Genomic DNA, 70,114 nt, shown 5'->3' with positions numbered 1-70,114 from the left:
ATTTTTACATATTTTTTTATGGAGATTTTATCACAGTTTTTATTGAAGCAAACATAATTGGATCGCATTGTTCGGCAGTTTTTTTCAGGACAAATCTGGAATTAGAGCAGAATTCCGTTAGATTTTGATAAAAAATGCTGTCAAGGTACGGGAAATTTATAGAGCGTTAATAATTTTTTCTAGATTTTTGTTAAAATTCGTTATTTTTAGCGCCAAGATGTCTTTGAAGCTTCTTTGGAATATCAGAAGGAATAAAAATTTCCAAAAATTATCACAATAGAACTCTTTGGAGATCATAATGATGCCTTGTCAAACCTCTTTCCTTCAAAAATTAAAGTTTTTAGTTAAAATTATTAAATTATAATACAACTTGGAGCTAAAATGAACGCGAAAATTGCCAATCGATGTGAAATTAATTACAAATTTTTGCCCAATAATGCAAAAAATATTTTTTTATAAACCACACCGCATCAAAAGGCAAAAAGAAATCCATTAACAAACACACTTCGAGTCAAACGAGTCAAAAATCCATTAATCACTCGTCAATATGAAGCTCATTACTAATGATGTTTCCGATGATAAAAAATTATGTGCAAATATTTTTCGTGTTACATTGTAAAAAGTGCCCTGCTGCGTAAAGTGCTTTGCTAATCAATAAGCAACAAGAAAAAGAAGAAGACGATGAGACAAGAAATTATCGGGTTCACTACCTTCTTCCGATAATTTGATTAAAAAAGTGTGTAAGTGAGAAAATTATAATGAAAGAGGATAATTTGTCACAATGTCAATCTGATGATTGGTTTTACGGGCAAAGTACATAATTTTTGATTAATTAAAAAGTGCGAGATTAATGATTGGATTTTGACTTTGGTCAACGCTTTCACTTGACACGAATTTCATTTTTTATTCAATTAATAAAAAAATATTTTAATAAAAAAAAATCAATAAATAAAATATAAAGGAAAAAAATATTTAATTTATTTTTTTAAAATTTGTTTAAATAAATTTAAAAAAATATTTAAAAAAATTATTTTATTTTAAAATTTAAAATATCAATTAAAATAAATAAATATTTTTTATTAAAATTAAAAATAAAAAAATTAATATAATTTATTAATTAAAAAATAAGTTAATAAATTCTATTTTTAATTAAATTTATTTTAAAAAATATATTTAATTTTTTAATTAAAAATTATATTTTTATATTTATTATATTTTTTTAATTAATAAAAATTAAATTAAATTGAAAGAATTATTAATATATTTTTCATAAAAAAAAATAATTTTATTCTAAATTAAATTAATTTTAAAAATATAACTTTTTTATATATATAAAATATGAATTAAAAAATTTTTAAAAAATTAATAAATTTATTCAATATTTCCTTAATAAATAAATTAATTATTTTTAATTAAATTAAAAATTAATTAATTTATTGAATTTTATTTTTTTTTTTAAATTTAGGTATTCAATAAAATTTAATTAAATAAAATATTGAAAATATTAATTAAAAAAAAATAAATATAAAAATTATTTTTTTTATTAAAATCAAATATAAAAAAAATAAAATTAAATTAAATATAATAAATTAATTAATTTTAAAAATTAATAAATAAATTTTTCATAAAAAAAAAATATTTAATTTTATTTTAATTTTATTATTAATCTAAAAATTTTTGAAAAAAAATTATTTTTTTTAATTTAGCAAAAAAAAATCTCATTTAGTGGAAAGTTTTTGCCACAGTTGTCACATTAAACACATTTATTGCCGGCAATCAAATTTAAATTAATGTATCGTGGCATTATCACGAGCAATTTGTCATGAAAGACACACATAAAACAATAACCTTAAAATATTTATGTTATTGTATTGTTATCTTGTTAACATTATCTTTCATTCATTTCACACAACAAAACAACATTCCAGTTGTTATTACTTCATAGTTTATGGTTCCATCAAAAAGCCGGAGAACAATGGCATGTTTATCATTCACATGTGTGGCAAAAGTTATTCATGTGCCTTCAAGACGTCGTCGTCGCATCGCCGAGAACGAGAGCACAAGATAACTTAATTAAATCATAATTTGAGCACAATTACGCTCAAATTAATCCTCAATTACGGTAATTTTGTGTCAACACTCTATAATTTTAGCATTTTTTTTTTGCACTAATCTCCAGATCCATGAACTTTTACGAGGCAGACCGTAATTAGTATGCAGTGGCTTCTTTTCTCCTATCGCTGTTGTTGCAATATATTTCGTGAATGCAAGACAATGCAACTATTATTTGTGACAAGCAACTGTCTCGCATTGTAAAAAAGGTGTCTGTTTTCACATCTCTCGCTGTCATTGTACGCTAAATTGCCGTCTCTTGTCTATGCCTAATAATACAGCAAAATTTCCACGCGTTCACATAATAAGCTCGAATTATGCTAATGTCTCGCTTTCAGAATTTCTCTCAGACGAATTTTGTTCCGAGAAGCATTTAAAAACCCGTTGTTATCATATTTTTTAATTTAAAAAAATTCTACAATGAAATTTTTTTTGCAGGAAATTAGCGAGCGAGATATTTGTCATAATCCTCATTGTTGCTGCAGATGTAATTGTTAGCGTTAATTTGTGAATGCAATGCACTCAACATTTCACCTCCGTTCTGGCTTATGGAATTCCTAAAGAGACTTTTGTCTATTCATCGCCTATTCAATTGAGCGAATGGAATGAAATGACAAAGACGCAAGTTTTCGTTAAAATAATAAGTTACATTTTAACATTTGGCATGTATTTAGCTTATTTTGTGTGTGACAACATTCCTTGCTTTTCTTGTTGAATTTTTGTAGAATAAATGGTTTTTGCATTTTTCAAAAATTAAAAAAAAATAATGATAATTAATTAATAAAATATTTATAAATTAATTTTATTTAATAAAAAATATTTTTTATAAATTATTTAAAAAATAAATTAAAAATTAGTATTTTTCAATTAAAAATAAATTTTTAAATTAAAAAATATTTTAAAGAATTTATAAAAAAGAAATATTTTCTAAAAATTATTTTTTTTTAATTTTGAAGTCATTTTTTGAAAGAAAATTTATCAAAAATTTTAAATTTTTATTTAAAAACGTCACATAAATTAATTTTGAAATTCATGAGCGAAATTTGACTAATTTTTGCGAAAATTTTAATTTTTGCTTATTGATTAAAAAAAATTTAAAAATAATTTTTTGTTTACGATCATATACAATAAAAGTCTAAATCACTTCAAAATTTACAAAAAAATAAAAAAAATTTTTAAGAAAAAAAATTCCATAAAATATTTGTTTATTTAAAAAAAAATCAGATCATTTCAAAAAATTTCATTTAAATTTTTTAACATAAAAAATAAAAATATTTTTTTATTAATTTGAGTAATAATTCAACCGCAACCTTCAAAAATGATAAAAATCGACAGAATATTTAAATTAAAAAAATTATTTAAAATTATTTTTTTAAAAATTTTAAATAAATTTTTAAAAAATTATAAAAAAAAATTAAAAAAAAATGTTAATTTTTATTTTTTTTTTTTTTTTTTACTTTTTTTTAAATTATTAAAAAATTGAAAAAATACATCAAAAACGGAAATTTTTTGAAATTTTAAACTTTTATTTTGTCCATTGGATTTCTAACTTTTAAAATGAGCAAAAAACAAAAAAAAAAAAAAAAAATTAAAGCGACCTAATACTTTAAAAAAAAATTCATTCAGCAAAATCTAATATTTTTTTTTCTATTTCAGCAAATCTTGAACTCACATTATCGTCAACTTAATGCAACAAAAAAAAATTATCACAAAAAACGGATTATCCAACTCAAATATTGACTCAGAATTTCAGGACAAAACCCGTTTGATGGTCAATTTCGTCAGATTTTCCGCACATACGCTGCTGCTGCTGCTGCCCATAAAAAGGATTGAAAGGGATCAACTTTGTAAATATTGGCAGAATCTGATCGAATCCTGACAAATAAAGAAAGCAGAAAAATCACGATACCATCAATCAAATCTCTTCACACTAAAAAAAAAGTAGAAAAAAGTGGATAACAACCCTTCTCTGCATAAATTCCGCTTGGAACGATGGTCGAGCACATAAAAAATCGCATGCAGTGTGATAAAACCCGCAATAAAGGCGTAAAATATTGCTACATATGTAATCACTTACGACGACCTATTTTTTTTTATTGCACTTTTCGCACAAACAACGTCGTGTCGCTCGAAAAATAAAATAAAATCCAACAACATAAAAATCCTTTACATAAGCTCCGTTTCGCAATAATGCTCCACGGTTGAGTTGTAGGGGTTGAAAAAGAACGTGGACATCAAAAACGTAAAATGTGAAATTTGCAAGTATGATTTTTTTTATCGCACACGTTTTTTTTAAGTTTTTTGCAATTTTCTCAAGCCCTGCGAATGTTTTGCAAATACAATTACAATCTTATTCAAGAACCTAATCAAGTATGCACAAACATCCAAAATCATAATAATAATGGAATTTTGTGAATTTTAATGTACAAGAAAAAAAAACTAGTTCTTGTCCCTCTTATTGTTCGTAAATTGGACAGATATTTTGCCCTATTTTTGTATTTTTTTTTACTTTTAAAAATTTGAAGGGTGGGAATTTAAAGTTTTATTTAAGATTTTTTTTTATTTATTTTTTAAACAAATTTTTCCATCTCCAACACGCGACAACGCGATATCCGTGAGATTAACAAAATATTTATTTATGGAAACCAAAACTCCAAACATATTTCCGGATTAATTTGTTTTGGGTTGTCATTAACGAAATCTTATTTAATTCCAAAGAAAATAAACTTTCACGTTTTTTTCTATAATTTTTTTAAGAAGCATGCCAAGTAAAGATTTATCCCATAAAAATTGTAGTTTCCGTAAAAAACAGAAAAATTATTATAAAAATTAATAAGCAGAACATTCAAAAATAGATTAAAAATCACCCCAAAAATAAAAAGTCCCTTGTTTCGTAATTTTCTTTAGTTTTTTTTTTGTAGACATAAAAGGAACATTTTTGTTAATTTTTATGGATGGATGGTCGCCCATATTGCGCTCCTTGTTAAAAAATGCATAGATTTTTATGAATATTTTTTTATTCGTTTCACCTTCTGACAAGGATTTTTTTTTGTCTTTTAAATTTTTTAACAGATTTAAAGGGAAAAGTAGATCAAGACGGAGCAAATGTGTGAGCATTTGTCGCATAAATTATTTTTTTCTTGTCTTTTTACTAATTTTTGAGTGTTATGGGAAGATTTTTTTTGCTTTTCTTAACAAGTCTATAAAAAAATTTTTTTTATAAAAAAAAAATTAGGGAATTATGTTAATTTTTTTTTATTATTTATGTAAAAAATTGGGAATAAATGTAGTGAAAAATTACAAATTAATTTACTTTTTTTGGGAAATATTTTTTTTTTTTTTTTTTAGAAAAATTAAAGAAACAAAGTAACGGCAAACAAGAAAAAAATTAGTTCGATGACCGAAAAAATGAACTCGCTTCATATCATTCTCGCATAAAATTAAGATTTTTCGTGCATCAGCAGCGAGATGCATCAATTCCGGAGCTCTGTGTTGGTAATAATAATAATTAGAGGTGAATGTTATTTTTTTGCATGTGCAAAAAACGAGCAGAAAATCATATCAAAACAACAAAAGATAACACGAAAAAGTACAAAGAGTAGCAAGTTCATGTCTCTATACTAATTAGTGCACTCCAAATCACTAATTAATTAATGTTTTTTTTTTGTTGTTCGCAAGACAAGGCGCCTTTGCAAATGTGCAAGAGAATTTTAATTTTTATTCATCACGCGTCCATATTCGACATTAATAGCAAAAATTGTTCGTTGTTGCTTCGTTGAGTATTGACACTTTCATGAAAATTTTTGCAAGATCTTGATACTTGGACTTCTTTTCGAAACAAGAAACGCTTAACTGCAACTTCTCACGCTTCTGCATATTAATGAAGAAACGTTGTTAGAAATTTGTAAGACAATTTGTTGTGCTGATCAGGGAGAAGACAGCAACGTGACCAAAAGCAAAAAAAATTCTTGACAGAGGAACGAAAAATTTCAATTAGCCGAGAAAAAATTACTTTTTTTTTATTTTTAAAAATTAAAAAAAAATTATTAAAACAAAACTTTTTTAACTCACTCATAATTAAGTTATGACTGTTCTGGCGACGGCACGAGCGACGAAGTTCATTAAAAACTTACTTGTTATTATTTGCGGACGACAGATAAGAAATAAAAAATTAGCAAATAAAAAAGGTACAGCGAAAAAAACACAAATAAAAACGTGGAAAAAGAGATAAATTAAATATTTTATGAAAAAAATTTTATTTTTCTTGCATAACCACAGACAAACATTAAAAGGCAAACAACTAAAAGCAAGCAAAAAAAAGGGAAGAGAAAGGATTCATCATCTACTTATGCATTAAGACAAGAAAAAAAGGAGCAAAAAAAAAATATAATTTCCTTAATGATATTTTTCTTTCGGAAAACAGACACAATTGCTCAACGTTTTCCTTCGTTACTCGTGATAATGAAATTATTTCAAACAAAAAAAAAAAGGAAAATTACGAGTCCATCTCTCTATAAATTAAGAAACTCATAAGTTCAAGACGCGCAATAAATTACGAAAGATTTTAAATCAAACTTATCTCCGAAAAACAGTTGAACACCTTCTTCTTCCTTGTTTCAATTCACGCTTGGTTGCATTGAAAGCTAATAATGACATAGATTTCAATATACGAACCGCTGAAGAAGAGATAAAAGTCAAAAGAAAGGGCGACAAATTAATAATATGTAAATTAAAATATAATTTATTATCTTCAGAGTCAAGTTTTTATTTTGTGCAAAGTCAGTTGTTTGCTATTCATAAATAATTTTCAATATTTTAAACAGTTTCGCACTTTGGATAAAAATAGATTGAAAAGTGTTCGCCCTCAATTTTCACGAATTTTTTTTTCGTGGTCGAGAAAAATTATTGGCATGACATACAAAAGTTAATCGCAAGTCGTCTCAAAATTTGCGTCATGTCACCTTTTGCGCACTTTCGATCATTACTTACTATGTTGGCGTTTGCACGAAAAATGAGACAACTGACCTTTATTTGATGGTTTTTAATACTCTTGAGATCCGTTGATTCTTTTTTTTTTGAGTTAGGGAAAAAAATTGTAATAATATGTCAAAATTGCTCCTATTTAAATTAATCAACGAACGACGCAAATGAATGATGATGGCACGAACGATGATGGACATACATGCAGGTCCCGATGAAAATTAATATTAATATTTTTAATATAAATATTGAGAATTATTAATTTGTAATAAATTTCTATATGAATCTTTTTCAATTAATATATTTTTTTATAGATGCTGGCGAAATAAAATTGATAGAGACACGCAATTATACTTCAATGAGAATTTTTAAGAGAAATATTAATTGTGAAAAAAAGAGTTTCGCATTTGATAGTTTTTTTCCGAGACACTTGCGAAATATGAGAAATAATTTTTCTTATCATATGAAATATTTTAGTTTTGAAAAATTTTCTAAGATTTATTTAATTGAGAGCGAAATATTTCTTTAAAAATAAATTTTAATTTTTCATTTAAAATAAATAAGATGAAACAGCTAAAACGCTCGTTGATTAACGAAATTGATCTTAAAAGGCTTGCTGAGCTTAAAGTACTTCTTATTAATTCGTAATTCTTTCTTTAACGCCTTTTGATGTTCAGCATGCATTACGTATCACGAAAATATCCTAAAATGTGAGATAGTGAAGTTATTCCTCATGCATTTCCTTAATGTATTGGATAAAGGCTGCCATTGACTTGTCATAGATTATAGAAACCCGAGGTCTGATTCTTATGAAACCTTAATGAGAGCATTTCTGTTCATGTATTTGAATTTTAGGAGAAATTCTTTTTTAAGTCTAAGCAAAAAGTTTTGCTTCCTTTTTGCGGATATAATTTCTTTACAAGTTTAAACATGTATTCGCTGACGATTTATAGCAGTATTGTATATTTCATCTTGTTGGATCGTAATTTGACATTTTTCACAAAAGTAATGAAAATTTTGGTATTTGAACTAAAAAATACTTCTAAAGCGCCTAAAAATATGAGATTTGAAAAAATTAGAAAAAAATTAATAATTTTACCATACTTACCCTCAAATAAAAGCTCGCAATTTTTCATCAAACCGCGAAACACAAAATCTTCACAATTTTCAAGCAATAAAAAAAACCGCTGACTCACATAAGAAGTAATCAACTTGTTATGACTTTGTTCCTTTTGATGACATTATTAATCCTCTTGTGTTAACACGATCACGAACTGATTGATCTTTCGGCAAAGGATAACTCGATGTGTCGTCATGCTCCATTAACAACGATCAATAAAGTCCTTAATCTCTATTTGTTTACATCCAACCCCTTTATTGTTCTCTCGTTGTATCTTTCATCTTTGACAATCCTTGCTAATCTGCAAACCTTGCTGCTGTAAAATAAAAATCCTTCCAGATAAAAAATCAAAGAGCTGGATCAAATTGAGCGTGCATTAACTTAAATGTCAGCAGGCACCCTTTTTTGCGGGACCTTCAAACGAAGGGATGCTTAGTTAAAAGTTTTTTATTTACCCTTCCTTGATTTTTTTTTTATTTTGGTAAAATGAGATTGTGGCTTGTAAGATAAAACAATTTCTGTTGTAAGATGAGGTGAGATGGAAATGAGAAAAGAATAAAAGTATTAAGGTTATCAGATTAAAAGAGTCATTTTTCGTCTATTGTTTCATCACAACATTTTGCGACTTATCGATTTTTTTGTCGCTCTGGCAGAAGAAAAAAGACAAAAGAAGCCATTAAACAATTTTTGTCGTTTATTGGGTGCGAAGGAGATCAGATAACGGTCGGATGCTGAGAAAAAGGGTTCAGGAATTGTCTTGTAAGAAAATCGATAGAACTTTAAATATTTGTTTAGAAATGAAAAACGAAATATTTTCCTTTCAAATTATGTCACAACAACTCGAGTGTGTGCGCAAATAAACCGACATTCGTGAAGCTAAAGAGTAATAACGAGACATCTCCTTCAAATAATTGGAAAATGTTAATGTGTGTGGTGTGTGTTTAACTTGTTTGCTTTGCGTATCATCATCATCATCAATATTTGATTACAATTAATGTTCCGCCTCGACGTAACGACGACGACATCATGACAGTGAGTGCCATAATAAAAATCTGTTGAAATATAAAATTTTTAATTACACGGCGCGTAACACGAATGATGATGTTATTTTATTCAAATTAAAGAGAGACACAGAGAGAAAACGAGAAAAAAAAGGAAACCAAAATACCTTTTGACGACTGCAAATTTTTCTTGGAATATAATTTTTAATGATTACGATACGATAATTAAAATGTAAATAGAAGGAATATAATGATGTCACCGTATGCGCGCCACAGAATTTTCTTTTGATGTAACTTTCGACGTTTATTTGCCCATTTTTTACGCTTCACTAAAGAGAGAAAGAGCGAGACACGTGTGTTTGGTTTATGTTTGGACCGTATTTGACAAAGTTTGATTTAATTATAGCAAAAGTTGCCGAAATACGGATCTAATTGAAGGGAAATTGATACCGAAAAAAGGGGTTGTTATGGGATGTTTAGAGAACATTAGATGGAAATTGTCATCAAAAGTACTCGAAAATTATCTTTTTACCTTTTGATGAAAAATTTTATAAAAAAAAAAATTAATTGAAAAAATAAATTCCTTTGACATAGTTTTGTTTTAAAAACTAAATCAAGAGCAAAACTAAAACAAAAACTGTGTCAAAGCAATTTTTGCCAAATTTTGCTCCAAATGGATAAAAATTTGTCAGAGGGCTCTAATTTATCATTTTTAATCATTTTATAACTCAAAACTGCCAAAAAATTGAAACTGAAAAAAAATTTTTTCTTTGACATAGTTTTGTTTTAAAAACTAAATCAAGAGCAAAAAACTGTGTCAAAAACTGTGTCAAAGCCAATTTTGTCAAATTTTGCTCCAAATGGATTGAAATTTGTCAGAGGACTCTAATTTATCATTTTTAATCATTTTATAACTCAAAACTGCCAAAAAATTGAAACTGAAAAAAAATTTTTTCTTTGACATAGTTTTGTTTTAAAAACTAAATCAAGAGCAAAAAAACTGTGTCAAAAATTTTTGTCAAATCTTGCTCCAAATGGATTGAAATTTGTCAGAGGGCTCTAATTTATCATTTTTAATCATTTTATAACTCAAAACTGCCAAAAAATTGAAACTGAAAAAAAATTTTTTCTTTGACATAGTTTTGTTTTAAAAACTAAATCAAGAGCAAAAAAAAAAAACTGTGTCAAAGCTATTTTTGTCAAATCTTGCTCCAAATGGATTGAAATTTGTCAGAGGGCTCTAATTTATCATTTTTAATCATTTTATAACTAAAAACTGCCAAAAAATTGAAACTGAAAAAAAATTTTTCTTTGACATAGTTTTGTTTTAAAAACTAAATCAAGAGCAAAAAAACTGTGTCAAAAACTGTGTCAAAGCTATTTTTGTCAAATCTTGCTCCAAATGGATAAAAATTTATCAGAGGGCTCTAATTTATCATTTTTAATCATTTTATAACTCAAAACTGCCAAAAAATTGAAACTGAAAAAAAATTTTTTCTTTGACATAGTTTTGTTTTAAAAACTAAATAAAAAAACTGTGTCAAAGCTATTTTTGTCAAATCTTGCTCCAAATGAATAGAAATTTGTCAGGGGCTCTAATTTATCATTTTTAATCATTTTATAACTCAAAACTGCCAAAAAATTTTTTCTTTGACATAGTTTTGTTTTAAAAACTAAATCAAGAGCAAAAAAACTGTGTCAAAAACTGTGTCAAAGCTATTTTTGTCAAATCTTGCTCCAAATGGATAAAAATTAATTAATTAATTAATTATTTATAAAATCCAAAAACATTTTAAAATATTAATTTTAAAACTTACAAAGTTTTGTTTTAAAACTTATTTTTTTTAAAACTTTAAATTTTTTAGTCCAAAAATTTTTAATTATTTATTTTTTAATTCAATTTTATTTAATTATTAAAAAAATAATAAATAATTAATTTATAAAGTATAATGAAAAAAAAAAAATATTTTTAAAACTTACCATTTTTAGTCCAAAATGTTGGTTGTTGATATCTTTACAGCTCTTATAAGTCTCATTCCATTTGGTTTTAAATTCCTCTTGCTCTTGTAACAGCAAAAATTCCAATCGAACGTTCGAGAAAATTTTATCACTTAAAATTATTTGGCAAATTTTCAAATAATATTGAATTTATTTGTCACTTTGAACGAAACGCCATCAATAAACACGGCATTCATTGTTCTTCTGGCAATCCACGTTCCTCTTCGAAAATCCTCTATTTTCCTCCTATTGAAAATGATAAAACAATCAATAAACCAAAGTAATGGTTGCAGATAACGAGCCAATATTCATACCACAAAAAAAACATATTTTATTGACTATCTTCTTCTTTTTCTGCTTCGTCTTTGGGGATTCTCTTGACATTTCCAATCAAAAGTTCTCAAAAATAAACAAACAAGATAAGAAAAACGTCACTTCTTATGTAATTACATGCCTTGTCATGTTCTTACATAAGAAGGTCTACCGTTAATAAATACGGAAGAAACCGAGAGATTTTATGTCATCCTCACCCATCACGTCACTTGTCAACATATTTTATGTCATTTTCTGTCACACACATGTCGCACATCATAAATATGTAAATATCCGAATGGAAATATCTCGTTTTTTTTCCTCTCATCTGTGCGGCAACACGGAAAAAAGGACAACGAGCTCCAGGGGAGAAAATATGCAAGTTCATACGGAACACATGATCCATGTAAGTGGGTTGGTTGGATGGTTGCATGGCGAAAAAGGATTGAACGTTGGATAGGTAGATGGATGTCGGGTAAGATTTTTTTTTGTGTTGTTTGCTATTCGTTCTGTTCAAGTACATAAATACTCTGTGATTTCATTTTATTTCACATTTTTCTGCAAAAAAAAAAAATCACACATCCGCGTACCATTCTGTGGCAAAAATTGTCAGGAAATTAACTTTTCTACAATCCTGCATGTCGTTTCGTTCCTCTTCTTTTGTATTCGAGAAAATAATGAAAAAAAATGTAAAAAAATCCAGATAACATGCGAAAAAAAAAGTAAAGTCTAAAAGTGATAATGGAACGTTAATTTTACAATTTTTTTTGCCAAGTACTTCATATGTGCACGCAGGATATGGCAAAAAAAAATGTTGAATGTCTGATAACATCAAGACCTATTCGCGCATCTATCGTGCCTTTTATGTGAACGAACGACGACAATAGAAAAAAAAAGTTGAATTAAATTTAATTTACTCCGTGAATTGTGTTTGCAAGTTGGTACAAATGTAGCGGAAAATGAATTTCCCGTGGATTTTTTTTGCATTTTTTTTCGAATGCCAGAAGAGAGCCTTATCACATATAGATCACGTCGGCAAGGCAGCAAGAGTGCCTTGACAAAAGGACCTGAAATAGACAACCCTTTTAGCACGACACGACAATGGATGGCGATAATGATAATAATAGGCGAGTGGGCACTTGAACATTTTTTTAATGGAATAAATCATTGTTTCGTTTTTTTCTTGTTCGTTCGCTGTTTGAGAAAAACGAACGACAAAAAAATGTCTCGTTTGTTAATAGTCGAGGCGTGGCATGGCATACTTTAAAATTTGATGAAGTCACCTTTTGAGTCATATATGAGAAGAAAAAAACGTGTGTGGGTGTAGAAACGCCCATTTAAAAGAAACTCATTTAAGAAGATCCTTTTTAAACTCTTATCTCTTTTTGATCTTTTATAATCATTAAACTTTTGTGCAAATCTCGTCGTTGCTATCCTTTGATGTTCTCCATTATACTTTCGTGCTAAAAAATGTTATGAACTATAACAACAACTCATCTCGTCTCGTTTCATATGCTGCTTTAGAAAATCTTTGTGTTTAAACTCGACTTCAAAAGCAAGATGAAAGTTGACTGAAAAGCTTTTAACATTTTAGCCATAAACACACGTACCAACCGCCAAAGACAAAGTCAAAGGGACAAAAGCATCAAAGGCCTGTGCTCAAATGAGATCAAAGCCTTTGTATCTCTTTTTTCTCTCATCTCATCATCATCATCATCGCAGCATTTCATTCAGGGACAAACGCTTTGGGCTTTTGTGCAACTTTTCTGTGAACTTGCAGTTTTTTTTATCTCTTATGATGGCTTGATGTCGATGATGATGCAATAATTGCCCATAAATGAAAATAATTTCCTGGAACAGTTTGATAAGGTAAATGAACACACGATGAACAATTAATTGATTGATAGCAATTTTTTTCGCTTTTAGGTAACCGAGTGAAAAATTAAATCATCGCTTGCATCGTCAATTGACTTTAATCAATAAATGTTCAGCTGCACTAATGGAATTAAAAGTTTAAAATTTTCAAGAGGAAGAGGGTGTGAAAATATTTGTATACAACTATTATTATTTATGGGTATTTTAACTCTTTTTTGCTATTTTGTAATATGTTTTTTTTTCTCTTTTCATAAATTAGACATACACAAGTGTCGCACTAATGTCGTTAGAGTGCACGGTCTCTTAAGCATGTGTGATCCTATTATTACTGCCATCGTACTCTTTCTCCTTTTGAGCTTATAAATGTATTTTTCATTTTTGTATTATTCACAAATATTTTAAAAAGTATACTTCTTCTTCTTTTAGGAAAGGCGTTTTTATCAAAAATTTGGTTTTGCGCGAAATTGGATGTCTGTCCTTTAATATACTAAAAGTTCAAGAAGATTTGAGGTAAGTATCTTTAAAGTTTTAAAAATATTTTGTTTCAAAATTCGAAATTTTATTTAAAATCAAAAATTTTGACAAATGTATAATATCAAAAAATTCCATTTAGGAACGGTAAGTTACTTTTTCAGATCATTCTTTAAACCCATACATACTCTTTGATGATGTGGTTAGTAGAACAAACAAATCATCGAATTCAAGTCAAGTTTAAGGCAAAAGGCTTCGAGTAATAGGAATACTAAAAGTCGACTAAAAGTATCAATTAACTTGAATGAAAAATCTTAAGGACCTGTCACAAACGAAAAATATTGCAGAAGCAAATAAATATGAATTTTGTAAAACAAATCCGACAAATCTAAACAAAGACGTTTTCTAAATGGAAAGGCATCTGTCGAATAGTATAGAACAATAGCTGAAAACCAAAGACCAATATCTAAAACAAAAACGAGAAAATGTTCGAACGATGTTACTTACTCATGGAAATAGGTTTCGCGAATATCCATTAAAATCAGTTCAACCTCCAACTAAAGACTTAAATTACAAGATCAGAAATAAATTTTTAAAATCAAAAGCTTTTTTTGAGCCTGTTGAAGATATTTTCAAAAACAAAATTAAAAAAAATACGATTTTTAAAATTTTTATAATTATCATGAAGTTTTATGAAGAATTTTCAAATGCGCTCAAGTCTATCATTCAATAGATCAATTTTCCTGTGATGTTCGACAAAAAAGAGGCACATCACATACTTTTACGCACGTTCAGACATGTATTTATAATGATTTAATGGATTTTAATCTTTTGTGGTTGTGTACTACTTAAAAAATGTTTCCCTTGTAAAATATTTTGTAAAATTTGTTTGAGACTCCTATTCCATATAGACGAGAGATATGAATGCAGATGGAGATGGAAAAATAACAAAACACACCACACACTCTCTTAAGTACTTAAAAATGCGTGCATAAGTGAGATATACTCCTTTTAATGAATTATTATTATTATTTAATACTTTTTTGTGTTCAAGTGATTTGTTCTTTTATGATAAATTTTACATAATAAATTAAGGGGCGCCTCAATGCCTTTTTTGTCTTTATGCTCACTTAATTTTTGCAAAAATTATTAAAGATGCAAACACCTGACGCTTCGTCGTGTCACAAATAGTTTAACAGCCACAAAAATATTTTCACACATTCATAAATTATTTGCCATTTATGAGCGTCGACACTTTTATGACTTCACCTGAAACTGAAATAATACCTTAAAATGTCTGGAAATGGCATTAAAAATATTTATTTATTCTTATTTTTTTAAAAAGACATGCAAAAATGTCACACAAGCATTAACCTTTTTGACGGCTATTTTAATACAAAATGAGGGCAAATGTAATGTCAGGCAAAATAGACAAGCATTTTGCAGGCTTACCTATATCTATATTTTCCGTATTTAAGTTACATACTCGGAAAAGGCTTCGAAAGAGATTTTCGGCGAAATGCATTAACATTATAACAGAAGACAAGGATATTAAATAACTTGCTTTGATGTGTGATTTTAATCAATGTACGAGATCAATTCACCTTTAATGTCATATCAAATTCCGGCCTCTGTGTCATTCTCTCTCTCTCTCCATCGGATTAATTACTGCTTTTTTAGTAATTCAAAACCCACATGTCGCCTGACTTTTTGCGTGTTATCAAAATATTCAATCATCGCATTGTTTTCCCCTTCGAACTGAAAATTCATCTCCGTTTACGATCTTGATACGTATGTCGCACACTCCAAAACAATAAAACAACTACCACAAAAGTATTTAATCTGAAACCAGAAAATTAAACACACACAAAAATCTCAACCGCATATCATCTCGACCAAAAAAAAAAGGGGTAAAGTCGACATCATCATTCAGCAGCATCATCCCCTTGTTGTTTGTGACTGTTGCTCCCGTGTCCGTTTCCTTTCCCCTTTCGGTAAATATTTTGTTTTATTTTTATTTTATTTGGCATTATTCGAGTCTGCAATAAAAAAAAAGGAATAAAATACAGTTGTTCGACAACAAGTGCAGAGATTCCTCCGGAGAAACGGTCAACTTTTCTCTAATCTTAATGGGGGCGTTTAAAACAGTGATTAATGACCAAGAAATTTATCTCTTTACATTTTTGCATCAAATTTCTGAAATCCGAAATTCAACCACAAAACTTCCTTGTTGATAGTTTGTGTGTGACTCTTTGCGGTTTTACGAATGTTTATCTAACGAAACCGACACTTGACTTTAAAATATTTCAATGTTATCTTAATGTCTCCTTGTCTGGAAGGTATCCCGATAAACGTGTGTCTGTGAGAAAAAAATCTATGAATGAAATTCGAAACGCAGGAACTTCGATACCGGAAAATAATTTAACATTTATGTCAATCGGTTACACAAAAAAGGTCTCGATATATCGGGATAATTAGTAGAGAACACAAACACTTGTGTCTCGAATTCATTGACATTCTTTAAGGATACGATTTTTTTTATCGCTTCCATATCGAGATAAAATTCCAGATGTTAATTTTTTTTTTTTTTTGAGAAAAGGTCAATGAATTCTAAAAAAAATACAAATACAAGCAAAAGCTCTTATTTAAAAAAAAAAAATTAAATAAAGTTAAAGTCATTAGCGAAACATGAAGGATCAAAAAAAATTTTTTTTTTTACACAAAAAAAATAATAATTCCATGTGTGAGAAAAATATTCAAATTTTTAGACGAGACACATCCTAACTTTGTTCTACACATGTTCAAGTTTGACCTGATGGTGAAGATAAAATAAAAAAATGTCAAATCTCATGTTTTTCGTTGTTTGCACCTGAAATACGTTCTTGCATGATTTATTAGTTATCTTTTTGTACAAGTTTCTGACAAAAATCTAAGAAATAAATTTTATCGTGAGAATTAGTGCTTTTTGATGCTCATGAGAGAATGTTTAAGCGAAGTACTTGAAGTTCGTGGCGTTAATTTTATCGGTTGAATGACCAACAAATCGTTCAATTTAGGTTCAGATTCTTTAGATGAGGATTTTTTTAGAGATTTTTTCGAAGGTCGTTTTTGAACGTGAATTGGCTTAGCATCCAATGGGCACCATGAATAACGACTCACAGCTTTTCGGGTTTGATTTCCTCGAAAAATGCTTTGAATAGTGGTCGCAGCTTCAGTTTCATCTGAGGGGACCTGAATTGACTTGAGATCTGAGGGGCACATCGAGTAACGTTGGATGGCTTTGCGAGTCTGATTTCCACGGAAGATGCTTTGGATAGTCAAGGCAGCAGCATCAGTTTGGGATAAAGTTTTGCGCAGGTTTGAAGTTACTTTTGAGGCGATGTCTTCCCAACGAGTCTTGATACGAACTTTGGAATCATCAGAATTTGAGATGAAACTTATTTGTCAGATTTTTCGCTTGAAGGTTCTTCAAAAGTGACTAAATTGACAGATTCTGATGGAATTTGGAGACTTTTTCGTGTTTGAAACCCACGAAAGGCAGATTGAATCAAAGTTGCTGCCTTAATTTTTTCTTTGTTAAATTTTTTTCGTTGACAATAACCTCTAAAAACTGCTTGTAAACATGTCGCAGCGCGATTTAATTCATCCTTTGTTGGTTTCGACTTTTCATAAATTTGAAGAGTTTTCTCAACTCTTGGATCCCACAGGGTTTTTGGTCCCAATTCTGGTTCATAATCCTCATTTTGATGAATTTTCTGTACTTCTCTCATAATTTCCGCTGCTTTTTTCGCTTCATCTTTCTTCAAGCGAAATTCTCCAACCAAACGTTCCATCAAAAATTTTTCATCATCTTCCTCCAAAGTCTCCTTTTCCTTAAAATTCTTTCGAAAAACGTCAATTACGTGTTTCGCTCGATTCGGATCCATGCAAGTCGTCTTGTAAAAAGTCGCGACATCAACTGCATGCTCCATGATATCGTCAACTGTCCTCTGCGCCACAATTGTGTTCTCTCGAGTCAATAGCATAGCATCCAAGTAATCCGCAACGAAGGAAATCACATCTGACGGTTGACAACGAAGCACTTCACGTGAAATGTCGGCCATTAATTCCGTCAATCCCTCGGGAATGGGCACGATATGACCGGGCGAACGATGACAGTGAAGAAGATAATTCATTTTTTTCTTATCGTCGCGCACGGAGATAATCAAAAAATTGAAGTACTGACTGAATTATGAGCTGCCACAGAAAAAAAATGGAATACTGATAAGAAACGCAATGGTAACTACGAAAAAAATACGAGTGAAAACTAATAAAAAAGTACTGTCATAAATCATTTCCGTTTGGAAAATAATCATCTTATTGATTCAGGAAATGTCGTGAACTTTGGCACACAACGCACGCACCCACAACTTTCCCTCGCATGCATTTTTTGCCGAGCTGCGGTTAAATATGCCATTTATTTCAATATTTTTTCCATATTTTTATTGTTTTTTGATTCACATCAGGACACACAAGCGGTAACATTAAATATAAATATTTTTTATATGTATCAGGAAACTACTAGACTATGTAAAAATAATACAGTCTCCCTCAATTCCGATTTTCTCTAAAACAATCTGGCATGAATCGTTAAATTAAACAAAATTTATGGAATTTTTTTCGTCTCACATTTTTTTTCCGTGTCTCACAGGAAATATTAAAGTGATATTTGGAGATGCTCGAGACACAATGACAGGCAATGAAGGAAGCAAATCGTGATTTTTGTCAATCTTAATATATTTTGCCATTTTTTTCCGTTATTCATAAGCCAATAAAAAAATTTATCAAAAAAAAGTATGTCACATTTTTCCAACTTTTTTTTTGTTTTTAAATGCAGAAGAAGACATTTGAGTGACACTTAACTTTAAATGTGCTTTACATTTTTTTACTCGTCCTTTTCGTCGTGGAAGGAAGAATAAAAAAAAAATGTGGGAAATTCTAATTTGAATGTATAATGTGAGTTGTTGAGGAAGACGACGAAATAAAATAAAAAAAAATTGTCACCTCGTAAGGCGGTTGTTGGTTTAATGTGAGAATAAAGTGTTTTATAGCGGTTGATAACATGTCAATGTTCTCATCGTATCACATTGGATCGGTCTCCAGGGATATTTCGAGTAGATTGTTGTAATGCACCCTCGTAAAAGTGCTTTACGGAGGAAGATTTTTTTTTTTTTTTGAAGAAAATTGTTAGAAGGGATTTTTTTGTGAAAATGTTTTGAGCGTATTTTAAGTTGATTTGATTTTCTGAAACAAATTTTTAAAAAATTATTAATTTTTTTTTTGAAAAATCTTAAATATTAAGTTTTTTATTTGTGAAAAACTCAAATTTTTCATTAATTTTGATAAATTTTAATTAAATAATTTTAAAATAAATATAATTTTTAATAAATTTAAACTTTATTTAATTTTATCTTTAACATTTTTAAAATTTCAAAAATTTAATTTAAAATCTAAAAAAGTCTTTTAAATCTGAATTTAAATATTTACATAGTTTTTTTTTTTATTTAAAAAAATTTAATTTTTTAATTAAAAAAAAAATATTTATAAAAAAAAATTAAATTTAAAAAAAAAAAAAAAAAAAATTAAAAAAAAAAAAAAAAAAAAATATAAAAAAAAATTAAATAAAAAATTATGAAAAAATTTTTAAATGAAATTTTGATTAAAAAATATATTACAAAAAATAATAAAAAAATTTAAGTACAAAACAAAAATGTAAAAATTTTGAATTTTTTTTTATTCCATATTTATATACTTCGTAATACTTTAATTTAATTTTGTTTCAAATTTTTAAAATAGTTTTTTTTAAATAAAAGTAGGTAAATATTTTCAATAATTTTTAGAAAAAAATCTGAAAATATTTTTTTTTACAAAATGTCTTTAAAAATTTAATTTAATTAAATTCAACTTTAATTTTTTTAATTAATTTAATTTTTTTAATTATTTTTTTTAAATGATTTTTGAAAAATAAAAATAGAAGATTTTTAATAAATTAATAATTTTCAGACAAAAATCTTCCTTAAAATATTTTTTTCAACGAAATGTCTCTTAAAAATCTTGTTAATTACCTAAATTTATTTTTTAATTTATTTTTTTTTATTCAAATTTTTGAACAATTTTCTTAAAATAAAAATAAATAAAATGTTTTTAATAATTTTCATTCAAAAATCTCCCTTAATTTTTTTTAAATAAAATATCTCTTAAAAATTTTTCTTTAAAGCAATAAAACTAATCGTGAGAATGTCCTCTTTAAAAAAAAACTTTTCTCAATATCAACTTACCTCTCAGGGGATAATCATTCACTGCGATCCAAACACTGTCTTCACACCTTCGGTCTGCGTCTTTCGTTGCATTTCTTTGCATGTTACAGCTACCGGTTGTTACTACAATTGGTCACAAAGTCAAACGCTGAATGATTGAGGCGAATAATCGCTAATCATTCCAATAATTCAATAAAATATTCATGCCTCCTATCGTTTTGACATGTTCTTTTCTTGCCAATATAACTCTTTCACGACTCCTCGCTCATTTCATCGACTCGAGGAGCCACACACATGCGAGAGAAGCAATCACATGCAAATTAAATGAATCAATTTAATCATGTTTGTTTATTTGATTGCATAAATTTAAATTATTATTTCTCCGTGTCTCTCTTGCGTACTTTACTTTCTGTGCATTGTGTGCCCAATAAAACCAATAAAATAAAAATAAAATGCATATCTCTGCCTTTCTTGTATTTATTCGTCGTTTGTTTGTTTGTTTTTTTTTTCAGGTTGTAAGTAAGTCTAACATATGATGGCATAAAGTTCTATGTAAATTACGACAACGAAGCGAACGACATTGTTGAATTAATTCATTCATGGCTTCTGGTTTGCTCTCAAGCTCGCTGTAAAAGGTAAATAATAATAATAAAGTTCATGTTTTTATTAATATTGATAACAAAATCCGTGCACAAATTTTATTGTCGACTTTTTTTTCTCTCTTTCTCTTTGTTTGGAGAGGTAACGATTAGATAAATTCACGACAACAGACGTTAATCCGCAAAGAAAGTAACTTAATTTGTGGTAATTGGCCCACCCGCAGTCTCTTATCGGCGTTTTTATGGGTTCCATGGAAAAAATGTGTTCGACCTTGATCGAGCATCACATGACGATTCGCTCAATAATTCGCCTTAATTAAGCTTAATTAAAAAATTTACATATTGACACAATTTAAAGTGCATTCGGTGTCTTCAAATATTTACAACGAAAACAATAAAGACGATCGTTTTTGCGAAATATTTTAATTAGGTGACTTCCGTTTAATTTTTTTTTTAAATATTTGTCAATTTTTATTGTTTTTGAGTCGTTGCAAATTTTTTAAAAATTTATTTATTAAATTATTTGTTTTATTTCGAAAATTTAAGTCTAAAATTTAATTTATGAGTTGAAATATAAAAAAAAGTAAATATTTTATAAAATTTTAATATTTTTGAATATTTTGATTTTTTTTCTTTAAAAAAAATTATAATGTTACTTAATTAAGAATTTAATATTTTTAATTATTTTATTTAATAAATTTTTCAATTTTTTCAAAAATTATTTTAGTAATTTTCCTATTTATTTGTTTTATTAAAAAAAATCATTTTTATTTTTCGAAAATTTTTTTAAATTTATAATGAATCAATTAATGATAAAATTCATTTTTAAAAAATATTTTTTAAAACTAATTAATTTTAATTGAATTTATATGAATTTATAAATTTATTTTTAATTATTTTTTAAACTTTTTTTTTATAATTTAAAGGTCAATTTAATTTTTTAAAATTATTTTTAAATTGGTACAATAATTTTTAAAAATATTTTTTTATTATTTTTTTATATAAAATTTTTCTTTTATCAAATTTATTTATTTTAATATAATTTTAATTTAATTTTTAATTTTTTAATTTAATTTTTTTTTAAATAAATTTTTTAATTTTAATTTAATTTAATTTTTAATTTAATTTATTTAATAAAAATTTTATAATTTTAATAATTTATTTAAGAATTATTTAAAGAAAAATTTTCACTTTTTTATTTTATTACAAAATTTAATAACGAATTAATTAACGATAAAATTCATTTAAAAAATACATTTTTTTGTTTGTTAAAAATTTTTTAAATTTATTTTTTATAAAATTATTTTTAATAAAATTTTTCATTTAGTTTTTTAAATATGATTTTAGGTTTATTTATTTAACACATTAAATTTAATACAAAAATTTTAAATTTTGAAAAAAAATTAATTTTTCAATTTTTTTTTTAAATTTTACGTTTTAGGCGATTGAAGAGAAAAAAAATCAAAACGCAGCAACTTTGTAACACCTTTTGCCTGCATTTCGCAATTAAAAACAAGAACAAGGCGCCAAAAGTCGCTGTTTAATCTGCAATCTGTAGCAGTAGTCAACTTCCTGTGCCCGACACGACACCGAAGAGCAGCGAAACTGCAAAAATTAGCATAAAACATAATTGAAAAATCACTGAGGTAGGTCGATTTCCATTCATTCATCATGCTTCCTTGGTTCTTTTTCATTGATTTCGCGACGAAGGAACGATTGCGACGCCAACACAGATGCCCCCCTTCTGAACCGTAGATGATGTTAACACTTCATTAAAGACGCTTGTGCCTGTTTCTGTGGCAATTAAAGGAGACACAGCGAGAGAGAAAAGCAAAAAGTTGTCATCGAGGATCTTGATTACTTTTTCGACAATTTATTACGAAACACGTCGTCGTCGTTTGATTTCAACACCTCTCATTTTGAAATAATAATTGGAAGCTCGTCTCGTCTTGGACAAAATGATTCAATTAATTATAAAATCACCTTTGAAATCGAGAAACGACGCGCTGAGCAAAAAAAAATGAAAGATATGCAAATTTATTTTTTTTTTCTTAAATAAGATAAATTCACTTCGAACATGAAAAAGGTCTCTAAAGGCCACCTACAACCAACTACCTGGATTACGCAGACACACACACACGTTGTTGTTGTTCTCGTAATTGAGATAATCAATATGGATTTAGAATTTGCGCGCGAGAGAGTGAGTAAGTCGAGTCATGGTCAGCGAATGATTTAACAGCATTTTAACGTAATTACAGGCGATTATGAACGCCGTGTGGCGATTTATGAGACAAACACAGAGGAGGTAATGGTCAAACGAAACAGACAACCAGATTATTGCAATAAATTTTGTTAATCCACACGAAGATACAGCAAAAGATGCGGAATACGAAAAAAAAGAAGAACGTTGGGGGAGAGTGTGAACACCAGAAGCCAAATGCTAAGACGATGTAATAATAATTATGTTTGGTCAATGTCAAAGTTGGCATGGAGCAAGTGCAGCGGCAGTTTTGAAATCCGTTAAAAAGTCGAAAAAAAAATGTTGGTTTCACCTTTGAACGCAAATGGAACGGAAATAAATATCGAAACAAGCATCAATCCCGTGTGTCGTTAGACATTTCCTGTTTGACAGAGTTAATTATTATTGCTGTTGATGTAAGAAAAAAAAAGTTTTTAATTAATTTCAACACGTGAATTATTTTTCAGTTTTAATTTTTTAAAAATTTTATTTAACATGATTTTTTTTGAAATTTTTTTCAGAGTTACGAAGAACAAAAAATGTTAAAAAAAACTTAAATATCCGTAAATTTTTTTTATAACAAATGTAAGTAAATCTCTTAAAAATTCTAAAATTATTTAAATTTATATAAAAAAAAAATATTTTAAAAAAATTTATTAAAAATAATTAAATTAAATTAAGTTAATAATTAAGTTAAATTATTTATTAAATTAAATTTATTAAATATATTTTTAAACCTCAAACAAAAATTTTATTCCAATAACGTTAAAAAAAATATTTTTTGTAAAATAAGGCGAGCTTTCAATGATAATTTTAATGAAAATAATTTCTTGAGCTCAAATTATTTTTTTTAAATTAATGATGACGATTAGAATATGTTTTAATTTTTATTCTTTGCTGATGATTTAACATTTCAGAAATATTTTGAAAGTTATATCTTTGAAAAGATTTTATATACAAAAAATCATGTACCTAAATAAATGTACCAATTGAGTACAAAAAAAAATAAATAAAATTAAAAAATTGAAAACTGATTTTACAAAATTTTAAATTAAATTTAAAATTTAATTAATTCATGAATATGAGAAATTTTTAATTTTTAGAACTAACTTTCAAAAGAAAAATTATATTTTTTAATAATTAAAAAAAAAATAATTTATTTAATTTAATAAAAAAATTTAATTCAATTAAAAATTATAATAAAATTTTAAAAAAATTAAAAAAGCAAAAAAAAAATAATTTAAATTTATTCAAAAATTATAATATTTAAAAAAATTAAATTTATTTATTTATTTCATTAAATTTAAATTTATTTTATTTTAATAATTAATAATAATTAAATAAATTTTTGAATTTAGTATACATTTTTTTAAAATTTATTTTCAAAAATTAAATTCATGTTCATTAAAAAATTCCAAAAAATATAAATTAAAAAAAAATTATCAAACGATTTCAATAAAAAATCACAAAAAATGAAAATCTTGATATAAATTCCGTGGTTTAAAAATATTTAAAATGTTGAATCGTGGGAACCTTTCACCCTCGTCACCAATAAATGTCAATCGCTATCTCTTACTTTCTTCCTTTATTTTAACTTTTAAACGCCAAACAAATTTGTTTAAAATTATGTTTTTTCCTGATTTTTTGAATAATTTTAAATTTTGATTTTTTTTTTGTTTAAATTTTCTATTTATTTAACAAGAACAAATTGATTGAAATTTAATTGTGGTCAATTTTTGACAGATAATCAACTTTTTAACGGATCGACGAGCGAAACGATTAATAGAATAATAAATCAAATAACGATAATTACGATCTATCAAACAGCTGTGTGTCAAATCAAAAAGAAAAAAGTGAAAAAAGTAAAAATAAAATTTAATAATAACAATTTCTGTCGACACGGTTCCTTGTTCTGATTTCATTCATTAAATTGCACAATCAATGTTACTCTTCCGGTTTCCTTTATTTTATTTTTTTCGGTCAGCAGTGCGCTACCGAATTGTGCATTGTTGGTTTATTACAAATTACGTGTCGGACACGCATGTTTTGTGGGCGTAAAAAATTAATTCAAACAATGAGTAAGGACATTTGCCGAACAATGACAAAATTCTATGCTCGAACTATTACGAGCTTGTTAAGTAAATGCATTTAATTTAGATGTCATTCTACGCATTTTTGATGATTTTTTGTTTTTTTTTTCTCTTTCCAGAGTTCATTAAATTTTTTAAATGTTTTACAATTTTTATGATTTATGGATTGCGCGAGGTTAATAGTGGTGTGAAAATCAGGCGAAAACAACGTGAACATGAAAAATGATTGACGAACTTTGAAAAATTGTTGTAGTGATGCGATTATTAATAACCTTTTGCGTAAATAACGACATGTCAAGAATATGATGTCTTTCTTTCTTGTTTCTGCATTTTTTGTTAAAGATGATTAACGCATCCAATGAGTTTCCTTAATTAACATGTAAATATTCTTCACAAATATTTTTTTTTTGTTTAGCATCTGCGGCAATGGAGACGATGAGAAAGACAAACAAAAGTTGGCTGCAAAAGTTGGCAACAATTTATTAGTTTTTAAATTATCTCCTTACAAAGAGATTATTCACACGAATCCAGAGGAATTTTTCGTGCATTTTTGTAATGAAACACCTTGATTGATGTTTGTTTGGACGATCGATGTGTTACGACGCAGACGCCTCCTTAACAAATTGGAAAAAGAAAAAAGTCACGATTGAGGAAAGGTTTGAGATGGAAGCGTATTTGAAGGTTTTTATGGGTAAGTATAAATTTTTAAAGAAAATTATTTGATTTTTTTTTATTTTTTTTTAGATCTTATGAAGACAAAATATGACTTTCAGCAGCAAGGAAATAATATTCCTTAAAAAGAAGAATAAAAAATGATTCATTTTATGGATAAGAGGAATTAACAAGGTGTTTTGTACCCAATAAAATCATTGTGAATAGATTTCTCGAGCTCTAAACATCGAAATTTTGTGATATATAAAACATTTTGTGTTAATATATACTACCGTAATGTAGATAATTCTAAGAGAATTTAAACATAAAAATTTCTTTTAACGAAAATAGAAGTTAAAAGTCGTTCTCTTAACACTTTTTGATTCAAATTTTTATTTTTTAATATTTTTTACTGAAAATTTTGAAATTTTAACTAATTTTGAATTTTCATGTTTTTTATTTAGTTTAAAATAAAATTTCTTATTAGTTTAAATTTTTATTAGTTTAAAAAAGATTAAAAAAACTAAAGTTAAAAATCCAAGTTAAAAATTTCAACAAAAAAATATTTCATAAAAAAACTGTCAAAAATTTTGAAACATAATTTTTTTGAAAAAATTTTTAGAATTAAAAATTCAATTTCGTTTTTGACAAAAATTCTTAAATATTAAAAATTTTAAAAAAATTTCTGAAAAATTCTTGAAAAACTATGAAAAAAGACCAACAAACGGGCAATTTTGATAATATTTTCAACTTTTTTTTTTGCCCCATTGGATTTTTGACTTTTAAAATGGGGCATGGGACAAAAAGTTCAAAAAAAATTTGGAGCGGCCTAAATTATTAAAAAAAAACAAAATTAGTTAAAATTTTCAATAAAAAAATTTTCAAACATCTGAATTTGAAACAAAAAATGTTAAGAAAACGAGTTTTAACTTCTATTTTCGTTAAGAGATCAGATTTTTAATTTCTCTTAGAATTATCTTCTTTACGGTAATATAACATTTTTTAAAAGTCAACCACGAACTGTTGTTTAAACTATTTTAACATGAGCATCAAACTAAGATATGTTATCTTGCACATATGATATCTTGCTATAGAAATATGGAATTTATGTTTAAATTAAGAAAAATAATATATATTTCAGACCAGATTTTGATAAATTTCGACATTTCATTGACTTATTTTTCGTATATTTAATTTTTTTTATAAAGGACAGACGAAAAATCCTCTGAAAATATCAATTTTTTAAATTCCACGAAAAAAAACTCCAAAAGGGCGTTCAATTCCATTTCCAAGTCAAGTCAATTCACTCTTTTGTCCGCAATATAGAATGCGATTGAACATCGCTTTATACTACATAAAAACGGACAATCATTAGTTAACATCACTTTTGATTGAACTTCATTAATCTTCTGGTTGTTGTTCCCTCATTTTACGTGTAAATAGCGACTGAATACAAAATTAAACTAATATTGAACGAATAAATAAATAAAACATCCGAATGTTGAAATATTTGTTGATTTTCGTTCTATCCGGCAAATAGTTGAAACAATTGATGCGAAAATAATAGAAATTGACTGATTTTATCAAATATACAAATTTTAATTAATTAGTGGCTTGATTACTTCTTTCCCATACTCGAATCGGAAATAACTCTCGGAATTGCGGAGAAAAGCTCAACAGTTGCAATAATTATGATAATTATAAAAATAAATCAGGATGTGACATTTCATTACATGAATCCGAAATTCCCACACATTCAGTTAATTACCATCCGCCCCTCAATTGCTTCTCCTTCAACGTCGTATATCTCTCGCACGATCATGATTTTTATTTAGAAAATGACCATAAAAGACCGCAAAAATTATGTTTATATTTGAGGGTGACCAGCAATAATACGGTAAAAGGGTGTAATTATCGTCCCATTCTCTCCCCCATTTTTTTTTGTTTGTCTTTAAACAACAAATTTCAGTAAGTAGTCATTACGCTAAGGACTCTGATTGCAGTTGATTTTTTTTTTTTATTTTTTTTGAATCAGGACAGGTGAACGTTATTCGATGGCATTTCATGCGTGACAATTGTTTGGTCAGTTGTTGTAATTATTTTTGATTTTTTTTTTCATATTTTTTGTTCTAGTTGAGTAATTAGAGTTGAAAAAAAAATAAATTTTAAAGAAAAAAGTTGCATGTTTAAAACCACGATGATGATGGGGTTGAATTGAGGATTTGATTTTTTTTCTCATGGGAATTTTTATTTGTCTTTTTTTTTTATTTGCATTATTGACAAATTTTAATTAAAAATTTTATATTTTTTTTTAATAAAATTTGTTTTTAATTAGAATTTTAAAAAATTAAAATGTTAATATAATTTAAAATTATTTCATTAAAAAAATTATTGTAATTAAAAAAACAAATAATTTTAAAAATAAATAAACTTTTTTCTTTTTTAAAAAATTATTTTATTAAATTAATATAATTGAAAAAAAAAAATATTTTTTAAAATAAACAAATTTTTTAAGCAATTTAAGAATAATTAATGAAAAATTTCTTAAATTGATAATATTTTTAAATTTTTTAAAAATAAAATTACTTAAAAATTTATTTATTTTAAAAATTATTTTTTTCAATTATAACTTTTTAATGAAATAAAAATTTTTTTTTAAAATTATTTAATTAATTAATTATTTAAAGTCTTCAAAATAATTTAATTTTTATTTTTTTTTTTCTTAAAATTTAAAATTTTATTTTTTTTTAAATATTTTTTTCACTAAAAATTATTTTTTTTTATTTAAAATGTTTATTTATTTAATAAAATTTATTTAAATAAATATTAAAAAAAATTATTTAAAATATTTAAAAATAATTTATTTAAAATCTTCAACATCAAATGTCAAGTCAAAAAAAATCAAAGCAAACAAATTTTTTTATCGCTCAATATCTTATTTCATGATAATTTGTAACATATTGACGCTCCAATAACAAAACCACAAAATAAAAGTGTTAATAAAAAATCTCTCCATTTGTTGAGGGAAATAATTTATATTTTCCTTACCCTTCTTCGAGTATTGAATAACAGTTTTTTTCCTACAAAATGGAGACAAATTGGAGGACCAACAGAAAAAAACGTGAAAATTACTGTCAACATGTGCATTTGATATTTTCTTCAAGATTTTTTTTATTTTCCTTATTTTTTTTTATTTTGTAGCATAAAAAGGGCAATAAAGGGTTTTTTTGTTTGAAGTAATTTAAGAAGCAGCTGCTGAGGATAAATTAAGGCACGCTTTCCTTGAGCGAAATTTGATGAAATTTTTTGGGAGATGAAAAAAGTGCAATGACTCGTCATGTCATTATGTCAGCTTAATCCTAAGTGAAAAAAACAAACAAACAAATTAATGCCAAGTAGATAAGGTTTCTGCTTTTAAAAATCTCTCTTTTCTCCCATTTCATAAAAATATAAAATAATAATAACATTTTTTAATGTTTTGTATATTTTTCCATTTTATGACTTCTTTTGACGAGTTTTAACACTGATGAGGTCACCTCATGGGTCACGCATTTTTCGTGTTTAATGACTTTACAGAAGCGTTTTTACGAAATATATTACGAGACAGGTTTATTAACGCTTATGCATTATTATATCGCTTTCATAAATACTTACCGAGAAAAACGCACGAGAAGCGAAGAAGACGTAGATGAATGACTTTTCCATCTGTTTATTTTCGGATTTTCTTTCATAACTTTGTTTGTTTGTTGTTTATCGTAAAAAAAAGAAGAGAAAAAAAAAGTTAACAACACTTTAAAAAAAGTCATTAAATTTTTTCCATTAATTGTTCGCCTTTTGGAACATCTGAGGCCCCGAAAATTTGATGAAAATTAAAAAATAAAAATTTCACACCCCTTCCTGCGTCGTCATCGTCATGCAAATAATTGAATTAAAATTTTGCCGCAATTGTCAACGGGAATTTTTAATCAATTCGATAATTGGGCACACACGTGACATGTACCCGAACACTGTCAAGAACTTTGCTTCGGTTGGAGAGTTCAATTGGCGACGAGGACAGAAATTTTGATAAATGCGTTGTTAATGTGATTTTAAATATTTTATGACGGATTATGTTTGTGTCGACGATGAGCTCTCAAGGGAATAATTGGTAAAAAAAACCAATAATGTGTGTTTTTATAGAATGGAGAGGGTTTGATGAAATTTTCTTTGTATTTTAGGTAAGTTCAACATACTATTTTTTTTATTTTCTTAATATTTTTAATAAAATAAAATTATTTTTTTTTTAATTTTTAAAATTATAAATTATAATAAAAGAAATAAAATTGTAAAAAAAATTATAATTTTTTGAATTTTTTTTCACCAAATCAAATAGAAAGTTTTAGTATTTTACTATATTTTTATAACAATTTTTTTTTATTAAATTAAATATTATGAAAAATTAAAATTAAAAATGAAAAAAATTTAGAGATTTAAAAATGAACTTTTGAAAAAATTTGAACCTCTTTTTAATTATTTTTATTTATTATTTTCTTTTAATATTTATTAAAACTTTAAATAAATTCATTGAATTTAATTAAATTTATTTATTTTTTTATTTAAATAAATTCAATAAATCAAAGTATTTCAAAAATAAAAAAAAAATCATAAAAAATACAAAACAAAAGATTTTTAATAAAATACAATTATTTTTATTAAAATAGAAAAAAATTAAAATTGTTAAATTTTTTTTAAATGATCGATTTGAATTTTTTTACCAAATTAAATAAAAAATTAAAATAATTTTTAAAATATTTTATTTTTTTTTTCAATTTTATTATTTTATTTAATTATTTTATCTTTTCAAAAAAATTAAATTTAGGTATGTCAAAAAAAAAAAAATAGAAATTTAAAAATGAATTTTTGAAAAAATTATGAATTTATAATATTTATATTTATTTTCAGAAACAATTTTTTAAGTAAAAAAAACGATAAAAAAATTTTAAAATTTGTTAAAATAATTTTTTTACTTAATTTTAATTATTATTTTTTTTAATTTTTAATTAATTAATTTTATTTTATTTTATTTTAATTAATTTAATTATTTTTTTTATTTGATATAAATTAGGTAATGTGAAATACATTGAAATATTGTATCGCCCTAATTCGAAAAATTTTCAAATCAATAAATTTTTGTTCGAAGCAAGACAAGCAATCACCGAGAGTGAAGGCATCTCAATTAAAAAAAAATGATTGAGCGACAATTTTCCGATGATTGCTTTTTGATGGATGGCCGTGATTGGATTACTCACTGTTTCTAACAACTTGCGATAAAACTGCCATAAATTCAAACAAATTCCAATCTGATATGCAAATATTTCGCTGATAAGAACTTTTTCTAACAACTTACCTCTTAATGGGCTCCTCTTTCCGCCAAACAAAAGCAAACCAACATTTTTTATGACAATTGCCGCTCAATTACCTTTTCACTTTTTATTGCCCACAAGATAACGGGAACTCGCGAGGGCCGCAAAACAGAAACGAAAACGACAAAGAAAAGATTTGTCTTTCATTATATCATTAGCAGTACATTAACGCCTTTTTTGTACTTTTATCATCGCAACATCTTTTTGTCAAGTGCTCGGAAAAAAAGTAAAGGAACCCATTTATCCACTTTTTTTTCAATAAAAGTCGTCATTATCGTACAGAAGAAAAAAAATTGTTAAAGAAGGGGTTGGTCTCTTGTTTTTTTTTATTCTTGTCTATTATTCGCTCAGGGATTAGCGAATTTTTTATGCATTCACGTAATTACCTTGTCTTCGTCTCTTGTCTTGTTACGGAGCAGTAATGAAAAAAAAAAATCAATTACTTCTTCGTAAATTACTTCGAGAAAGACCCTTTCGTGTCGTGATCACCACCCACAAATATAAATAAATAAACATGTTTTACAAAAGTCAAGGTACGTTACGTTTGATGATTGTTTTGTGTGTACAAAAGGGGTTGTTTTAAAATTACAACAATGCGCTCGGATGGTATTGAGAATTCATTGAAAATTGATGAAAATGAAAAAAAAAGTTTCAATGTGGGAAGGTAATCAAGCGCCACAGGAGTCGATGCCGTAATTTTATTGATGCGGCATGGCGATTTTTAATGTGTCTTGTCGATGATTGGAATTGTGATTTTGAGATAATTTTTTTTAAATTATTTTTTTTTAAATTTAATTTTCTTTATTTTTTTAAGTTAAAATTTTTTTCTCAAATTTTTTTAAAAAAATTTAAATTAAATTATTTATTAAATTAAATTTTAATTTTAAATGATTTAAGAAAAAAAAAATCAAACAAAAATTTTAAAATTAATAAAATTAAAATTAATTTTTTAAAAAGTTATTTAAATTAAATTAAAATTATTTTTTTTTTTAATTTTTTGGAGATAAAAACGTGAAAATTTCAATTTCTGACATAATATTTGAAAAATTTAAAATAACAAAATCTAAAAATAATTTACAACAAAAATCAGATAATTTTGATCTGAAATTTCGATAAATTCTGTTTTAAAATAAATTATTTTTTTATCAGTATAAAATAATCAAAAAAAAAAAAATGAAAATCATTTCAAAATTTTTTTTTATCTTTTTTTTATGAAATTTCAATTTTTAATATTTTTTTAAAAATATTTTTTACTTTAAAATATAATTAAAAATATTAAAATTTTCTTGAATTTTAATTTTATAAAATTTTAAAACAATTTAATTAATTTTGAAAAAATATGAAAATTTAAGCAAAGTACCTATAATTTTTTTATATTAATTTTTTTTTCAAAATTAAAAAAAAAAAAATATTAAAATTTAGAAATTTTTTTAAAAATTGCTATAAAGTAAATTATTTTAAATATTTTTAAACTAAAAAATTATTTATTTTTTTAATTTTGAATAAAATAAAAATTTTTGGTAAATTTTCTCACAAAATCGCATCTAAAGACAATCTAAAAATCTTTCCAATTAATTTGAAGTGATTTTACAAGACACCAAACAAACATGAAAATAGTTTTTCTTGAGACGTTTGAACACTTTCATAAGTAAATACGAATTTTAATTGAATTTTTCACTCTTCACTGGTTTCAATAACACTTTTTATTCAACAAATATCTAACAAATTTTCCTTTTAAAGTCAATCATCATCACAAATCTGTCTTCTGTTTCTTCGCAGAATTCCCTTTTGCGGCACTAAACTGCTCATATCGCTCCTCGAAGAACTTAAAAAGGGCATCAATGCAAGACCAGCTGGTATATTCGTGCTTTGTGTGACCTACAAATAAAGGCAATTATTAACCTCTCGATCAGATGCGATCGATTTAATGTCAAAGAGGTCTCAAGTACCCCTATCATCATCATTGTCGTCGAAAACTCACCTGCTGAGAAGCACGGCACATCATTTGTACGTTTTTTCAGTGGGGTATCGAGTTTTTCGCTTGAAGTAACCCAATTACGACCGTACTCTTGCAACGTTTTCGGCACATTGTGATAATGCACGGAGTCGGTGAAGCCAACGGCGAAGACTTTTTCGCGGAAATCCGTGTCAAAGTGATTTGCCAAGTCGACTGTGACGACGCCGCCGTACGAATGAGCAACGATGGAAATTGCTTCGGGATTTGCGGGAGCTACAAATTGCTTCCAAACGGTTTTTGCGTGATCGGTAGGTGTTTCGCTGCCTTTGATTTCTTTAATTTTCCCATCTTTCTTGTAGGTATTGAGATTTGTGTTGAGAACAAGCACTTCATAGCCCAATTCACGTGCCCGTTCAATATAAGGAAGCTGAGTTCCGGCTTTTAACGAGTCGTTTATAATTAAACTGCGTGCCCATTGTCCTGCTCGAACAACTCCCGAGCCATGAATCAAAATCATCAGCTTTTTTGGGTTCTCCAATTTGTTTGTCGTGCAAAAAATGAACGAAGCTTCATCTTGAGGGACATCTGAAGGAACATACAATCGATGCAAACCCTTTTCTTCCAATAATTTGTACACTTCTTCCGTGATGACATCACCGATTGCCTCATAATGTCGCTGATTCTCGGTTTGACTCGAACTAATTTGGAAATTAAAAGGCTTGTCGCCAACTTTGCCGGTTTCTTTATCGATTTGTCGCAGTTTTCCTTCTAAAAATTAATGAAATTACAATCAAAAGATACAAAAAAATGTTTAAAAATCAAATTTACCGGCATTGAATCCGTATCCAAAGCCTTCTAATGTTTTTGGAAATTCCTTTGCTGAACTCATTTTCGTTTGAATTAAAATCTGGAACAAAAGAAGAAAAAAATTACCAATGTAAGAAGTTAAAATGATGCAGGAAAAGTCGTACAATTAAACACAAAAGACGGAATGACGAGATTTTATTTACTTTTTGTGGAAATTGAGAAAAAACAACTCTTGAAAAGTGGCGGAGAATCATTTGGAATCAGGGGCGTAACTGATAAAAATTTCTGAGAGGGGTTTAAGAATTTTTTTATTTTATTTTTTTTTTTAATTTTCTTTACCTAATTTTTTTAATTTTTTCAAAATGTTTTGTGGAATTTTTAAAGAAAATTTTTAAATTTTTTTTTTTAATTTTTCTTATTTCTAAATTTTTATTTATTTTTTTTTTTTTTAAATTTTTTTTTTTAAAAATTTAATTTGCAATTTAAAAAATTATTTTTTTAAAAAAAAAATTTTAAAAAATTAAATATTTTTTTTTAAATTTTTTTTTAAAAATTTTTAAAAAAAAATAATTAAAATAATTTTAAAATATTTTTTTCAAATATTTTTTTTTTTTTTTTTTTTTAAAATTAGGTAAAAAAAATTTTTAAAATTAATTTAAAAAAATTTTGAAATTATTAAAAAAATTTAGGTTTTTAACATTTTTGAATTGAAGAAGTTTATGAATTTATTAATTTTTTATTTTTAAAAATATTTTAGAAATTTTAAAAACTTTTTAAGAAATTTAAAAAAAAATAATTATTTTTTTAAGGATTTTATTTATTTATTTTATTTTATAAATTTTTTAAAATTTTTATAAGAGACCCTTAAAAATTTATTTTTGGAAATATTTTTTTAAATATTTTTTTTTCATTTTCTCCTAAAAAAATTTAATTTTTAAAGAAAATTGCCCCCATTTTGCCCCTTTTAATGTACGCCCCTGATCCCTTATTGTGTGAGACGAATGAAAATGAAAAAAATAACTCGTATTTATGCTAATTCAAACACAACATTAGGAAAGCCCAGTTCACATTGTGAAATCCCTGCCGCCCCAGTTAGCATGGACAGGATTTTTTTTTTGCATGCTGGGATCTTCTTCGTGATTGGCTGAAAATCATCAACTAGCTGTGATTGGTTAAAAGCTTTGTTTTGGTTTTTCGCGGAACACATGTGAGACACGATTTTGCTAAAAAAATCCTTAAATCTCTTCAAAAAGCATTAAAAAATGGGAAAATTAAACGTAACTGTGTTACGTTACCTCACAAAAGAGGATTTTCGTGTCCTGACAGCTGTAAGTTTTTTGATTTTCAACAAAAATTAATTCTAAAAATTTTCCTTTGCAGATCGAAATGGGTATGAAAAACCATGAATTGCTTCCCGGAGCACTTTGTGCCTCAATTGCCAACATTCGAGGCGGCGGCGTTCACAAATTGTTACGAGAACTGTGCAAACACAAGCTCGTGACGTACGAAAGAGGCAAAAAATACGACGGATATCGTCTCACAAATCAAGGATACGATTATTTGGCTTTGAAAACGCTAACGTTGCGTGGCTCTGTCTCGTCATTCGGCAATCAAATCGGGGTTGGAAAGGAATCAAACATCTACACAGTCGCAGATGAGGAAGGAAATCCTCTTTGCCTGAAACTCCATCGATTGGGTCGCGTTTGTTTCCGAAATGTCAAGGAAAAACGAGATTATCACGGAAAAAAGCATCGTTGCAGTTGGTTGTACTTGAGTCGCATTTCCGCGACACGAGAATACGCTTATATGACCGCATTGTACGAAAGAGGCTTTCCCGTGCCCAAACCGATCGATTTTAATCGTCATTGTGTCGTCATGGAGCTCGTTGACGGCTATCCGATGACAAATATCACCGAAGTCGAAAACGTCGAGCAACTTTACGACGATTTGATGAATTTAATTGTCAGATTGGGAAATTGCGGCGTCATTCACGGCGATTTTAATGAATTTAACATCATGATAACTGAAGATCAGAAGCCAATTTTGATTGATTTTCCGCAAATGGTGTCGACATCGCATCCGAACGCTCAAATGTACTTCGATCGCGATGTCCAAGGTGTTCGGGAGATCTTCCGGAAGCGGTTTGGATACGAAAGTGAGGATTACCCCAAGTTCGAGGACCTCGAGAGGGAAGATAATTTGGATAACGAAGTGAAATGCAGCGGATATGGCTTCACGCAGGAGATGGAAGACGATTTATTGGAAGAATATGGCGTTCTGAAGAAAGGCGAAGAAGACTTTGACAGCGATGGCGAGTTCAATTCCGGCTCTGACACGGAAAATTTCGATTCTGACCAAGAAAACGACTCAAAACCGGAGTTTACGGATGCCGAGGTGAAAGAATTCCAGCAAAAAATCGAAGAAGAAGTCACAAAATTAGAAAAACCCGCGAAAAAGAGTACGGGAGTCATGAAATATATCGAAGAAATGTCAAAACAACTCGAGCAAAATGTCCAATTCGAGAAACCAATAGCGCCCGAGGAGGAAAATGACATTTTTGAAGACACCCTTGATGTACCTGAGCTCGTTACAGAACCAAATCCGCCAACAAAAGTCATTTCAGACAACAAAACAGCAGAAAATGATGACGATGATGCCCATTCCATGAGCAGCAATGACCTTGAAACGCCCGAACAAGATGATGAACTCGCTAATTTAGATCCAAACTCGCGTGAATATCGCTTTAAAATGGTGCGAAAGCTTCTTGACGATGCCAAAAGTATGCGTTCGTATTCGACATCGGCAAGTACAATCGCGCCGTCAGTCGTAACGGATCGCGTGAAACGTGGCTTGACTGAACGTGAAAAACGCGAAAACCGAAGGAAATGCGTTCCCAAAGGAGAAGCAAGTGCAGTAAGGAGAATGCGAAAAGACAATGCTGGCGTCGTACGAGAATATGCCGGATGGGATTTCTAAACTCACTTCCATTTATTTAAATTTATCTAATTATTTTTACAAGAAATTTCGTTTAAAATTATTATAGTTGTTTCATATAAAATATAAACTTAACAGAATATTTTTTCTCTAAATCTACTTTATCATGATTTTGTAAAGTACAGCAAACACACCGATGAGCTCTTATTGATAATTGAATATGCAACACCTGAAAAAAAATGAAGAAAAAGTTAGTTTTTATTGAAATTTTGGTGAATTTTGTCGAAGCTTACCCTTATTTACAAAAAACATAGAACCTTCTTTCGGTTTAATCGTCATGTTCGGTAGTTTAACTTCAATATCTTTGGCTTTTAGTACCAAAAATCGCTGAAAAAAGATAAAATTTTGTTATTAAAATTTTAATTTTTTAAAATTTTTTTTAAATTTTGAAAATTATAAATTATATTTAAAAATTATAAGTCAATAGGTCAAAAAAAATGTTTTTGGTCAAAAAAAAATTATGAAATTCGATTTAATATCCGATGAATATCATTAAAAAAATACTTGAATTAAAAATTAATTTTCAAATTTAAAAAAAAAATAAATTAAATTTTAAAATTAAAAATTTATTTAATTTATTTATTATTGATTGATTATTAATTTAAAATTACTTTATTAAAATTTTTTATAATTATTTTAATCTTAAATTTAAATTAATTTTTTTTTAAAGAAAATTATCAATTAATTTTTAATTTAAAAAAAAAAATTTAATAATTTTTTTCGATATGGAAAATTAAAAAAAAAATTTTTTTCTTTATTTTTGAATATTTTTAACTTGAATTAAAAATTAATTTTAATTTAAATTTTTTCAAAAAACAATTATTTTTTCGATTTAATATCCGATGAATAATAAAAAAATATTATTTAGAAAATTATCAATTAATTTAAAAAAAAAAAATTAAATTTTAAAATTTTAATTTAATATTTTTTTCGATATGAAAAATTAATTTAAAAAAAAAATTTTTTTTTTTTTGAATATTTTAAATTTAAAAAATATTTTTTTTTTTAACAAAAATTAACAAAATATTATTTAGAAAATTAAAAAAAATTTTCAATAATTTTTTTCGATATGGCAAATTAAAAAAAAAAAAAATTTCTTTATTTTTGAATATTTTTAAACAAAATATTATTTAGAAAATTATCAAATAATTTTAAATTTTTTTTCGATATGAAAATTAAAAAAAAAAATTTCTTTATTTTTGAATATTTTTTAGAAAAATTTTTAATTCATCGAAAAATTAACAAAATATTATTTAGAAAATTATCAATTAATTTTTACTTTTAAAATTTTTTTTCGATATGAAAAATTTTATTTAATTTTTTTTTTCTTTATTTTTGAATATTTTTAATTCATCGATAAATTAAAAATTTAAATTAAATTAAATTGAAATCCCAAGAAAAAAAAAACTTACCAAATCAAATTTCTTCGCTTTGGCTTCTCTCTTGGAAATATTCGGCCCAATTTTCATGTATCCGCAATTCTTGAACTTTTCGCCGCAGTAACAGGCGTACTGTACGCCCTCGATATCGACAAATTTTATGTCCTCGCTCGACGCAAGCTCGTCATATTCCTGAATGTAGAACGGCATCTCGTCACGTTTCTCCTTCGTGTCCATCAGATTGTGGATCCAGTCGAAACGCTGTGATGATCGTCGTTGCGAAAGATTTACGGGCAAAACTGATACGGAAGCTGCTGCTGCTGCTGCTGGCTCATTTGTCGACGAAACTTCTCCGTGCGCGATCGTTGCGGAATTTTCTTGTCGACTTTGTGATGTGCTCTGAAGAAGAACAAAAGAAAAAAACAAATTTTTAACAAAAAATCATATTTTTATGACACAAAAAAATGAATCTACAAAGAAATTCTACGTTTTTTACGTACATTATTCTCGGAAACGGTATGAAGTCCCGAATCGTCATCAGCTGTCGTTACGTTTTCCGGGTTATCTTGGTTCTTGCGCGTCCTTTTCTGCTTTGAAATAGTCAAGTTAGTGGTGTCCTTATGGGAATTTTCAATTTGTCTTACTGCCGATGGTTCGTCGTCGTCATCGGTAACGGGTTGTACTACGATAGAAGCGAGATTCGATGTCGCATTTTGATTTTTGGTGCGTTTCATAGGCTTTGTCTTTGTAGGCGATTGTACGGAGGACGAAACAACTTCAGCTTCGGGTTCTTCGGAGATATTTTGAAGTTTTTCTTGAAGCACAGGACGACTTTCTTTATTCGCGTTTTTAATTGTTTCCTTTTTCTTCGAGATTTTTGAAGAAATTACGCTTGAAGCACTCGAGTATTCTTTTTTTTGTTTAATTTCTTTCCTAACAAGGTATTCTAGAACGAAAAAAAATTAAAAAAAAAAAATTTTTTTCAATTAAAAAATTTTTTTCTCACCTGCTTTTCTTTGTTCTACACCATATTTCTTATAAACATCGTGTAACTCCTCTGTCGTCACAAGTTTCGGTTTTTCTCCCGGATTCAAAGGTCTCAAATATTTCGTGCGTTTCGATCGACGACATCCATCATCAGCTGTCTCAAAGCTTTCGACTACAGGCGGTGCCTTTTTTGCTTTTTTCGTGTATTTCCGCTTTGATTTTGTCGTTTCGGTGCTTATTTTGCTCGACGCATCCGACATTTGATCAGAATCGACATACACTGACACCGGTACAGACATTGAAATTTCCCGCGGATGCGGATCTTCAGGGCTCACATAGTCGACAGCATGAGATTTCTTCTTTGGCCTCCCTCTTTTTAGCGGTACAGGCGGCGGAGGCATAATTTCGCCACTATTTCGTGATTCCTTTCCTTGTTCAGGTTCACTAACGGGCTCTTCCTGCGTTTCGGGGATGATTATTTCGTCATTTTGCGTTTCGGGGATGATTATTTCGTCATTTCGCGTTTCTGTGACATCAGGCGATGTTGATTCTACCTCATCTTCTTCAAATCGCTGCGAATAAAGACGTTTTTTGGACTTGTTTATGTTTTTCAAGGATGATTTGCGACTCGATTTTGACGGAGATGACTTCTTTTCGGGGGATTTGTTGATGTCAAAGTACGCTTGGGCTTCTGTATTAACGCTCGTTTTGCGTTTTCCGGGTTTTTTTGTTGGCACAGACTTGGCAACTGTTTCGTTTTTGTCTTGTGACACGTTTAGGATTGTTCGAAGCAACGGCGGACCGAAAGGCGATCGTGTTTGAATGTCGTTAATGGGCAATAGCGACTCGTTGAAGTGCGGCAACGGCAGTCCCGACGAAACTGAAGAGTTGGAAGAGGTGCTTGTGCGTCGCCCGCGTCGTTTATTTCGAGGCGGTGAGTTTTCTTGTGTTTCTGGCACGATTTCTTCTTCATCTTGGGGCTCTTCTTGCGTTTCCGGTACAATTTCTTCTTCGTTTTGAGGCTCTTCTTGCGTTTCAGGAACTTCTTCGTGTTCTTCCAAATCAGGATCTTGCGTTTCTGGCACGATAATCTCCTTTTGACGAGGCTCCGTGGCAATTTCTTCACATCCAGAGTCCGTATCTGTGTTGATTTGTTCGAAATTTTCATTTCTCTCGGGAATCATTGACAACGATAACGACGAACTTTGACGACTTTTGTTCTGATCGATCATATTTGACAAATTTTTCGGTCGAATATTGTCATTTCGTTGCAAAATCCCGATTGGCGAGACTTGCTCAACGTTCATATCATCAGAAGAAATCTCTACGGGTGCAATTTCGACATTTTCTAACACAACGACGGTACATTTTGAGTTGTTCAATGTCTTTTTTGGGGTATTTTGTCGTTTTTCTTCTACACCTTTGTTGATTATCTCCGGTTTTAGCACCGAAATGCGACGACTGCTGCTCGCAGCTAACCGAATCGGCGATTCTGAGGCATTTAACGACGCTCGATGACCCGTAATTGGCGTACTCATGACATCGTAAGTGGATTTCTTGTCGATGTTGTTCAAGATTTCCTTGCGTGTGAGAGTTACGCGTCGCGGCGATAAGCCTTTTGACTTGCGCGGAGACTTTCGCGGTGAGTTTTGTGTCTTTCGATGCGGAATCATGGATTTTACGGTGTTCGCAAAACGATTAAACAACGAATTATTGTGCTCGGGTTGTTGTTCCTCTGTTGTTGTTGGGCATTCAACAGGTTGTTTGGCGCCTGCGTTTGAGACCGGTTCACTGTTGACACTTTCGGGAGACGTGTTTTCGGCATTTTCATCGTTGTCGGGCAAATAATGTAAGCTGAGCTTTGGAGCAGGCTAAAAAAAATTAAATTTTATTAAAAAAATTTGAAAAAATTAAAAAAAAGGAGTCTTACCCGATTTTTTGCTCCTTCTAAATCAAACAACTGTCGCGGACCTCGAGGCAATTTTGAACGAATTTTCATCCAGTCGGCGATATATTTGCCATCACTTGTATCCATAAGGTCCGGATCAATGAAATCTTCACTTGGTATGATGGGACGACGACTGAAACGAAACAAAAAAATAATTTTTTAAAATATTTGAATGAATTTTGAAATGAAATTAAAGTCACAAACCACAAATTTTTATCTTGATCTTGAATTTTGGGCATTTGAGCATTAGAGGAACAGGGAATTGGATCGTCAAATAATTTTTTCTTCAATTTTTTGTACCGTAGGAGTCGAATTGGATTTGAACTGAGATCAAATTTTCATTAAAAATTTATTTTTTATAAAATTTCATGGATTTTTGAACAAAAAATCTATTGAATTTTGTTGAAATTGAAGTTTTTTAACATTTTTTCATCAGAAAATCACAGAAAAGACGCAATTAATTCAATGAAAGCTTGGCGGCATAAAATTTACTTACAATTTCTTTTGTTGTTCCATCTTATCTCATCTAGATTCTATCGTTACTTTCACAAACAAAAACTTAATCAATACTTTTGGTATGTTTTTACGGCTCTACAACAAAAAAATTAATAGAAAATAATTAATTTTTACTCTTTTTGATCGTTTGTTTACTCCTACCCAAAGAGCCGTTGAAGTTTTGAATTAGCACAAAGGTAATTTTTTCATGAATTAGCACGCGGCGATTTTGGATTGTTCGTTCAAACAATTTTTTGGAGGGTTCGTTGAGTCATTTGTTATTGTTAAGTTCAGTTTTTCATCAAATTCGTAAATTTTTCATTAATTTTCACGTAAAATGCCTCCAAAGAAGGATAATAAAGGCGGCGCTAAAGGAGGAAAAGCCGGCGGAAAGTCAGATGATGGAGAAAAAGGTTCGTTTTTCATAATTTCCTCGTGGTTTTAATTAAAATTTATTTTTTTTCCAGCCGGCAAGGAGAAAAAAGGAGGAAATGCTGTCAAAGTTCGTCACATTTTGTGCGAAAAACAGGGAAAAATCCTCGAAGCCATGGAAAAACTGAAAGCAGGACAAAAATTTCCCGAAGTTGCTGCGGCATACAGCGAAGACAAAGCCCGTTCAGGCGGAGATTTGGGTTGGCAAATACGTGGCGCGATGGTTGGACCCTTTCAAGATGCAGCATTCGCATTGCCCATTAGTACAGTAGCGAATCCCGTTTATACTGACCCTCCAATAAAGACGAAATTCGGTTATCATATCATCATGGTTGAGGGAAAGAAATAAAAATTAATTATTTTTTTTTATTCAAATCTCTTCTTTTTCACGAGACTTCCTAAAAAGTCGCTTATGGAAATATTTTCGTGACGCGAATCGCGTTTTTCGACGTTATTTTGAGGTTTTTCTGTCGTTTTCATGTTTCGATGATGCGGAAAAGTCGGCATGAGCTTTGGATCACAGGGCGTTGGAGTTTCCTTGAAGTAAGAAGATTGAAGACAAGCACTTGCAGTTGCTCTTTTGTTCGGATCATACATAAATAAGAAATTCAGAAGGCGATGCCCGGCTGGCGAGAGATACGGAAATTTTTGTTTCAAGTTATTGTAAGGTTGTTGCTTCAAAACAAAGTTGTCAATGCCAGGTAAGGTTGAAAATTCAGGCCAAATTGCTTCCGAAGGGGTTCCCAAGAGATCAATTATGAGCTGAAGCTGCCCAATTTCCGTTTTTCCCGGCAACAGCGGTTGATGGATCAATAATTCGCCCAAAATGCATCCAACTGCCCACATATCGATCGCTGTCGTTTGCTGCTTTGAGCCCATTAGCAACTCGGGAGGGCGATACCATAACGTTACAAGTCCCGGCGTCATCGTTTTTTGCTGTGGCAAACCGAAAAATCGTGCAAGCCCGAAATCCGCAATTTTCAGGCAACCTTTGTCAGTCATCAGTAGGTTCGAAACTTTTATATCGCGATGGATTATAAAATTATTGTGAAGATAATTCAAGCCTTTCAGCAGTTGCAAGATGATACATTTGACTTGACTTTCGTTAAAAGGTTCACTCATGTTGTCCAAAAGCGAGGCAAGATCCTGTTCGCAATATTCCATGACGAGAAAAATACTTTCCAAGCTCCGGCCGACGACAACTTCCTTCAAGCGAACGATATTTTCGTTGTTACAAGCCTTCAAAACCTGAATTTCGCGCAATCCGCTTATCGGGAAACCATCTTTGAACATCTCCGGGTCGAAACGAACTTTTTTCAGCGCTACAATTTCGTTTGAACGCGTATCGCGGGCACGAAAAACGATCCCGTAAGTGCCTTCGCCGATGCGATTGAGCTTTTCGAATTCCGTAACCATGCGACACTTGTTCATTATCTCATTTTCTTGAATCGCATAAGTTTGTCCATTTTTTAGCGAATACAACATGCCCTTTTTTCCGGCAGTGGATTTTGGACCGCCTGTTTTTAGATGAAAATTTAATTTTTTAATTGAATTTTGTTTGAAAAGTGAAATTTTTTACCTTTTTCTGGTTCTTTTGACATCGTTGACGATTGAAAAATCGCTTTTTCACACAAAAAATTATCGAAAATTGAAGCAGGAATGGATGTCAACAAAAATTAATGAAGGAAATTCAAGGAGCAGGTTACCGTATTATCATTTTCATTCGTCTCACAGATCAAAGGTGACCTGCTGAATTTGAAGTCCCAAGTTAATTTGAAAACATTTTCGTCAAATTTTTCAATATTTAAGGAAATTTGTCGTAAATTAAGGTATTATAACGAAGAATTCTCTGCAAAAAATTCTCGAGTACTTTAATTTTTTGAAAATCCAAAAAGTTTCAACGGATGTTCTTTGAAAAATGAGTTTTTGTAAGAATTTACAAAGTTGCTATAAAAAATATTGAAATTATTTAAAACATAAAATTTGAAATACTGACAAAATTTAAACAATTTTAGACTAATTCTAGACTTTGAAAATTGAGAATTAATTTCAGATCATTATTTAAAAATTTTTTAAAATAAATTAGGCCGCTCCAAATGAAAATCAAAAATAAAAGACTTTCATGAAAATCCATGGGGCAAAATAAATAAAAAGTTAAATTTAACCAAAAATGACTGTTTTTTGGTGTATTTTCATTTTTTTAGAAAATTTGAATATTTTTTCAAATAATTTTTGAAATATTTTTCTTTCTAAAAATTTTTTTCATATTATTAAAGCTTTTTCAAAATGACAGTTCGTTTTGTACTTTTTTTATAAAAATGAAAAATATTTTAAAAGCAAATTATCAAGCAAAAATATTTTTTAAAATTGATAAAAACATTTGGTATGAAAATAGTAAAAACATTTTTTTTTTATCATTTTATTTTAAAAAATTTAGGTATATGACTTTTTAAAAATAAGGTTAAAAAAAATTGAAGTATTGTTTTTTTAAAGATTTTCTTTGTACATATTTATGTATAAAATTTTTAATTTTTATCAATGTAAATTTTTCGTTAATAAAATTAAATATAAGTTTTTCCAAATAACACAACGTTTAAATATTTCAACCCTACGTTTTATATATTCATTTTTTTAAGCATTCCAAAAAATTTTGAAAATTTTTGAAATTTTTTTGAATAAACAAACATAAAAGAACTAAAGAAGGTTTGATAAAATTTTCCAAATTTAGTTGAATTTTTTTTCTTTAAGTCGCATGAACGAAACTATTTTTTTTTAAATTTCTATTTTGAGAGATTTTGATTTATTTATTTTTTCATTTTCGAGTTCAAAATTAAAATTAATATAAACTAATTCAATAAACCTAAAAAAAATCTTCATAAACAGCGAAAATATTAAAATTATTTTTCTTGTTAAAATGTTTAAATGTTTATTGTTAGTTTTTTTTCGAAAATTTCATAAAAATATATGTTCAAATTTTATAGCAAAAAAAAAATTTTTATAGCAAATTAAAAAATTCTTTCAAAAACTCGCAACAGGAAATTAAACTGAAAGACGTCAATGGCAATGTATTCAAGGAAATACGTCACTCTGAGTGTGATGTGGCCAATAAAATAAGAAAGAAAAATTCATGAGAAATCAAAAATACACACAAAAAAGCCAGAAAACCCGATAAAATGCAGTTAAAAACGTGTCTTGTATATAAATTTGTGTTTTTGTTATTTAATATTAGGTACAGTAGTTTAGAGCAAACCAACAAATTAGACTGTGGCGATGAAAATTGTACAGGTAACTTTCACTCCAGCCATTTTGCTGATTAAAAAATAATCTTTGTTCATTATCACTCCGTCTCTTTTTGCTTCGCAGTTCCAATTGGTTTGGGCAAAGCAGAAGTCACAATCTCGCGAAATGTCGAGGGATTCCTCACAATGAAGGCAGGCGAAGAAGCCCAGATTTTCGGAGTATTTGGCAAGGACTTGTTCCTCATCGAAACAGACAAGGACAAGCGAAGGGGATTCGTGTCACAAAAATTGTTTCGTGAAATGCGACTAAAACGCAAGGGACTAATAAAGTCAAATGTAACAACAAATCAGCGAACAAAGCTGAGCCAAATGGGACCCATTGTCAAGGGCAACGAAGGAGGACCTCTGATACAGGAAGAAAAACCTCCAGCTGAACAACCTGCCTCGAATGAAAGCGAAACTCCCGACGTCAAACCCGTTTTGGAGGGAAAAACTCCATCTGGGCAAGTCATTTTCGCAAAAGAAGAACCTGTCGCGGAAAAGCCCGTGACTGAGAATGTGACAGAAGAAGAAGAAGGCGACGACACAGAAGAAGATGAAGAAGGTAAGACATGATTTTAACGAAAAAAATTAAAAATTCTAAAGAAAAATTGAAATTTTTCATAGAAAACGCAACTGGCGAAGAAGAAGAAGATGATGAAGAAAGCACGGAGACACCCGAAGAAGAATCAATGCTCTCAAAATTGGCAAATTTCATCACAGGCGCCGACGAAGAAGAAACTACAGAAGAGCAAAATGAAACCTCAACTGAAACTGATCAGATTTTAGTACAAAATGACACCAATCAAAACTTGCCTGAAGAAAAATCGCAAGAAAATGAAGTTAAACCTCAAGTTATAGTCGAAACAACAACTCCGCTTCCTGATTTTAATGAAATCGCAACTCCGTCAAGTCCCGTCGAGATGGAAGCAACAACTCCAACACCTTCAACGAACGTTGAACAAGAAACTCCCAAACCCGAGACACTTGAAAACGCGGAAAATGTCACAGAAGATTTAGGCAAACCTGATTTTCAGCCAATTCCTGACACAAAAACTGAAGTTACGAACGAATCAACGGAAAAAGCTTCTGTTCCGCAAGAGAAAAAATTGTTAGGAAATATTCTTACGACGCCTCCGCCATTGCTGGGACTCATGAAAAGTCAAATTAAGAAAGAAGAAAAGAAACCTGAAGTGCCCGTAGTTGAAGAAACGAAGCAAGAAGAGCCTAAACCTGTTGTAGAGGAAGAAAAACCCGTCGTTGAGGAACCCAAACCCGTCAAAGAGGAAGAAAAACCTGAAGTTTTCGAAGAAATCTTGCTCGAAAAAGAAATTAACGAAGAAAAAATTGTTCCTGAAGATCAAAATGACCCTGCGCCTACTGAAATTCCATCTCTTTTCGAAGAAAGTCAGGAAAAAGTGACAGAAAATCCACAAGAAGAAGTCTCTGAACTCGATAAAGTCAAAGAAAAATTAGGAGTTGCCCCTGAGGAACCCAAAAAAGTCGAAGAAACCCCTTCAGAAGAAGTTACAACCGAAAAACCCGTCGAAGAAGTGACCCAAACTGTCACTGAATCCCCTAAAATTGAAGAAATCGTAACGGAAGCTCCTTTGTCAGCTGCTTCTTTGGGCATCGACACATACGGAAATCCTCCTCCGCCATTAAAACCTCTTGAAGAAGTCAAAAAATCAACTTCTGATGAGCCAACTATTCAAATTGACAACAAATTAGACCTTGAAACGGAGGAAAAAGTCCCTGAAAAAGTCTCGAATGAAGTTCCAAATGCATTCCATCACGATCACGGACATCATCATCATGGACACGGGCATGAACATCATCATCATGGACACCATCACGGGCACGAACATCACCATCACGAGCACGAACACGATCACAAAAACGATTTTCAACAAAAACGAGAAGCGATCCGAACTCTTTTAGAAGCTGATGTGCCAAAAGATGGCAGCGAAGTAGAATCAAGTGAGAAAAAAGTCGAAGAACCACAGAAAAAAGTCGAAGGAGTCCCTTCTGTCGTCGAAATACGACGAAATGGCAAACTTGTAACGCCAAAAGATGCGGATGCCGAACAAAACAAACACGAATCAAGTGAGTTAATTTTAAATTTATGACTAAAACGTTTTTTGAGAGAAAATTCTCTCGCTCGCGTTTGACCTTAAAGCATCGAAAGAGCATAAGAGCGACACAAAACATGAATTTTTTGGCTTTGTGACAATTAAAAAGGTCTCTTGTTAATGCATTTCGAATGAAATTTAAAAATTTTTGCATCAAAATTCATTTTGAAAAATGCGATTAAGACAAATTTCGTTGAAAAATTTTCATTTAGCACATGAAAGTTGCATCAAATTTTATAAAATAAAAATAAAAACTTACCAATTTTCCTTTTAGATCCTCACAGTGGTGAATATTGCGAAGCTGCAGGAGGTGCCTGTCCTGTTGATTCAACCGCCAACACAATTTCCGATCTCACGAAGATGTTTGGGCTCGATTTCCTCTTGCAAGATGGAATTTTCGAACAATTTATTGAGAAAACCATCGAAATGTTTGACCTCATCATCGTTTTGTCGATCACATCGGCTGCTGTCGTGTTCTTCCTCGTGCTCCATTCGTGCGTTAAGCGATGCATGCGTGAAAGTCCCCTTTTAGAAAGAATCAACCATCTCGAGAGAACGTTAATGACGAGTCTAAAGGAAAATGCAACGTTGAAAAATGACCTTGCCGAGTCAAAAGGCAAACTTCATCAAATCGAAGACACGTCATTCGGCTCCAACGAAATGGTAATCGCCCTGAAAAAAGATCTCGATGACAGCGAACACATTCGTCAGCAATTACAACAACAATGCAACATTTTGGAAGCGGAACTTCAACGTTCAACCGAAGCTGGCAATGAATTAAACAAAATGTTGTCGGATTTGTTGAACAGCCAAACCGGCAGTGAATCCATCTTGCAAAGTGTCGAACAGCTCCAAAAGCAAGTCGACGAGCAACAATTTACGATCGAGTCGATGACCGAAGCTTTAGCGACAAAAAGTCGCGAAAACAGCGAATTGCAAGTGCAACTCAGCGAAATTTCGTCTACATTGGGCGTCGAAGTGAAAACTCTCAAAGCGCGCAACGACGATGTCGAGTTGGAAAAAATTTGCATCGAGAACGAGTTGAAAAATCTCAAAAAATCTGTCGCGGAACAAATTGAATCGCTTGAAAAGTCAAAAATCGAGGAAATTGAGAGGATTAAACAAAAACTCGCGAGAAAGGAAAAAGAAGCGCTCGAGTTGCACCAAAAGTATCGCACGAGTGAAGCGAAAATTCAGGCGTTGAACGAGATGATTAACGAAAGTAAGACAAATGGCGGCGATGTTGGTGACATGTTGGATTCAATTGATGCGAAGGCGGAATTAATTTTGGTCGCGAAGGAACGCGATACTCTCAAAGAACAACTCAATGCGGAGGTTAATTCTAAAAAGTCGATGGAAAATTACGTGAAAACGGTCGGAGATGAAATTGAGAAACTAAAGAAGGAGTTTAGTGTTGCAGAAAAAGAAAAGTTGGAGGCTCAAACGAAGTTGGATGTGCTCTCGTCGTACTTTAGACAAAAAGAAAGCGAATTGCAGAGGTGAGTTTTTTTTAAAATTTTTTTTTTAACTTTTAGTTTTTATTTTATTTGATTTTTTTTTAATTATTTTTTTTTAAATCAAAATATTTTTATTTTAATTTTTTTAATGCATTGCGGTTAAAAAAAATCAGAATAATTAATTATTTTATTTCATTTAAAAAATTAAAAAAAAAATTAATTGAAAAAAAAAGTGAAAAAAAAAATTAAAATTTGACGCAAAAATAATTTTCAGATATTAAATAGAAATTATTTTTTTTATTTCTTGAAAAAATTTTCTCTTTGAGTTTTTCAATTAGTTTTTATTTTTTTTTTAAAAATTATCTATCAAAAATTTTTAAAATTATTTTTTTTTAAATTTTCAAAAAATTTTTAAATTTAATATTTTTTTAAAAAATTTTAATTTAATATTTTTGTTATAAAATTTTTTAAAATATTTTTTGAAATTATTTTTTTTAATTTTTTTCCAATTTTAAATATATTTTTATTATTATTTTTCAATTTTAAATAATTTTTTTTTATTTCTTTTGTTATATTTTTTTTAAGTTTCTTAATTTATATTAATTACATTTTTCCCTAAATTTTTATTTTAACTTTAAAACATTTTTCAAAATTAATTATATTTATTTTTTTTTATTATTATTTTAATTTTTTTTTTCAAAGTTTTTAATTTAAATTTATTTTAAAAGTATTTTAAATTAAACAAATATTTAATTTTATTTTTTTTTTTTTTTTTCAGAGAACTCAGTACTAAAGAAGCACTCTGGATGCAACAACAGGGCGAAACATCGACAACTGTTGAGCGTGTCAAGAGTATGCAAGAGGAAATTCAGCAATTAAAGTAATTTTTTATTATCATTTTTGCATCAAAAATCAATTTTAACATTTTAATTTCACATTTTAGGTCACAAAATGATTCACTCAAGGCTGAAATTTTAGCACAGGACACTGCTAATAAAGCCCAAATTGTCGCCTTGGAGAACAAAGCTCACGAAGCTTGGCTAAATGCGCGTCAAAGTGAACGTAAAGTCGAAGAATTACGTCAAGAATCAACAATTTTACGAAGACGCTTGACATCAATTGCTGAATTGCAGCCAAGTTCAGCAAATAATTCAATGAGTAAGTCAATTTTTTTTTTGAAAATTATTTTTTTTATCACGAATTATTTTTTTCAGATGCCTCAAATCTCGTTGACGGCTCATCAGGAGGCATGCCAAGCTTAACAAGTCTCCCGAGTTTGAATTCCGTTCCTTCTCCATTGCGCGTCGAATCCCCCAATTCTCCTATTATGTTACCGGGTATGCCGCCTCCGCCGCAATTTTTGCCTCCCGGGCTCATGCCTCCGGGTCCCTTGCCCGTAAATCTTCCGCCGGGCGTTGTTCCGCCATTACCTTTCATGCCGCCGCCCCCATTTGACTTGGCAGGTGCGCATCGACAACCGCATGGGCGCATAATGTCGCCGCAGCAACGCGGATATTCGCCCAGCATCATCGACGACGATCGTTATTCGCCCGATAGTCGATATCACGACGATTATTCCGTCATGTCGACACGTTATGACACCGAAACAGACTTTAGTCCGCCTCCTAGTCCCCCGAAACGGAACAATTCGTCGAATTACAACAGACAAAACGGCAAAGTGATGTCGCCACAAATGAACGGAAGACACAGTAACAATAACAACAATTCAATGAGGAGCAAACCAAATAAAGGTACGAATTGTAGTGATAGTAGTTCTTCTAGCGAAAGTAGTAGTCGAGCATCTCAAGCTTCCTTTTCTTCTTCTACATCATCATCAGATTCATTTCATGAGACAGACATTGAATGCTAGCATTTTTTTCATTTTTTTTTTGTCGTGTTTTGCTGTTGTTCAAACTCATGGGAATCATCGAGCATCACTCATTTTTCAGTATTTTTTAAGTTAATTAAAGTCAATGTACAAGAAAAATATCACAAGACTGAATTATTGACTAAAAAAGCACCAAAATTGAAAGAAATTAGTTACCAACGCCGCATTTCTTTCACAAAACTCATCCAGTAGCTTCCAATCAGCTTCATTTGCATGCACAATTAACACAATTTTTAATTTATTTTTACACCTCTTATTAACTCACAGGAAATTTCCACGATTTGAAACGCTTTTGGCACTCAATGGATGGAAGTTAAATTTAAAAAAAATATTTAAAGGGAATTTTTTTCATCATCTTTTAAATTTTAAAGGAAAAATTGAAAAAAAAATTGTTTTTGTTAATGGGAAAAATTGCATGTTATTTTTAAAGCTTTTCTTTTATTTGGTTGCAAGAAAAAAAAATGTAAAAAATAATCAAAAATGAAACAAAAAATCTTTTTAGGTGGATTCAACAGTTCAGGTTCACAGGATTCAATTATGGGATCAGGGTCAAGAAAAGGCAACCATGGGAAGATATAGCATTATCGCAAATTTTTCTAAATCCTTGAATTAAATCTATTTCTATTTAATTTAAATAAAAAAAAAACTTTCATTGATTTCACTTCGTGCTTCAAACATTCAAGCTTTAATGAGTTGACGATAAAAAAAATAAATCGAAAGCGCGTGAAAAAATGTAATTTTTTTGCCGAGAAGTATCATAAACAATGCAAAAATACAAAAATTTAAAAAATATCTTTATCAAAAAATTAATGTTGATAAAAAACAGGGGAAATTCTTATGATGACATCATTCTATGAAAACTATAAAAAATTTAAAGGGAAAAATGACATCTAAATATACCTTAAAGAATAAAATAAAAATAAATGATGATAAATAAAAAAAAAACAAATTTTAAGTTACACTTTGTAGTTCACTTTTGTCCTGAATTTCTCTTCAAGCTGTTTTCTCTACAGATATTTAACCAAAACACACTTATCAAAACTATCTACTAACTTGATCCCATCCCAGTAGTGTTTTTCAGTAACAAGCTAGAAATTAACGATGATAATATCCTACAGTAGAGAGGAGTGAGCACCATCAAGAGACTTACTATTGACTAAAAAAATAGACTTACAAGGATTAAAGACACTTCACTGATAAAAAAAAACTTTTTTGTATGAAATTTCAAATGAAATTTAAAGATTATTAAAAAAAAAACTTAGTAAAATGTGAAAAATATGAAATATCTAACAAATTGAAAAGTTGAATAAAAATATCATTAAATATTATATAAAAATTTCGTTTTTCATTTAATTTGTTTTTGTTTTTCGCTTTTGAGAAGAATACCCACTTTTATTTGGTTGAAAAAACTTAAAAAGGTAAGTAAACTCTAAAAAAGTGTCTTAATGTCTTTCTGAAAAAATAGATTCACAATGGGGCAAAAAGTAAAAATTTGAATAAAAAATATAATTTGAGATTGAGACTGTCTGTTATGTTTACTTTTAGTTTTATTTATTTTTTTTATATTTTTTACATACATTAAATATTATCCTTTTATTTTGATAAAGTATTAATTTAATATCATTTTTTTAATTTAGTATTTTTTTTTAAAATTAAGATTATTCAAACTTTTGCTTTTTACCATATCTTTTTACCCTTGGTTTGTTTATTTTGTCTTTAACAATGATTTATGAGGAGCAAAAATCGTACTTTTTTTCTCAAGTCACTTTTCAACCAACTTTTGATGGGTTTCAAAGCTAAAAGTTAATAAATATGCATTTTAAAGTTGATTTCCATTGATATCTGATCGATTTTTGATCAAATAAAAAAAAGTACGATTTTATCATATGAGGAGCAAAAATCGTACTTTTTTTCTCAAGTCACTTTTCAACCAACTTTTGATGGGTTTCAAAGCTAAAAGTTAATAAATATTCATTCTAAAGTTGATTTCCATTGATATCTGATCGATTTTTGATCAAATAAAAAAAAGTACGATATTATCATATGAGGAGCAAAAATCGTACTTTTTTTCTCAAGTCAATTTTCAACCAACTTTTGATGGGTTTCAAAGCTAAAAGTTAATAAATATTCATTCTAAAGTTGATTTCCATTGATATCTGATCGATTTTTGTTGAAATAAAAAAAAGTACGATTTTATCATATGAGGAGCAAAAATCGTACTTTTTTCTTAAGTCAATTTTCAACCAACTTTTGATGGGTTTCAAAGCTAAAAGTTAATAAATATTCATTCTAAAGTTGATTTCCATTGATATCTGATCGATTTTTGAAGAAATAAAAAAAAGTACGATTTTATCATATGAGGAGCAAAAATCGTATCAAGGATGGGTTTCAAAGCTAAAAGTTAATAAATATTCAAAAATTTCCATTGATATCTGATCGATTTTTGAAGAAATAAAAAAAAGTACGATTTTATCATATGAGGAGCAAAAATCGTACTTTTTTTCTCAAGTCACTTTTCAACCAACTTTTGATGGGTTTCAAAGCTAAAAGTTAATAAATATTCATTCTAAAGTTGATTTCCATTGATATCTGATCGATTTTTGAAGAAATAAAAAAAAGTACGATTTTATCATATGAGGAGCAAAAATCGTACTTTTTTTCTCAAGTCAATTTTCAACCAATTTTTGATGGGTTTCAAAGCTAAAAGTTAATAAATATTCATTCTAAAGTTGATTTCCATTGATATCTGATCGATTTTTGATCAAATAAAAAAAAGTACGATTTTATCATATGAGGAGCAAAAATCGTACTTTTTTTTCAAGTCACTTTTCAACCAAATTTTGATGGGTTTCAAAGCTAAAAGTTAATAAATATTCATTCTAAAGTTGATTTCCATTGATATCTGATCGATTTTTGATCAAATAAAAAAAAGTACGATTTTATCATATGAGGAGCAAAAATCGTACTTTTTTTCTCAAGTCACTTTTCAACCAAATTTTGATGGGTTTCAAAGCTAAAAGTTAATAAATATTCATTTTAAAGTTGATTTCCATTGATATAAATAAAAAAAAGTACGATTTTATCATATGAGGAGCAAAAATCGTACTTTTTTTCTTCACCAACCAACTTTTGATGGGTTTCAAAGCTAAAAGTTAATAAATATTCATTCTAAAGTTGATTTCCATTGATATCTGATCGATTTTTGAAGAAATAAAAAAAAGTACGATTTTATCATATGAGGAGGAAAAATCGTACTTTTTTTCTCAAGTCACTTTTCAACCAAATTTTGATGGGTTTCAAAGCTAAAAGTTAATAAATATTCATTCTAAAGTTGATTTCCATTGATATCTGATCGATTTTTGAAGAAATAAAAAAAAGTACGATTTTATCATATGAGGAGGAAAAATCGTACTTTTTTTCTCAAGTCACTTTTCAACCAAATTTTGATGGGTTTCAAAGCTAAAAGTTAATAAATATTCATTCTAAAGTTGATTTCCATTGATATCTGATCGATTTTTGATCAAAGAAAAAAAAGTACGATTTTATCATATGAGGAGCAAAAATCGTACTTTTTTTCTCAAGTCACTTTTCAACCAATTTTTGATGGGTTTCAAAGCTAAAAGTTAATAAATATTCATTCTAAAGTTGATTTCCATTGATATCTGATCGATTTTTGATCAAATAAAAAAAAGTACGATTTTATCATATGAGGAGCAAAAATCGTTGTTTTTTCTCAAGACACTTTTCAACCAAATTTTGATGGGTTTCAAAGCTAAAAGTTAATAAATATTTTCATTGATTCTCGATTTTTGAAGAAATTACGATTTTTCCATCGATTTCAATTTTTGATGGGTTTGCTAAAAGTTAATAAATCGATTTTTGATCGAAATAAAAAAAAGTACGATTTTATCATATGAGGAGCAAAAATCGTACTTTTTTTCTCAAGTCACTTTTCAACCAAATTTTGATGGGTTTCAAAGCTAAAAGTTAATAAATATTCATTCTAAAGTTGATTTCCATTGATATCTGATCGATTTTTGATCAAATAAAAAAAAGTACGATTTTATCATATGAGGAGCAAAAATCGTACTTTTTTTCTCAAGTCACTTTTCAACCAATTTTTGATGGGTTTCAAAGCTAAAAGTTAATAAATATTCATTCTAAAGTTGATTTCCATTGATATCTGATCGATTTTTGATCAAATAAAAAAAAGTACGATTTTATCATATGAGGAGCAAAAATCGTACTTTTTTTCTCAAGTCACTTTTCAACCAATTTTTGATGGGTTTCAAAGCTAAAAGTTAATAAATATTCATTCTAAAGTTGATTTCCATTGATATCTGATCGATTTTTGATCAAATAAAAAAAAGTACGATTTTATGATATGAGGAGCAAAAACCTTTGTTTTTTTTCTCACGTCAATTTTCAACCAAACTTTTGATGGGTTTCAAAGCTAAAAGTTAATAAATATTCATTCTAAAGTTGATTTCCATTGATATCTGATCGATTTTTGAAGAAATAAAAAAAAGTACGATTTTATCATATGAGGAGCAAAAATCGTACTTTTTTTCTCAAGTCACTTTTCAACCAATTTTTGATGGGTTTCAAAGCTAAAAGTTAATAAATATTCATTCTAAAGTTGATTTCCATTGATATCTGATCGATTTTTGATCAAATAAAAAAAAGTACGATTTTATCATATGAGGAGCAAAAATCGTACTTTTTTTCTCAAGTCACTTTTCAACCAATTTTTGATGGGTTTCAAAGCTAAAAGTTAATAAATATTCATTCTAAAGTTGATTTTTGATCGATTTTTGATCAAATAAAAAAAAGTACGATTTTATCATATGAGGAGCAAAAATCGTACTTTTTTTCTCAAGTCACTTTTCAACCAATTTTTGATGGGTTTCAAAGCTAAAAGTTAATAAATATTCATTCTGAAGTTGATTTCCATTGATATCTGATCGATTTTTGATCAAATAAAAAAAAGTACGATTTTATCATATGAGGAGCAAAAATCGTACTTTTTTTCTCAAGTCACTTTTTAACCAATTTTTGACGGGTTTCAAAGCTAAAAGTTAATAAATATTCATTCTAAAGTTGATTTCCATTGATATCTGATCGATTTTTGATCAAATAAAAAAAAGTACGATTTTATCATATGAGGAGCAAAAATCGTACTTTTTTTCTCAAGTCACTTTTTAACCAATTTTTGATGGGTTTCAAAGCTAAAAGTTAATAAATATTCATTCTAAAGTTGATTTCCATTGATATCTGATCGATTTTTGATCAAATAAAAAAAAGTACGATTTTATCATATGAGGAGCAAAAATCGTACTTTTTTCTCAAGTCAATTTTCAACCAACTTTTGATGGGTTTCAAAGCTAAAAGTTAATAAATATTCATTCTGAAGTTGATTTCCATTGATATCTGATCGATTTTTGATCAAATAAAAAAAAGTACGATTTTATCATATGAGGAGCAAAAATCGTACTTTTTTCTCAAGTCACTTTTTAACCAATTTTTGACGGGTTTCAAAGCTAAAAGTTAATAAATATTCATTCTAAAGTTGATTTCCATTGATATCTGATCGATTTTTGATCAAATAAAAAAAAGTACGATTTTATCATATGAGGAGCAAAAATCGTACTTTTTTCTCAAGTCACTTTTCAACCAAATTTTGATGGGTTTCAAAGCTAAAAGTTAATAAATATTCATTTTAAAGTTGATTTCCATTGATATCTGATCGATTTTTGATCAAATAAAAAAAAAAGTACGATTTTATCATATGAGGAGCAAAAATCGTACTTTTTTTCTCAAGTCACTTTTCAACCAATTTTTGATGGGTTTCAAAGCTAAAAGTTAATAAATATTCATTCTGAAGTTGATTTCCATCAAAATCTCCTTGATTTTTAAATAATAAAAAAAAAATTTCTTACACACGCACACACACACAGGCGACAAGTCGAATTTAATACCGCATTTTTTCTTCGAAATGCGGTAAAAAATAAATAAAAACAATTAGGTATATCTTCATTAAATAATGAAATGCAGTGCAAAAAGTAATTTGAAAAATAAATTTACTTACCACGAAGTATTTCTGACAAAAGCGTTAAAATTTAAATTTTTAAAACTTTAATTTACTTTTTATAAATTTATAAAACTTACCTTTATTTATGATCAAAAAACTTACGATTAGAGCACTGTGAATTACGATTTATTGTACAAAATTTTTTTTTTCAAAGTGAATTTTTGATTAAAGCAATCCTTGCACTAATTGTCACATTCGAAAAACCTTTTTGTCATCGCTGCACAATCATTCTGGAGCCAAACTTTTCGTTTTTCTTCCTTTTCCCTCTTTTCACATCTAACTTTTAGTCATGAGTTTTTCAAATTTTGGCCTCGTCAAGCAAAATACATGTTACGAAATTCAATATCAACGAAAAAATCCAACATTTTCTCCATACGCTTCTCCGTACAGAAAATCTCGTCCCTTATCGACGTTAAGTCGTGATGGATTTGGCACCGGAAGTCGGATTCTGTCTTTTGGAAAAGGCGAAGGAACAACTATAAAAGTTGAGGAAGGTAACGTTGACGACATTGACCAATCACTTAAAACTGTCTCAATTAGTGCTGACAATATCCGACAATCGGGAAAAATAAGCCCGAAAAATTCGCTTGTTCCTCGAGCAATGACAAGAAGTAGTCGAAGAACTCCCGATGAAGTGATTTCGAAGCAACTTTCTGTCGTTAGTCGAAATTTAGATGCGCGGTAATTTTTTTTTTTTGCATTTTTTGACTGAAAAACTGACAAAAATTTTACAGAGGTTCTCCTGAAAGTATGCGTCAGTTGAGAAATTACGTAAAATCTATCACAAATTCTCATTTGAGCTCGTTTAAAGACGAGTTAAACAAAGTTAGTGAACAGAACAAATGTCTTCGAGAAGAACTAAATTTGCATTCGAACACAATTTCGAGACTTTTGGATATGACAACGGAGAAAAATAATCTCATAGCTGACATAAAGTGAGTAAATTTTTCTTTTCAAATCAATTTCCAAAATAAAATCTTTAAACTCAGATCCCGTAACGCCCGCCTTGAACAAGAAATTCGCATCAAAAACGAGATAAATGAGAATTTTGTGTCTCTTTTGAAGGAATTTGACGATTTGAAGTGAGTTTCTTCTTCAAAATTTCTACAAAAAATTTAAAAAATTCTTTTTTAGGAAAAAATGTCTCACAAGCGATGATGAAAAGGTCAAACACTTACTCAAATGCTATTTAAAGTCAAAAAATCGCATGAAACGTACTTCAAGTGATGAAAGTAGCGAATCTTATAATTCAAGTTTCTCCCAAATGATTTCCTGCAGTGATCTTTTGAGCGAAATTCATACTCACAAGTCGGAAGAATCCATAAAAGTCGTCAAAGAGCCTCCAGTTGTCAATAAACCAATAACTGTTAAGGCCTGCAAAAGTGAAATTCAGGTAGTTCCGGAGTCAAATCTGCAAAAATTCGCTGATTCAATGGAAAATGTTGCGAAAAAGAGTCGAAAAATTGATTTCCGAAAGATTTTTTGTTGTAAACCTCTGTAAGAATTTAGTTTTGTGAAATTAAAAATTTAAAAAATATGTAAAAAAATTAATTTATTTTTTTTAAATTAAAAAATAATATTAAAAAAATAAATTTTTAAAATATTTAAATAAATAAAAATTAAATATATTTTTTCAAAGGTTTTTAAATTAATTTTTAATTTAATTAATTTTTTTTATTATTTTTTTTGAATTAAAAAGAAATAATTTTGACATATTTGAGCTTTTAACTCATTTAAATATGTTACATATTTAATTATATATCATATTTAATAGTTTCAGGGACACCTTTGGCTAATGAATAAATTAGAAATAATTATTATCTTACTTGATTCTAATAGAGCGTTTACTTACCAAACAGCTTATTATTATTTTTTTCATAAAAATAATATTTCTTATTTTTTTTTATTTTAACATTTTTTAACAACATTTATTTAAAATACAATAAAAATTCGATTTGATCGATTCTTGTTTAAAAAAAAATAATAAAATCTTCTTACAAAAGCTTGTAAATAACTTCTTTACAAATAAAATTAATAAAACTACATTTACATATAATTATCATATTATCTAAATCAGCAGGTAACTATTGTTAAATTCGTACCAATCATTGTTAGGCTGATACAAAAATTAAAAATGTTTTCGATTTCATTAGTTCAAAATTATTTTAACCATTTTTTTTTTCATTATTTCTCATTTAAAAAATTAAAAAAAATTTAAGAAAAATAGAAAAAATAAAATTTTAACTTTATATATTTTTTTTCTTAAAAAATGTTCAAAAATTAATTCAAGATTATTTATTTTCTTATTTTTTAGGAAGAATTTTTGAGGTAGTCAAACGTTTATTCTAAAATAAAAATTCTAAAATTATTTTAGAAAATGTTCAAAAATATTAAAATTTTTTATTAAATAATTTTTTGATAAATTTAAAAAAAAATATTTTTAAATTTTTCAAAAAATAAATAATTTTATTTTTAACAAAAAAAAATTTTTTAAGAAATCGAAAACATTTCTTATAATTGTATCGTCCTAATTTATTAAAATCTTTAAAATGCACATTTAAACGTGTTTCTAATCAATTACTATTAATTATTATTTATAAATATTGAGAGGCGTTGAACAACCCAGAATGTTGTTCTCATAAGAATTTTGATTATAAATGTGCGTCAAAATGCTTCAAAAAAGGGTAATTATTTTGCCATCGGCATCACGCAAAACGATGAATCTTGACTAATTTTGCGAGAATTATTCGAGTAATCTGTTAGGAAAACAAACACTATTTAAAACACGCACGTTCTGAACGATATTTAAGAATCTAATCGTGCACGTGCTAAAATTGCGGTTATCAATAGTAGTCGTAAAATTGTTAAAAGCTATTTACATACAATAATTTTGATCACATTGTAAAGGCAGATTGTTCGTAAAAAGTACTTTTTTTTAGGCGGATGAAAATTCTTCTCGTCGAATCTCATTTTTCCAACTGTTTTTTAGACAAACACTCAATATGAGTCCAGCGATCTGAAAGAAAAAAAAATCGTAAGTAATTTCATGGCTTGAAATTTTTTTTAAATTACCTCAAAAAATGCAATTCCAAATAAAACGAGACCAATTGTGGTGCCCATTCCCTCAATTACGGAAGCAACTTTTTCTGAACATCCAATTTTGTAGGATCGATTTACATGACAATCGTTTCCTTCGTCACTGCAACAAGTTTTGGGCAAATATCCCTCGCTGTCGACAAAAAAGTTTGTTCCTGTTAATCCACAGCATTCATACTAAAAGACAAAAAATATTTTAAAAATTAATTAAATTAAAAATATTTAATTTTTTAAGAAAATTTAAAAAAAATTATAAAAAAAATCATAATTTAATTTAAGAAAAAATTTTAAAATTGAAAAATTACAAAATTAAAAAAATAAATTTAAGTAACGTAAAAATTAAATTTTCATTAATTATTTTTTTTAATTAAATAAAATTAATTAAATTAAAATTAAAAAAAAATTAAAAAAAAAAATTAATTAAAATAAATTAAAATTAATAAATAAAAAAAATTTTAATTTTAATTAATTTATTAAATTAAAATTAATTAATTTTTAATTATTTTTTTTATTTAAAATTTTACAAAAAAAATTTAATATTTAATTTTCATAAAAAAAAATCTCACCGATCTCTGAATATTATCAATTTCATCTCGTCCCGCTTCTCCTTGGTTGAAAGTCTTTGCAATCTCATTTTTGCTCACGGCAACTGCGTCATTTATGAATGCAAGAACAATTATCGCGACAATTATTTTCAAGATAATTAAGGCACCAAGGGCAATTCCAAAGACAATCAGGCCCTTTTCCGAATCTCGTATCACGGAAAATGACCCGATCGCTGCTACCAAGAAAATTATGAACCCAAAGATAATTAAGGCAACTGCCAATGCATAAACTGTCGATTGTGGACTAACTTGTGGGTTGTTAAGGCTGCCAATCACTTTTGCACCGAGAATTATCGCAATTAATCCGCATATCTAGAAAAAAAATCAAATTATTTTGATCAATTATTAAAGTTCAATATCAACCGAATTCAATGTTATTGTTATTTAAAATAATTCGCAATATTACAATAGAGTCGTACGTTGAATTCATGAACCTGAAATTCGGGTTCTATAAACACGCATCGTAATGCCAATTAATTTTATTGTATCAAAAACCGCAACAATAAAGTAGATGTTGTATGATTTTATTACCAACTTTGACTTTGATGAACTTTACTGAATTACAGTTGTAATCATCGCACAGAGGTTAACATGTCTATAAGGGAATATCTAGATTTTTCCGGTTTATTGATTGATTTTGAAGCTAAAATATGCCGGCAAAATTAATAAAAAAGCAAATTTTGCATTGAACTCTCGATATTTTTTTATTTTTAATTTTTAACATAATTTAAGGATTAAAAAGAAAAATCATACTTGCTTTAAAATTTTTAAAATCTTTCCTTTAAAAATCGTCTAACTTTAGGAAGCTGGTTTAATTTTTTTTAAAATAAATTCTTGAAAAAAAAATTTTTTTTGCTCGATTTTTTTGAAATTTAAAAATAAATTATAAAAATTAAAATTTTTGAAAATTACGAAAAAATTTTATAAAATATGTAAGAAAATTTAAATCTCAATTTTTTTGTCAATTTTTCAAAATTTTGATTAAATTATGCTCAAACATATAAAATTGTAAATAATTTTCATCTCAATTTTTTTTATTTTTTTTGATTAAATTTGCTCAAAGTAATTTGAAAGATTTATTTTAATGCAATGCTAATTAATTAATTTAATAATTATTTTAGTACTTTTTAATCATTTTTGATGAAAAATTTTCATAGGAAAAAATTTTTTTAAATTTATTATTTTTTTTTTTGAAAAGTTTAAAATAAAAATTAATTAATAGTATCTAATAATATGATTTTTAAAAGTTTATTGTAATACAAAAAATTATTAAAAATTTTATTTAAAAAAATTAAGTAAAAAATTTAGGAAGTATTGCCAAAAATCGAGATGAAAAGAAAAAAAAAAATTAAAAATTCTTTAAAATTTTTAAATTTATTTTTCTTAATTTCAAAAATTTATGAAAAAATATTTGTTAATAATCTTCAAAGAATTTTGTTCTAAAAAAATTCAAATTCCTCTCCCCCTTTTTCTGTGTCTATAGATCACGTATATTCTGTACGTATTACCTCCCTCCCCATAAAATTTTAATTTTATCAATGGATGGCGCCACAGTTGATTAGATAACTCCATTTTATCAATTTTGAGCGCGAATTATGTTCTACCATTTAAAATTTAATCACGTTCTGTAACAACTTTTAAATAACACTTGACTTATTCAGGACAAACGTTTAATTCAAACATTAACGTATCGATTTTTTGGCATGTTCAGTCATCAATTTGTCGCGCCTTTTTGACGCCACAGACACCATCACCCCCTGTTGAACTGCACCATTTGCTTTAACAACATCAACATTGCTCATTATGATTATTTTCTTAGAAGTTGATTTAATTAGTCCGGTTTCACGTTTTTGTATTTTTAGAGTTTATGTCATTATTTTTTTTCTATGACAACATCACTTTTTATTAATCAATATTTACACTTGACTCGCACAAACATTAAACTCACCATATATAATCCATCGTAGAAAATGGAGACCATTTTAATCGTCTGAAGTTCCCACTTGAATGCCATTTTGCAATCGATTGCTGCTTATTTTTATAACTTTTCAAAGCCACTGCCGAGCAAATGTTTCGTATAAAATGTGTACTGTTTACGATTTGTGTGGAGATTCTTTTGCAAAAACTTATTAATATTATCGCGTTTTATCTTGTTTTTTGTTATTTATTTATTCTTGTCTGGATTCTTAAGCTGCTCGCGATACGTAGACTGCAAACACGAGTCGATTCGAACAAAAGTACGGTTAAAATTTCACTTTCATCGAAGAGAAAAAATTCTAGTTTACTTATTAAATATGGAATTTTTGTGTTTTTATGAAAGTTTGGATTAGCAAAAAGGCAAAAGAAATACTTTCACAGAAGACTTTTTTTTTATTTTTGAAGGAAAAATACTGACTTCGAGAAAAATTTCATTTATGAAATATATTTTTAAAATTTTTTTGTAAGTTGTAAATCATTATATACCAACAACCTCCACTTTATTGCAATTTTTTGCAAGTGTCAAATATTTTTAAGAGACTAAAATTAAACTTTACTTCACACAAACTTTGGAAGACTAAACAAAAGTTACGAAAAATGTGAATGGGATCGAAAAATTGACGGTTTACTTGGATGAAATTGTAACTGGGGGAAAAATTCAAATAAATTTAATGCAGAAAAAACGTTGAAACATGAATAGTCGTCAGAATAAAAAAACTTAAGATTTTTATTAGTTTAAAAAAATCAATTTAATTTAATTTATTTTATTTTTTTTATTATAAATACGGTAATTTGATTAAATTTAATTTTTAAAATCAATTTACAAACAAAAATCACAGTAGCAAAAATTTTTAATTTTTTCCTAAAAATATTTAAAGATTTTAATGTTTCAAAATTTAAAAATAATTTTTTTAATAATTAAAATTTAATTCATTAAAAGATACGAATAATCGAAAAAAAAATAGAGAAAGTAGTCGTCTAAAGAACGATATACTACACCGCATTTCGATGTTGCATATCTACGCTTTTTTGTATTCTTCACTTCACAGTTTTGTACTCCTCACTTCACATTTTCGTACTCCTCATGACCCTTTCACAATTTCATACACCTCACAACCTAATGGACTGCCCACAGACCTTCAGGGTAAACAAATAACTGAGAATTACAAAATTTTTTTCTTCGAAATGCGGTAAAAAAACTAAAAAAAATGGTAACAATAAAAAATTAATAAAAAAAATAATTGAAAATATTTTGTTTTGTGACAAAAAAAAATCTAAATTTAAATGTAAATAAATAAATAAATTTAAATTAAAATGAGCAGTAAAAAAAATTAAAATTATTAATGAAAAAATTTAAATTAATTTTTTTTTGTAACAAAAAAAAATAATAACTAAATTAATTTAATTTATAAAAAAAAACGCAGGAGCCATTTAAAGATGTTAGCAAAAAAAATTGATGAAAAAAAATTTAAGTCAAAATCCTCTTATTATGAGGGCTCACATACCGATTTTTCAAAATTTTTTCAACTTTTGTAGATCACGGTTCTCCAGCTCAAATTGAAGGTTTTGGCATTAGAAACAACTTTTGTTTTGGACTTTTTCTAAATTTTGCGTTTTCGATGTACAGGAGCCATTTAAAGATGTTAGCAAAAAAAATTGATGAAAAAAAATTTAAGTCAAAATCCTCTTATTATGAGGGCTCACATACCGATTTTCCAAAATTAAGCTAGATCACGGTTCTCCGTCTCAAATTGAAGGTTTTGGCATTAGAAACAACTTTTGTTTTGGACTTTTTCTAAATTTTGCGTTTTCGATGTACAGGAGCCATTTAAAGATGTTAGCAAAAAAAATTGATGAAAAAAAATTTAAGTCAAAATCCTCTTATTATGAGGGCTCACATACCGATTTTCCAAAATTAAGCTAGATCACGGTTCTCCGTCTCAAATTGAAGGTTTTGGCATTAGAAACAACTTTTGTTTTGGACTTTTTCTAAATTTTGCGTTTTCGATGTACAGGAGCCATTTAAAGATGTTAGCAAAAAAAATTGATGAAAAAAAATTTAAGTCAAAATCCTCTTATTATGAGGGCTCACATACCGATTTTCCAAAATTTTTTCAACTTTTGTAGATCACGGTTCTCCAGCTTAAATTGAAGGTTTTGGCATTAGAAACAACTTTTGTTTTGGACTTTTTCTAAATTTTGCGTTTTCGATGTACAGGAGCCATTTAAAGATGTTAGCAAAAAAAATTGATGAAAAAAAATTTAAGTCAAAATCCTCTTATTATGAGGGCTCACTAAGTCAAAATCCTCTTATTATGAGGGCTCACATACCGATTTTCCAAAATTAAGCTAGATCACGGTTCTCCGTCTCAAATTGAAGGTTTTGGTATTAGAAACAACTTTTGTTTTGGACTTTTTCTAAATTTTGCGTTTTCGATGTACAGGAGCCATTTAAAGATGTTAGCAAAAAAAATTGATGAAAAAAAATTTAAGTCAAAATCCTCTTATTATGAGGGCTCACATACCGATTTTCCAAAATTAACTTTTGTAGATCACGGTTCTCCGTCTCAAATTGAAGGTTTTGGCATTAGAAACAACTTTTGTTTTGGACTTTTTCTAAATTTTGCGTTTTCGATGTACAGGAGCCATTTAAAGATGTTAGCAAAAAAAATTGATGAAAAAAAATTTAAGTCAAAATCCTCTTATTATGAGGGCTCACATACCGATTTTCCAAAATTTTTTCAACTTTTGTAGATCACGGTTCTCCGTCTCAAATTGAAGGTTTTGGTATTAGAAACAACTTTTGTTTTGGACTTTTTCTAAATTTTGCGTTTTCGATGTACAGGAGCCATTTAAAGATGTTAGCAAAAAAAATTGATGAAAAAAAATTTAAGTCAAAATCCTCTTATTATGAGGGCTCACATACCGATTTTCCAAAATTAAGCTAGATCACGGTTCTCCGTCTCAAATTGAAGGTTTTGGCATTAGAAACAACTTTTGTTTTGGACTTTTTCTAAATTTTGCGTTTTCGATGTACAGGAGCCATTTAAAGATGTTAGCAAAAAAAATTGATGAAAAAAAATTTAAGTCAAAATCCTCTTATTATGAGGGCTCACATACCGATTTTCCAAATTTTTTTCAACTTTTGTAGATCACGGTTCTCCGTCTCAAATTGAAGGTTTTGGCATTAGAAACAACTTTTGTTTTGGACTTTTTCTAAATTTTGCGTTTTCGATGTACAGGAGCCATTTAAAGATGTTAGCAAAAAAAATTGATGAAAAAAAATTTAAGTCAAAATCCTCTTATTATGAGGGCTCACATACCGATTTTCCAAAATTTAGATCACGGTTCTCCGTCTCAAATGAACGAAACAACTTTTGTTTTCTTTTTCCGTTTTCTCATTTAAAGATGTTGCAAAAAAAAATGAAAAAAAATTTAAGTTTTACCGATTTTCCAAAATTAAGCTAGATCACGGTTCTCCGTCTCAAATTGAAGGTTTTGGCATTAGAAACAACTTTTGTTTTGGACTTTTTCTAAATTTTGCGTTTTCGATGTACAGGAGCCATTTAAAGATGTTAGCAAAAAAAATTGATGAAAAAAAATTTAAGTCAAAATCCTCTTATTATGAGGGCTCACATACCGATTTTCCAAAATTTTTTCAACTAGATCACGGTTCTCCAGCTCAAATTGAAGGTTTTGGCATTAGAAACAACTTTTGTTTTGGACTTTTTCTAAATTTTGCGTTTTCGATGTACAGGAGCCATTTAAAGATGTAGCAGAAAAAATTGATGAAAAAAAATTTAAGTCAAAATCCTCTTATTATGAGGGCTCACATACCGATTTTCCAAAATTTTTTAACTAGATCACGGTTCTCCGTCTCAAATTGAAGGTTTTGGCATTAGAAACAACTTTTGTTTTGGACTTTTTCTAAATTTTGCGTTTTCGATGTACAGGAGCCATTTAAAGATGTTAGCAAAAAAAATTGATGAAAAAAAATTTAAGTCAAAATCCTCTTATTATGAGGGCTCACATACCGATTTTCCAAAATTTTTTCAACTTTTGTAGATCACGGTTCTCCAGCTTAAATTGAAGGTTTTGGCATTAGAAACAACTTTTGTTTTGGACTTTTTCTAAATTTTGCGTTTTCGATGTACAGGAGCCATTTAAAGATGTTAGCAAAAAAAATTGATGAAAAAAAATTTAAGTCAAAATCCGAGGGCTCACATACCGATTTTCCAAAATTTTTTCAACTTTTGTAGATCACGGTTCTCCAGCTTAAATTGAAGGTTTTGGCATTAGAAACAACTTTTGTTTTGGACTTTTTCTAAATTTTGCGTTTTCGATGTACAGGAGCCATTTAAAGATGTTAGCAAAAAAAATTGATGAAAAAAAATTTAAGTCAAAATCCTCTTATTATGAGGGCTCACATACCGATTTTCCAAAATTAAGCTAGATCACGGTTCTCCGTCTCAAATTGAAGGTTTTGGCATTAGAAACAACTTTTGTTTTGGACTTTTTCTAAATTTTGCGTTTTCGATGTACAGGAGCCATTTAAAGATGTTAGCAAAAAAAATTGATGAAAAAAAATTTAAGTCAAAATCCTCTTATTATGAGGGCTCACATACCGATTTTCCAAAATTAAGCTAGATCACGGTTCTCCGTCTCAAATTGAAGGTTTTGGCATTAGAAACAACTTTTGTTTTGGACTTTTTCTAAATTTTGCGTTTTCGATGTACAGGAGCCATTTAAAGATGTTAGCAAAAAAAATTGATGAAAAAAAATTTAAGTCAAAATCCTCTTATTATGAGGGCTCACATACCGATTTTCCAAAATTAAGCTAGATCACGGTTCTCCGTCTCAAATTGAAGGTTTTGGCATTAGAAACAACTTTTGTTTTGGACTTTTTCTAAATTTTGCGTTTTCGATGTACAGGAGCCATTTAAAGATGTTAGCAAAAAAAATTGATGAAAAAAAATTTAAGTCAAAATCCTCTTATTATGAGGGCTCACATACCGATTTTCCAAAATTAAGCTAGATCACGGTTCTCCGTCTCAAAATGAAGGTTTTGGCATTAGAAACAACTTTTGTTTTGGACTTTTTCTAAATTTTGCGTTTTCGATGTACAGGAGCCATTTAAAGATGTTAGCAAAAAAAATTGATGAAAAAAAATTTAAGTCAAAATCCTCTTATTATGAGGGCTCACATACCGATTTTCCACAATTTTTTCTACTTTTGTAGATCACGGTTCTCCAGCTCAAATTGAAGGTTTTGGCATTAGAAACAACTTTTGTTTTGGACTTTTTCTAAATTTTGCGTTTTCGATGTACAGGAGCCATTTAAAGATGTTAGCAAAAAAAATTGATGAAAAAAAATTTAAGTCAAAATCCTCTTATTATGAGGGCTCACATACCGATTTTCCAAAATTTTTTAACTAGATCACGGTTCTCCGCTCAAATTGAAGGTTTTGGCATTAGAAACAACTTTTGTTTTGGACTTTTTCTAAATTTTGCGTTTTCGATGTACAGGAGCCATTTAAAGATGTTAGCAAAAAAAATTGATGAAAAAAAATTTAAGTCAAAATCCTCTTATTATGAGGGCTCACATACCGATTTTCCAAAATTTTTTCAACTAGATCACGGTTCTCCAGCTCAAATTGAAGGTTTTGGCATTAGAAACAACTTTTGTTTTGGACTTTTTCTAAATTTTGCGTTTTCGATGTACAGGAGCCATTTAAAGATGTTAGCAAAAAAAATTGATGAAAAAAAATTTAAGTCAAAATCCTCTTATTATGAGGGCTCACATACCGATTTTCCAAAATTAAGCTAGATCACGGTTCTCCGTCTCAAATTGAAGGTTTTGGCATTAGAAACAACTTTTGTTTTGGACTTTTTCTAAATTTTGCGTTTTCGATGTACAGGAGCCATTTAAAGATGTTAGCAAAAAAAATCATGAAAAAAAATTTAAGTCAAATCCTCTTATTATGAGGGCTCACATACCGATTTTTCAAAATTAAGCTAGATCACGGTTCTCCATCTCAAATTGAAGGTTTTGGCATTAGAAACAACTTTTGTTTTGGACTTTTTCTAAATTTTGCGTTTTCGATGTACAGGAGCCATTTAAAGATGTTAGCAAAAAAAATTGATGAAAAAAAATTTAAGTCAAAATCCTCTTATTATGAGGGCTCACATACCGATTTTTCAAAATTTTTTCAACTTTTGTAGATCACGGTTCTCCAGCTCAAATTGAAGGTTTTGGCATTAGAAACAACTTTTGTTTTGGACTTTTTCTAAATTTTGCGTTTTCGATGTACAGGAGCCATTTAAAGATGTTAGCAAAAAAAATTGATGAAAAAAAATTTAAGTCAAAATCCTCTTATTATGTAGATCACGGTTCTCCAGCTCAAATTGAATGTTTTGGCATTAGAAACAACTTTTGTTTTGGACTTTTTCTAAATTTTGCGTTTTCGATGTATAGCCATTTTTAGCAAAAAAAATTTTATTATGAGGGCTCACATACCGATTTTCCAAAATTAAGCTAGATCACGGTTCTCCAGCTCAAATTGAAGGTTTTGGTATTAGAAACAACTTTTGTTTTGGACTTTTTCTAAATTTTGCGTTTTCGATGTACAGGAGCCATTTAAAGATGTTAGCAAAAAAATTGATGAAAAAAAATTTAAGTCAAAATCCTCTTATTATGAGGGCTCACATACCGATTTTTCAAAATTTTTTCAACTTGTAGATCACGGTTCTCCAGCTCAAATTGAAGGTTTTGGCATTAGAAACAACTTTTGTTTTGGACTTTTTCTAAATTTTGCGTTTTCGATGTACAGGAGCCATTTAAAGATGTTAGCAAAAAAAATTGATGAAAAAAAATTTAAGTCAAAATCCTCTTATTATGAGGGCTCACATACCGATTTTTCAAAATTTTTTCAACTTTTGTAGATCACGGTTCTCCAGCTCAAATTGAAGGTTTTGGCATTAGAAACAACTTTTGTTTTGGACTTTTTCTAAATTTTGCGTTTTCGATGTACAGGAGCCATTTAAAGATGTTAGCAAAAAAAATTGATGAAAAAAAATTTTAGCCAAAATCCTTTAATTAATTATTTAAATTGCTCAAAATGAGTCATAATAAAATAGAAAAATTTTTCCGCATTAATTTTTTAAATTTTTTATATAAAATTTTATGAATTTAAAAAAAAATATTCCAATATCAGGTTTAAATAAAAAAAACTTTACGATTTTATTAGTTCTTCAAATATTTTACTTTCTTAAGAAAAAAAAATTAAGTTGTTTGAAAATTTTAAAAATTACAGAATAGTTAACTTTTTAGCATAATTTTCATTTACCTTATTAAAATTTTTTAATTATATTACCTTATTATGTTTAAATAAATGAAAAAAAAATATAAATAGAATAGAATTTTCTGAAAAATTTTAAAATCTAGAA

The 70,114-nt window shown here is 28.3% G+C and overlaps 8 protein-coding genes across 12 annotated transcripts in view; 3 read left to right on the top strand and 5 right to left on the bottom strand.

Moving 5' to 3' along the window:
- Positions 1 to 32,872: 32,872 nt before the first annotated feature.
- LOC134837077 (FAM172 family protein homolog CG10038) lies at positions 32,873 to 34,178 on the bottom strand. Of its 2 annotated transcripts, none has more exons than XM_063852390.1 (4): positions 34,075 to 34,178; positions 33,932 to 34,010; positions 33,128 to 33,871; positions 32,873 to 33,024 (listed from the first exon to the last, which is right to left on the bottom strand). In XM_063852390.1, exons 1-4 carry the CDS (start codon positions 34,162 to 34,164, stop codon positions 32,897 to 32,899), a joined length of 1,041 nt encoding a protein of 346 aa, XP_063708460.1. In that variant the 5' UTR covers positions 34,165 to 34,178; the 3' UTR covers positions 32,873 to 32,896. The 2 variants fall into 2 exon arrangements, with proteins under 2 accessions (XP_063708460.1, XP_063708461.1); XM_063852391.1 differs by having other exon boundaries at positions 34,114 to 34,169.
- Positions 34,179 to 35,072: 894 nt separating this feature from the next.
- LOC134827552 (uncharacterized) lies at positions 35,073 to 36,886 on the top strand. The gene is made up of 2 exons (XM_063840246.1): positions 35,073 to 35,238; positions 35,291 to 36,886. The coding sequence occupies exons 1-2, from the start codon at positions 35,173 to 35,175 to the stop codon at positions 36,884 to 36,886; spliced, it is 1,662 nt and encodes a 553-aa protein (XP_063696316.1). The 5' UTR covers positions 35,073 to 35,172.
- Positions 36,887 to 36,934: 48 nt separating this feature from the next.
- Positions 36,935 to 41,967, bottom strand: LOC134827551 (titin-like). Of its 2 annotated transcripts, XM_063840245.1 has the most exons (9): positions 41,876 to 41,967; positions 41,715 to 41,809; positions 41,201 to 41,351; positions 39,290 to 41,141; positions 38,928 to 39,229; positions 38,784 to 38,870; positions 38,317 to 38,682; positions 37,138 to 37,231; positions 36,935 to 37,073 (listed from the first exon to the last, which is right to left on the bottom strand). In XM_063840245.1, exons 2-9 carry the CDS (start codon positions 41,732 to 41,734, stop codon positions 37,009 to 37,011), a joined length of 2,937 nt encoding a protein of 978 aa, XP_063696315.1. In that variant the 5' UTR covers positions 41,735 to 41,809; positions 41,876 to 41,967; the 3' UTR covers positions 36,935 to 37,008. The 2 variants fall into 2 exon arrangements, with proteins under 2 accessions (XP_063696315.1, XP_063696313.1); XM_063840243.1 differs by having other exon boundaries at positions 38,784 to 39,229.
- An 8-nt stretch (positions 41,968 to 41,975) lies between these two features.
- On the top strand, positions 41,976 to 42,514 carry LOC134827550 (peptidyl-prolyl cis-trans isomerase NIMA-interacting 4). The gene is made up of 2 exons (XM_063840242.1): positions 41,976 to 42,126; positions 42,181 to 42,514. The coding sequence occupies exons 1-2, from the start codon at positions 42,051 to 42,053 to the stop codon at positions 42,492 to 42,494; spliced, it is 390 nt and encodes a 129-aa protein (XP_063696312.1). The 5' UTR covers positions 41,976 to 42,050; the 3' UTR covers positions 42,495 to 42,514.
- LOC134827549 (cyclin-dependent kinase 10) lies at positions 42,483 to 43,864 on the bottom strand. The gene is made up of 2 exons (XM_063840241.1): positions 43,725 to 43,864; positions 42,483 to 43,662 (listed from the first exon to the last, which is right to left on the bottom strand). The coding sequence occupies exons 1-2, from the start codon at positions 43,744 to 43,746 to the stop codon at positions 42,512 to 42,514; spliced, it is 1,173 nt and encodes a 390-aa protein (XP_063696311.1). The 5' UTR covers positions 43,747 to 43,864; the 3' UTR covers positions 42,483 to 42,511.
- A 1,368-nt stretch (positions 43,865 to 45,232) lies between these two features.
- Positions 45,233 to 52,182, top strand: LOC134833641 (transport and Golgi organization protein 1-like). 3 transcript variants are annotated; one of them, XR_010162129.1, is made up of 9 exons: positions 45,233 to 45,430; positions 45,509 to 45,988; positions 46,051 to 47,529; positions 47,830 to 49,054; positions 49,791 to 49,892; positions 49,956 to 50,170; positions 50,227 to 50,763; positions 51,168 to 51,345; positions 51,403 to 51,461. XR_010162129.1 is itself a non-coding variant. In XM_063848050.1 (8 exons), exons 1-8 carry the CDS (start codon positions 45,319 to 45,321, stop codon positions 51,477 to 51,479), a joined length of 4,227 nt encoding a protein of 1,408 aa, XP_063704120.1. In that variant the 5' UTR covers positions 45,233 to 45,318; the 3' UTR covers positions 51,480 to 52,182. The 3 variants fall into 3 exon arrangements, 2 of the variants coding, with proteins under 2 accessions (XP_063704120.1, XP_063704112.1); XM_063848050.1 differs by lacking the exon at positions 51,168 to 51,345 and having other exon boundaries at positions 51,403 to 52,182; XM_063848042.1 differs by lacking the exons at positions 51,168 to 51,345; positions 51,403 to 51,461 and having other exon boundaries at positions 50,227 to 51,148.
- Positions 52,183 to 59,513: 7,331 nt separating this feature from the next.
- On the bottom strand, positions 59,514 to 62,999 carry LOC134838466 (CD63 antigen-like). The gene is made up of 4 exons (XM_063854003.1): positions 62,641 to 62,999; positions 60,654 to 61,004; positions 60,064 to 60,264; positions 59,514 to 60,007 (listed from the first exon to the last, which is right to left on the bottom strand). Exons 1-4 carry the CDS (start codon positions 62,704 to 62,706, stop codon positions 59,927 to 59,929), a joined length of 699 nt encoding a protein of 232 aa, XP_063710073.1. The 5' UTR covers positions 62,707 to 62,999; the 3' UTR covers positions 59,514 to 59,926.
- Positions 63,000 to 69,928: 6,929 nt separating this feature from the next.
- LOC134827481 (xanthine dehydrogenase) overlaps positions 69,929 to 70,114 on the bottom strand; it is an 8,785-nt gene continuing 8,599 nt past the window's right edge. The window contains exon 7 of the mRNA XM_063840150.1: positions 69,929 to 70,114. This exon is cut by the window's right edge and continues 889 nt beyond it. The gene's annotated coding sequence lies outside the window, so the exon portion shown is untranslated.

This window comes from Culicoides brevitarsis, chromosome 1 (genome assembly GCF_036172545.1).
Source record: "Culicoides brevitarsis isolate CSIRO-B50_1 chromosome 1, AGI_CSIRO_Cbre_v1, whole genome shotgun sequence".
NCBI lineage: Eukaryota > Metazoa > Arthropoda > Insecta > Diptera > Ceratopogonidae > Culicoides > Culicoides brevitarsis.
The sequence above is the reverse complement of the archived record's forward strand: the minus strand, read 5'-3'. Positions and strand labels throughout refer to the sequence as shown.

Excerpts from the sequence above, each read along its gene's own strand:
- LOC134827549 (XM_063840241.1), bottom strand. The coding sequence starts at position 43,746 with ATGTCAAAAGAACCAGAAAAAG. Across the intron at positions 43,663-43,724 it reads GTCAAAAGAACCAGAAAAAG|GCGGTCCAAAATCCACTGCC; the intron begins GTAAAAAATTTC and ends ATCTAAAAACAG.
- LOC134827551 (XM_063840243.1), bottom strand. The coding sequence starts at position 41,734 with ATGGAACAACAAAAGAAATT. Across the intron at positions 41,352-41,714 it reads ATGGAACAACAAAAGAAATT|TCGTCGTCCCATCATACCAA; the intron begins GTAAGTAAATTT and ends GTTTCGTTTCAG. Across the intron at positions 41,142-41,200 it reads TAGAAGGAGCAAAAAATCGG|CCTGCTCCAAAGCTCAGCTT; the intron begins GTAAGACTCCTT and ends AATTTTTTTTAG.
- LOC134827552 (XM_063840246.1), top strand. The coding sequence starts at position 35,173 with ATGGGAAAATTAAACGTAACTGTGTTACGTTACCTCACAAAAGAGGAT. Across the intron at positions 35,239-35,290 it reads ATTTTCGTGTCCTGACAGCT|ATCGAAATGGGTATGAAAAA; the intron begins GTAAGTTTTTTG and ends TTTCCTTTGCAG.
- LOC134837077 (XM_063852390.1), bottom strand. The coding sequence starts at position 34,164 with ATGATTCTCCGCCACTTTTCAAGAGTTGTTTTTTCTCAATTTCCACAA. Across the intron at positions 34,011-34,074 it reads TCCGTCTTTTGTGTTTAATT|ATTTTAATTCAAACGAAAAT; the intron begins GTACGACTTTTC and ends CTTTTGTTCCAG. Across the intron at positions 33,872-33,931 it reads TGGATACGGATTCAATGCCG|AAGGAAAACTGCGACAAATC; the intron begins GTAAATTTGATT and ends ATTAATTTTTAG.
- LOC134838466 (XM_063854003.1), bottom strand. The coding sequence starts at position 62,706 with ATGGCATTCAAGTGGGAACTTCAGACGATTAAAATGGTCTCCATTTTC. Across the intron at positions 61,005-62,640 it reads TCTACGATGGATTATATATG|ATATGCGGATTAATTGCGAT; the intron begins GTGAGTTTAATG and ends TTTTTTTTCTAG. Across the intron at positions 60,008-60,063 it reads TTGGAATTGCATTTTTTGAG|ATCGCTGGACTCATATTGAG; the intron begins GTAATTTAAAAA and ends TTTTTCTTTCAG.
- LOC134833641 (XM_063848042.1), top strand. The coding sequence starts at position 45,319 with ATGCAGTTAAAAACGTGTCTTGTATATAAATTTGTGTTTTTGTTATTT. Across the intron at positions 45,431-45,508 it reads TGGCGATGAAAATTGTACAG|TTCCAATTGGTTTGGGCAAA; the intron begins GTAACTTTCACT and ends TTTGCTTCGCAG. Across the intron at positions 50,171-50,226 it reads TTCAGCAAATAATTCAATGA|ATGCCTCAAATCTCGTTGAC; the intron begins GTAAGTCAATTT and ends TATTTTTTTCAG.
- LOC134827550 (XM_063840242.1), top strand. The coding sequence starts at position 42,051 with ATGCCTCCAAAGAAGGATAATAAAGGCGGCGCTAAAGGAGGAAAAGCC. Across the intron at positions 42,127-42,180 it reads GTCAGATGATGGAGAAAAAG|CCGGCAAGGAGAAAAAAGGA; the intron begins GTTCGTTTTTCA and ends TTTTTTTTCCAG.